Source organism: Nyctereutes procyonoides, unplaced genomic scaffold (genome assembly GCF_905146905.1).
Source record: "Nyctereutes procyonoides isolate TBG_1078 unplaced genomic scaffold, NYPRO_anot_genome, whole genome shotgun sequence".
Lineage (NCBI taxonomy): Eukaryota > Metazoa > Chordata > Mammalia > Carnivora > Canidae > Nyctereutes > Nyctereutes procyonoides.
Window position 1 is genome coordinate 33,199,755 of NW_026575125.1, and position 60,948 is coordinate 33,260,702.

The 60,948-nt window shown below is 37.7% G+C and overlaps 1 protein-coding gene across 2 annotated transcripts; it reads right to left on the minus strand.

Moving 5' to 3' along the window:
- Positions 1 to 9,952: 9,952 nt before the first annotated feature.
- On the minus strand, positions 9,953 to 60,519 carry RPGR (retinitis pigmentosa GTPase regulator). 2 transcript variants are annotated; one of them, XM_055337718.1, is made up of 18 exons: positions 60,334 to 60,519; positions 58,119 to 58,244; positions 57,565 to 57,657; positions 56,094 to 56,156; positions 54,431 to 54,589; positions 52,661 to 52,810; positions 49,479 to 49,637; positions 44,640 to 44,795; positions 41,549 to 41,673; positions 40,330 to 40,515; positions 39,220 to 39,388; positions 35,461 to 35,558; positions 35,080 to 35,145; positions 31,822 to 32,781; positions 21,804 to 21,920; positions 20,327 to 20,384; positions 18,916 to 19,007; positions 9,953 to 10,594 (listed from the first exon to the last, which is right to left on the minus strand). In XM_055337718.1, exons 1-18 carry the CDS (start codon positions 60,494 to 60,496, stop codon positions 10,388 to 10,390), a joined length of 3,147 nt encoding a protein of 1,048 aa, XP_055193693.1. In that variant the 5' UTR covers positions 60,497 to 60,519; the 3' UTR covers positions 9,953 to 10,387. The 2 variants fall into 2 exon arrangements, with proteins under 2 accessions (XP_055193693.1, XP_055193694.1); XM_055337719.1 differs by lacking the exon at positions 31,822 to 32,781.
- Positions 60,520 to 60,948: the final 429 nt, after the last annotated feature.

The following is a 60,948-nucleotide window of genomic DNA, read 5'->3' on the forward strand; positions in this document are numbered from 1 at the left end:
AGTGAAGGAGATATAGGATATTCCAATTTATAATTTGTGCTAAGATATATGGTACACATGGGTTATAGATAATACTTTTGTATGCTGTAGTAATAAATGTATAATGAGTAGAGTTTTTTAAGTGCACACAGTAGGAAGGGAAGAAGACAACAGTTTGGAGAACAGAGCTGACTGACAAAACCTACAGGACAAGTTTGCTCCCTGGAGTATAAGGGAAACACACAGTCACGGGTGAGGTCAGCAGGCCCTTGTGATCAAAAGCAAGAATGAGGCGGGAGGCCTCTGAAGCCTGAAAGGTTTCAAAAAAGATACTTCTACATATGGCACCAGACCCTGAATATCACAGCAAGACCAGCTCCTAGGTTCTCAAAGGTCACATGCAAGAGACTTACTGGGAGTGAGAAGGAAAAGAAAGAGGTCAGAGAGTCCTGCCAAGATGTGTCATTTCATCAGAAGCTAGCATGTACTTAGGTTGGCAAAGGGGAATTTGGGACTCCGTTAAATTCCTTTATGTATTTTCTACTCCTCTTAGGAACACACACTTATGCTTTGGAAACTTGACTGTTTTATGCCGGTTGAACTGTCTTAAAAATGAGTTTTAAACTATGTAAACTATAAAATAGTTCGGAGTCACTCAGTTCATTGTAAAGGCACATGGATATGCCCTCCATTGGTGTGTAGAATACGTACATTCAATTGGGGCAGTTTCCTTGTTTTCCTGGGATCACACTTAGTCACCATTTTCAATTTCCCTTAAAGTTGGGCCCATACCATCGGATGCCAATGGAATGAAGGCAGAAGGGATATGTACAGCTTCCAGGCCCAGAGGATGCCAAAGCAGAAAGATAATACTAAAGCCACCAAAGGATAAGAGCCAAGGTCCCTGAAGTACTAGGTGAAGCAAGGCCATCAGCTTACCCTTGATGTATTTCGACTCGACACAATAAATAAATAAATAAATAAATAAATAAATAAATAAATAAATAAATAAATAAATAAATAAATAAATTCTTCCTGTATTAAACAATTCAGATTTTGGAGTGTTTGTTATAAAGGTTAAACTACCTACACTAATACAACCAGTACCTTTAATAGAAAACAATGTGACATTTCTGATGTCATTATTACAGCAGTTTGCTTGTGAGAAATAACATTCTGAGATTTTGTAGGAATTTGCCAGTTCAGACCAGTTATTCTCCACTTGATGCATCACAAATGCCTATGGAGCTATTTTAAGAGACACATCTGGGCCCTCTTCTTGACCCAGTGAATCAGAAGCAGGGAAAGCATAGGCAGTCATTATTTTAAAAACTTCCCTGTGTTTTACATATCCCCTTGGCTAAGAACCACTACTCTAAAGCCAAGTTTTACCTTTAGATTAAGCTAGATGATCAGGACTCATTGTTTTGGGTACATATAATTTGACTGAATAGAGTTTTTTAAAGCATATTTTGTATCTAAAAAATCAACATGCAACAAAATTAACCTTTTTTGAGTGTACAATTCTATAAATTTTACACAAATATATTTTCAGGTAACACTTGAATCAGGATTCAAAACAGTTTATCACTCCAAAAAAAAATGTCTTATACTATCCTTTTGCAGCCACATGCTCCTCTCACTCCAAACCTTTGCGAGCATCGATCTGTTCCCCATCATTAGTTTTCTCTTTTCAAGAGTATCTTAGAAATGAAATCTTACATAGGAAACCAGTCTCAACTGGTTTCTTTCACTCGGCATAATGCTTTTGTGATTCATTTCTGTCATTGGCATACATCAATAATTTCTTTTTAATGTTGAATAGTATCCCATCATATGGACCTAGTAGTGTGCTTTCCATTCACCATAGAAGAGATCTGTGCATTGTTCCAGGTTTTGGAGATCGTGAAGAGAGCTGCTATAGAACATGTGTACTGATGTCTGTGTCATCCTAACTTTTCCTTTCTTTAGGGCAAGGTTTCTCAACTTCAGTACGATTGACATTTTGGGATGGGGAATTCATTTGTTTGGCGGCTCTCCTGTGCACAGGATTTTTCAGCAGCATCTCTGACTTCTACCCGCTAGATGCCACCAGTAGCATCCCCACCCCACCCTCATTGTGACAAATACAAAATGTCTCCAAACATTGCCCCCCTAGTGGAGAACTATTGCCCTAGGGAATCAACACCTCCATTATTACTTTAGTGTGGGGACTGCTAGTGACGGATATCAGTGTTTGTCTTAAAAATGCCTTTGTTCACCTACATTTCTGAAACAAATTTTCTCTGGACATAGAATTCTAATTTGACAGTTTTCAGTACATTAAAAAAATCATTATATTATACTCTAGAATATGTTGTGTCTGAGAAGCCAGTTATGTCTTAAGTGTTCTTTTTGAGGTAATATAACATTCTTTCTGATCACTTTCATTATTCTTTTCTATAGTGGTATTGTGGGTGAAATGAACCCTTGACATAAAATTGACTTATGATGATGATAGTGATCATACACACATACACCATACACACACCCAGAAAGTATGAAAAGTTTATTACACACATAATGAAGCTCATGGTTGGCTTCCCAAGCTGGTCTGAGAATGGTTTGAGAAAGCCGGGAAAGAAGACTGGCTTGAAATTTTTGTGGTGGTCAGGGAGTGGGCTTGGAGTAAGGGTTCCAGCCTACAGGCCAAGGTTCAAACTTTCATCTGCTGCCAAAGATGAGAGCATCCGGGTTTGTTTTCTTTAAAAATTTTATTTTTTAGTAGTCTTTACACCCATTGTGGGGCTCGAATCCACAACCCTGAGGTCAAGAGTCATGTGCTCTAAGCCAGCCAGGCGCCCCAATACCTGGGCTTTCTTACCAGTTCACCCAGATGGGAAAGAGGGAGAGGCAGGCTTAAAAGCTGCCAGGAAGCATACAAAATAGGAGTCATAGTCATACTCTATTAAAAGTGTTAAAGACATTTTAAAAATGAATTGCACTGGTATGGGTTTACATTTTTCCTGCTTGAAGTACGCAGTGCTTCTTGAATTTTGGGGCTGATACCTTTTTGTCTTGAAAAGTTCTCAGAAGTTATTTCTTTAAATAGTACTTCTGTTCTATTCTCTCTTCTCTGTTTGGGATTCCAAATTCATGTAAATTCAGCCTTTGCATAGTACCATAAATGTCTCACCGGCTCTTTTCTATATTTTGCATCCTTTCATCTTTAGTGCTCCAGTCTGAATATTTCCTTCGGGCTTTCAGTTTACCAATTTTTTTCTGTCAATCTATTAAGCCCATATAATTATGTTTTAATTTCACTGCTTGTGTTGAGTTCTAGAACTCACATTTAGTCCATTTTTTATAAAGATTTATTTTATTATTTATTTCTATTTTTTAAGATTTATTTTAGAGAGAGACAGGGAGAGAGTGTATAAGCAGGGAGGGGCCAGCAGGAGAGGGAGAGAGAGAATCTCAAGCAGGCTCCACACCTAGTGCGGAGCCCGATGTGGGACTCAATCTCATGACCCTGTGATCATGACCTGAGCTGAAAACAAGAGGTGGACGCTTAACCAACTGAGCCACCCAGGTGCCTCTATTTAGTCTTTTTAAAAATAGTTTGCGCTTTCTACCAAAATCCTCAATCTTCCGCATAAATTCCTTGAAAATGTTAAACTTTAGAAGCAACATTAGTTGCTCAAAAGCAGCTCCATGTGCAAGGCATATCTATTTGGGCTTCCTTCCTCCCAGATTTTGGCCCCATGATATCTTGATACTTTCAAATGCTTCACATACATATATCTGTCCAACTTACCTACCTGTTCCCAGTGCTAGGATGGTTCAAGCCATTTATTGGGAATTACCAGAGGACTAGAAACTTGCTTTAAAGCCTGTGATGATTTTACAGGACAAGTATCCCAGTTTGTAAAAACTTAGTGTCATGAAAAAAAAAAAAAAACATGATGAGAAAACTCCTCAAGATTAAGAGAGACTTAAGAGACAACCTAATAACAATGCATGGACCTTGAGAGATTCTTGATTTAAGTAAATCAGCTTATAAAAGAAATGTGGGGAAGAACAAGGGAAATTTGAATAAGAGATTGGGTAGTAAGTAGCTGGTAAAAAATTGTTGATAGCTTTGTTAAACGAAAATGCTGGCATTGCAGTTATGTACCAAAACGTTATTTTTAGAAATGCATATTGATGTATTTAGGGTTGGAATGTCAGGATGTCTGGGTAGAACATGGAGCAAACCCAGCAAGGTGTAATTGACTTAAATCTATGTGACAGGTTCATAGGTGTTTATTATATTGATCTTCCTACTTGCCTACATATTTGAAATAGCTCACAATGAATTTTAAAAAAATAAGAGATTACTCTTAATAATCAGATTTCACATTTAGAAAGTAGAGTCTCTAGCTTTAATTTCTAAAATCATATAGTATCTAGTAAATAATGAGGAAAATCAACTTTTAAATCCATCTGATGCTTTAAGTTTTCCCGAATTGGTTTACACTTTTATATAATTTTTATAGTTCTTAATTGCTATATGCATTAAATTAAATAATTATAATAATTAAGTCAATGTAAATCTGATGCCAGGTTGGGAAATAAACACTATCTAAACATATAAAACCAAACATTTCTATGCACAGCATTTTAACGATTTTTAAGCAACTGACAGACTAAGACTTTTCATAGAAAACTTTTCTGTTACAATAACCTTCATGCCCACAAGGAAAGTTCTATAAAAATTTAAAAAGTAGTGTACTACAATCTTGACAATTCTAAACAAATTACTTGTAAAGATTGATTGTGAGGAGGTTTGATAGGTTTTCTAGAATATAAAAATTTTTTTTCACCTTGGGACTGATGTTTAACAGTGACTGAACCAGGTAAGACTTTTCTTAAGTAAAAATGAAAAGGCATCACTGTCATTTGTACATTTCTTTTTTTAAAAGTAATCTCTTTACCCAATGTGGGACTCAAACTCATGACCCCAAAATCAAGAGCTGCATGTTCTTCTGAGCCAGCCAGGTGCCCCCATTTATACATTTCTTAAAGTTAGATACCACTCTCGAGTCTACTGCTAACCTTACTTAAGCTATCTTACCTATCATAATATACCTGTATTATACATGCCAGATGGAAGTGGAAGCAAGGGGAACTATTTGGGAATATAGCCTGGCCTGGACAGGTAAGCTTTCCTCCTGTATTTTTAGTAAGTAATTTTAGGGTTAGGATAACATTTCCTGATGTTTTCAGTAATGAGGGAGGACTGTGTAGTGACAGTATGCCAAAGTATCCTCTGTCACAATTGTTTCAGGGCCTGTCGATCAAAAGCCTGTCAGTCTGTTGTCTCTTAACTTTAATGTAGTTTCTTCCAGCAAAAACATCACTTCACTGTATTCAACATACTTATACCCCATCATGCTTCCAACTCCCCATACTCCCAAGAAGGTTTAATGTATACAGGGATGCAACAACAACAACAAAAATGACCTTAGAAGAATGATCAGATCACTTTTCTAGTTAATTCTTCAGCTCTTATTTGCTGCTTAAAATCTGATAATCAAATTAGGGAAGATTACAATTCAGATAAATCCAGGGCCTAATTAATTCTTTTAATGTATTTTCCTTGTGAACAAGTTTTCTCTTGCCAAAATACTGTACTTTGTTTAGAACGGAGGTCACGAATTGCTTCTTGTGGGCCATGTTTGGCCTGCAGCTATGGCTTGGCTCTCCCTAACTTATATACATGCATGTACATACAGGCACAAATGAGTCATCCATATAAAAACTCAGATTTCTACCTTCTTTTTAAAAGTGCTAAGGATCTGGCAATTCTGGGCCCAGTCTTGAGAAACAGTAGTTACCAGCTAGAACAGAGTGGCTGCAGCTCCAATATTCATACCCATGTTTAGCCTTTGGAAATAAGTACTTGAGTCGCGACTCCTGGTTTCAATGCATTGTTTGTTTGTTCAATTCAATAAAATATCTCCCTCACTCCTGAGATGAAAACCAACCTTCTGATTTGTCTCTTTTTCCTTACTGATCTTTTATTCTTACAAGGTAAAAAAGTAAACCACATTTTTAAGTTCTGTCTAAAAAAGATACTCTTAAGATTTTTAAAGAACTACTATCAGATGAAAAATCTTTAAACCATGTGCCCTGGCAAAAGGAAATTTTGAGTATGGAAATGTTTTCAGTTTCAGTAGCCTCACAAAATCAATGCAGGCAGAATAATGCTTAATTGAAACTCAGGAGCATGATAAAGAAATCTGTCTGGCTCTCTCCCCAAATAATTATTGAGAGTTTCATCTCTGATTCCACTGTCACTTAGGTCCCTGAGGGTAGAAGTCTGTGACAATAACTTTGGCTTCATTCTTGTTACCAAGCCCAATGATTTTAAAACTAGTTGGCCTAATTTTCCCCTTTTGGATGCTTCTGATGGTGTTCACTCCTTCTGCTGGAAGAGATTCTCTTCTGCTCATGGAAAGACTCTTTTCCCTCTACAGATTTATAATAGCCTATGGGTGGAACTATACTGCAATACGCCATAAGGTAAATACTTTAAAACCTTGAGTTTAAACTTACAGTATGTGTGTACAAATTTCTAAGAAACAAATCCTTATCCAAACTCTATGACTGTACATGTGATCATTTATTTGATAATCATTTGATGTTTAACACGTGCCCACAGTGTCTGGGATCCTGGAAAAGATAACCCCACTGCAATTCCTGCTTTGATGTAACCGGTGGTATTTTAGATAGAAGCTTCAACGTCACAAAGGGTCTCCACTGATGATATTTTATCATGAAAGATCCAGGATTTAGCAAGAGTCTTTTCCATCTTAAGGAAAGTCACAGAAAGAATATAAGAGAGGAGAGTCTATAAACAACTGGGGATTTTTTTGTGGGTGATCAGTAGTTCTCAAACTAACATACCACTATGGGTTGAATGGGCTCCTGTAAAAGACATTGAAGCCCTAAGGATGAGTTCTGATCCAGTAGGACTAGTGGCCTTATAAAAAGGGGGAAATTTGGAAACAGAGATAGACATGCACAGAAGACACGGAAGGAGGTCATGTGAGGACAAAGGACTGGTGTGATATTCCTACAAGACAAAGAACATCTGAGGCTACAAGTTAAGAGACAGGCATGGAACTCCCCTAGTGCCTCCAGAGGGAGCATGGTCCTGTAAATACCTGCATTTCAGACTTTTGGCCTCCGGAACTATGAGACAATAAATTTCTATGGTTTTAAGCCACCCAGATTATGGTACTTTGTTACAGAAGCCCTACGAAAACATAAGCACCCTTCCAGAAACGTACAGTTTCTTCCTACATAGGAGGGCCTTAGTGCCTACTAATTTTTCCTTTTTCTTTAATGTTTTGACATGAATTTGCATGCTCTTTTATGATGCCTTTAAAATCCTACCACTAGTGACATTTTCTAAATTCATATCCATTTAACACTTGGTTCATAATAATCTGAACAATGTCAATAACCCCCTAATGTTCAAGTCAACATATTCTATTTTCAGGTCCTAAAAAAGGCAGTAAAAACTGTTCAAAGCAAATTATATAAAGGAGGGGCAATTAATGGAAAATATAGTGAAGATGAATAGTTTGGGGATTAAGATAAATCATTTCACTTTCCATTAAAGTTAAGATTATCAGTAAATATAATTCCTTTTATTTTTGAAACCAGTGTAAATTGATCATTCTGTTCAACTCTATCAATGATCTTTTCTGGCTTCTTTTTAAGGGTTCTCAAATATGTGAGTTTTGTTTATTTAAGCTTAGCGTCCACTAATCTCCTATCCAGTTAGGAAACTTAGGTTTTTAAATTGCCCTAAGAGCTCCAGCTGAGAATGTGAAGTCATTCCCCATTTGCTTCCTTTTACTCCCATGTAACCGTGACTCTGTTTTCTTGGTTTCTGGAATGATATCTGGCACACAGGAAGTGCTTGGTTCATATTGCTTCAAAGTAAAAGCCAGATACGCAACCGTGTTTAGGAAATAAATACAAGCATTTAGTTTCCAGGCAGGCAATTGGTACGGTGCTTTTATGGTGTTTTTGTTTTTGTTTTTTTAAGTATTTACTCATACCACTAAAATTGACTCTGTGTTGATTCTCTACCAACCAACTACCTTATTAAAGTCTAAACTGCTTTGAGACCTCTGAGAAAGCAGGGTACCCTGTCAGTTTGTCTCATGTCCACCTCTTCCAAGTGCTTCAACTTAATCCTTTCTTCAGTCTGTAACCTGGCTCGTTTGGCTAAACGACTGGTATGGTGGGTAGGCTCTAACATGGCCCCCATGATTTTTGCCTCCTGGTCTTCACACCCTCATCCTGAGTATGAGTAGAACCTGTGACTTGCTTCTAACCAAAAGAATGTGTCAAAGGTGACAAAATACTACTTCTATGATTGTTACCTAAGACTGTGTGACCTCTGTCTTGCTAGCAGTCTCCATGAACTCTCTTGCTGACTCTGCTGGAGGAAGCCATGATATATAAAGGTCTTTCACCAGAATATAAGTGCTGTTAGTTTCTACTGCTGCAAAATCAATTTCTGTAAACATAGTAAATTAAAACTACATATATTTATTATCTCATAATTTTCACAGGTCAGAAGTCTGGGCAGTGCTGAGCTGCATCCTCTGCTTGGGGCCTCACAAGGCTGCAGTCAAGGTGTTAGCCAGGGCTACAGTTTAATCTGAGGATCAGGTTCCTCTTCCAGTCTCCCTGGTTATTTGCAGAATTCAGTGCCTTGCAGTTGTAGGATGGAGGCCTTCATATCCTAGAGGCTTCCCACCATTCCCTGGCATGTGGCCCTCTCTGTAATAAAGCGGTTTGCTTCTTCAAAGCCAACAGCAGAGCATCTCCACTACTTTGCATTGCTCTGAGTTCTTCCATCTCTGACCTCTAGAGCCTCTCTGAAAGGGCTCATGTGATTAGATCAGACTCATCTGGGATTATTTCCCTTTTGCTTCATGTTAACTTATTAGGAATTTTAATTACCTCTGCAGAAACTTTCACCTTTTCCATATAATGTAACCTAAGCAATAGAATGGTATTCCATCGTACTCACTGTTCCCACCCACACTCGAGGGGAAAGGAGTAGTCAGGGCAAGCATACTGGTTGACAGGAACCGTGGAGACCATCTTTGAATTCTGCCTACTACAACTGGCATGTGGTACTTAGAACTACGTGAGCTTTATTTCCACTTGATTCCTATGGCTTACATTTCCGTCAAGTACTGTTGCAATACTGTACTAATACTATAGTGGCAATAGCAAAATTAGAATCTCCCTCAATATAATATTTACACAGAAGACTATTTTGCAAGATTTCAAGATCACATCTACTCTAGACTAATACCCTTTTGTGTGAAACACAAGAATGGAGTTTCTTTTCCTCAAATGGGACACTGGTCACTGTGATTGAAGAGGATATTTTAGTCAGGAGCTAGAATGATGAAAATGAAGGTGGTCTGCTCCACTGAATGAGTAGTACCTGTGAGCACAGGAAAGCAATGTTTCTATTGGAGTAGACTCAACAGCTTTACCCTACTTATTCCCTGTGGCAGAGCATTGTGTGATAGAGCCAACATTGGTCATCACGGTCAATGCTAGAGGCAGCTGGAGTGAGCAAGCCTGGCCATGTTTGGTTGTGCTATGGTGGTGAGCTGTGGCAGGTGAAACACTCCAGATCATACCACAGAATCTGCCATGTTTCTGTGCCACACTGTCTCCCTAAAGAAAAGAGTGGGAGGCAAAGAAATTTCAACAGTTTCTCCATGAAGACATTCTGTTTACACAGTGGCCCTGATATTTTCTTTCCTCAGAGGTAAATGAAGTTTGCATCTCTCAAAATTTTAAAAATAAACCGATGTTTTTTGGCCCCCATTCTGTCAACTGATAAAGAATTCCAAGTATCTCAAATTTCATTCATACTCACACATTTAAACAGTGGAACCGACCAGATATAGTTTATTAAAATATGTTCATTAAAAACAATTTTGACTCAGTTTTTAAAATTGCAATTACATTAAAAACTGTTACAGTGTCATGAGATTACAAATATTGCCTTATGAAATTATAAAGAAGTTGTTTGGTAAAAACTATGAATGTCTTAATTTAAACTTCACATATAAAAATATATATTTTATTCCAACACTGAACAGTTAAGGCCACAACACTTGAGGAGAGTTTGAGATACACTTATTTTGAAATTGCTCGTCAAAAATATTAGCATAAATAAATACCAAGACTGGTCATAATATTCAAATCAAATAAAACATATTATTAACTTATATCTTTAAAAGTTTGTTATCAGAAACTTTCTTTCAGAAGTCAAAATGTTTTTCAAGTATAAAATACAATGTGCTTGGTGACCACGGAAACATAAAATATATATTTATAGTATTGTACAAGATTTTGATCTTCTCTCCATATTTGGGGGTGAAGTATCCTGATGGTTTTGCCCCATGTGGTTCTGGTTGGCATCTTTCTTATTGACTTTAAAAGCTATTTGATCTCCTATTGGTTTTATCTCTGGGAGTGGCTCATTATTACTCTGCATACTTTTCTGACTCATCAATGACATCCTTTTAAAGAGGAAAATCTAGAAAAAAACCCACACACACAAAGAATTCATTTTAGTAAGTGAATAGTCACTTAATAGTACTTAGGGGGTATAATTCTCAACTAGTCTTAACATTATTTCATCACATCTTTACGGGGCACCATGTGTACAAAGGTACGTTTCTCCGTCTCCATCAGCCTCCTCTTTTACCACTGACAACCATGATTCCTCCCTGAAACAAACCCTTTTAGGGTTTAATTTTCAACACTATCAGTGCCTTGGTAATATATTTTTTTCTTTAAAGAGCAAATTCAGCATTGTACTTTGTTGTGTTGTTAAGAGAAAAAAAAGATGAAAACTAGGATATTCTGGAAGTGAACATACCTCCCATTCCTGTAGATAAGAACTGGCAAAATGTTAGTGCTGCCCAATGATGACTTTGGGAGCCCCAAGAGTCTGAATAGGCAGGTGGATATATGGCTCTGCTGCTCAGGAGGCCAGGGCTATGAGTAGACAGGAAACATCCAGAAAGAAGAAGGTATATGCCATAACCCAGGGACTGCAGGCAAGTGGAAAGGAGAGCAGAAGAAAAGAGACTGAGGACGAGCCAAGGGGGAGATGTAGGCAGAGGAAGAGGAGCTGGCACTGGGGAGAGAACTCTGTAGAAACAAGACCAGGAAAGAGAGGCACCTCAGCATTCAAGGGGGACCTGTATCAAGAAGGGAGTGCCCAATAGGGCACATACAGGAGAAATCCAGGAAGATGATGATGGAAAAGTCCCATTGGATTTTAGCCCTTTGAGGATGTAGCCAGAGAGAAAATCAGATTCCTGAAGAGTGACAATCATATGTCAGTTTTGACAAGATGCCAAAAACAAAAAATGGGTGAGGACTTGGCTCCTTTGGAAATCAAGATGATGTGAATAGAGCTGGCCTTTAGTCTTAAAGAATGCAGGGACTGAAGTGAAAAGTTGCAAACCAAGAAGTCAGAGTCTAGAAAAAGGGTCTGGGGACTAAAATGGGGAAACTTCTGTTTTGTTTCTGCTATCATAGAGAAATCCATATCTCAAAAAATTTGGCTACTACAAAATACCAAGAAATGCTGAATAAGTACAGAAAACATAATTTTATAATGTGTAAGTTTCACAGAAAACAAAATGAAGGGAGACCCCTATGGGCCAAAAAATGAAGAGAGAGCAATGAGATGGAATTTACTGATCTCACAACTTAGACTCATTTTGTGATGCATATCTGATCTCACAAAATGTGGAAAACTGGAACTGAGATCTGTCCACAAAATGGGGACCCTCTTAGAACTACGCCTTTAATGTAAGTCCACCTATAACACTGGGAGCTAACAAAATAACATGGCTCTCCTGGTCTAGGCTTGAGTGAAGGAGAACCGTATTTTCCTAATGAGAGGTTGGGGTTCCCATTTACTTATTAGTGTACGTGGGAAACCCCTAACTGGGAAATTAACTGAAAGTGGTCCTGCAATGCTAACACCCAGGGGAGCTAACAGAAACTAAGACAAATTCTCTATGGATAGATTTACCTTAATGGAAGCCAAAAAGGGGTTCCACAAAAAATCCCAGTTGAACATGAACTCAATCTGAATTTCAGAACACATAAGGAAACAAGATAGTACTAGAAAGTCAACCAGAGCAACAAACAGATTTAGGTTCCTAAGTCTGACATTGGAATAACTAAATATACAATATAAAATAAATATGCTTAAATTGTTTAAAGGGTCATGATAAAAAACATGAGCACAAAACAAGATACTAATTTAAGGGAGAAGAAATGTGTGGGAAATATCAGAAAGGGAGACAGAACATAGAGACTCCTAACTCTGGGAAATGAACTAGGGGTGGTGGAAGGGGAGGAGGGCGGGGGGTGGGGGTGAATGGGTGATGGGCACTGAGGGGGGCACTTGACGGGATGAGCACTGGGTGTTATTCTGTATGTTGGCAAATTGAACACCAATAAAAAATAAATTTATTATTAAAAAAATAAATAATGATTGATTTGAAAAAGAATCAAAATAGAATTTCACATTTCAAAATGTGAAAAATATAATCACTGAAATAAAGACACAATAGGTAGGTTGAAGATTAGTCTCAGCTGTAAAGAAACTATGGCATCAAAGAGCTCTGAAATACGAAAGCTCTGAAAGTCCTTGAAATATTACTTAGATGTGGACAATGGGAAGGTAACATTAAAAGAGATGGATAACAGAATGAAATGTTTTGTTTTTTAAAAAAAAGATTTTATTTATTTATTTGAGAGAGAGAAAGGGAGAGCATAAGCTAGGCGAGAGGCAGATGGAGAGGGAGGGGCACACTCCCCATTGAGTAGAGAGCCTGATGCAGGACTAGAATCCCAGGGTCCTGGGCTCATGATCCAAGCCGAATGCAGAAGATGTTTAACCGACTGAGCCACTCAGGTGCCCCAGAATGAAAAGTTCTGTATCAGAATTCCAAAGAGGAGTGAGGAAATATTCAGATATATAATGGATGATAATTTTCTTAAACTGATAAATGACTTGAATTCTGAGATTCAAGAGTCATAATGAATTAGAAGAAAGTTAAAGCAAAAGAAATTCCCACCTAGGCATTTCAGAGTGAACTTAAGTACATCAAAGATAAGCAATGTAAAAACCCAGCCAGGGAGAAAGGACATTAGATACAAAGTTATAAGTAATTATACCAAAGCAAATTTCTTAACAGGAACAATGGGAGAAGATATCAAGAGAAAATAATTGTCAACCAGCCGTACGAATTCATTTGTAAGTGAACAGAAACTGAAAAAGTTATTAACTACAAAATGAAATCTATGACAGGAACTTCCAAAGGATTTCTTCAGGGAGAAGAAAATGGATCCCAGGAAGGACACGGGAGATGTAAAATGGAATGGTGAGTAGGAAAATGGTATAACAAATAATGGTAACATTTGACTGGTGAAGCTAAAAAGTTAAAATACTGGATGCAATAACATGTAAAATGGGAAAAGAGGGGTGAGAGGAGAGAAAAACTCTTCTAAGATCTTTTTTTTTTTTTTACAGGCGCCCAGGGGGTTCCCACCTGCCCCGCCCCACGCCAAACCGGGGACGCGGGGGGGGGGGGCGCCTCTTCTAAGATCTTAGTATTATTTAGGGAAAAGACAGAAACATTAACTAGGTTTAAATTTTAGGTATGTATATTAAAAATTTTAAAGATAAAATCCAGCTCGTAGGCCATTTACAAGAGATTCGTTTAAAACACAAGTAAAAGAATGAAAAAAGATCTATCAGATGAGTGCTAACCAAAGGAAAGCTAGTACAGCTCTATTAGTAACAGATAATCGTTAGCATTTTTTTAGAGATAAGAATACAAATAGTAATATGATAGATTTAAATGTAACTGCATTAATGATCAGATTCAATATAAGCATATCAAAGAAATAGAAGAGTTAAATGCTCTAATTAAATAGCAGGGATTTTCAGATTAGATTAAAAAAGCAAAATCCATCTATATGTTGCCTAAATCAAATGCACTTCAAATATAAAATCACAAATGAGTTAAAAGTAAAAGGATGGAAAAAGATATAACAGGATAGCTCTAATCAAAAGAAAGCAAGGGTGGCTATATAACATCTGACCAAGTGGACCAGAGCAAATATTATCAGGGGTAAAGAAGTCATTTCATGATAAAGGAATCAATTAATTAAGAGAATATAACAATCCTACATGTTACATAACCTAATATCAGCTTTAAAACACATGAAACAAAAACTAATAGAAGTACAAGGAGAAATAAAAACTAATAGAAGTACAAGGAGAAATAGATAAATCCACAACTGTGTTTAGGGATTTTAATACCCCTCTCTCAATAATAGATATTATAAGTAGACAGGAAATCAGGAAGGATAGAAAATACATAAGCAATACTATCAACCAATTCAATGCAATTGACATTGATAGGACACTCCACCTAACAACAGCATGCTTCTCAACCTTCTCAAGTGCACATGAGACACTAACCAAGAAAGACCTGATTTGGGACCATAAACAGGTTTTGATAAATTTAAAAGGACTCAAGTCATACTAAGTATGTTCTCCAATCACAATGTAATTAGATTAGAAATTATATCAGAAACCTCTATGGAAAATGCCCAAATACGTTGAAATTAAAATAGCCCATAAGCCAAAGAAGAAATCAGAAAATATTTTGAACTGAATGAAAATGAAAACACAACCTATCAAGTACTTCAGGGGAAATTTCTGGCACAAAAAGACCATATTAAGAAATAGGAAAAGTTTCAAATCAGTGACCTCAACTTCCATGTTAAGAAACTAGAGAAAGAAGGGTAAATTAACCCAAAAGAAAGTAGAAGACAGGAAATTATAAAGGTTAGAGTGCACATAAAATATAAAACAATACAGAAACACTTGATGAAACCAAAAACTAGCTCTCTGAAAAGATCAATAAAGTTGATAAACTTCTAACCAGTTGATTAGGGAATAAAAAACAGAAGATATAAAATATATCTGACAAAATCTGTGTAAGACCTGTACACTAAAAACTACAAAACATTACTAAGAGAAATTTAAGACATCCATAAATGGAGAAGTATCTTCATGAGTTGGGAGACTTAATATTGTTAAGATGTTAATTATTCACAAATTCATCTGTAGGCTCCAAGGAATCTCAATCAAAATTTCAGCAGGCATTTTTTCAGGAATTGACAAACTGATTCTAAAAGTTCATATAGAAATGCAAAGGGCCTAGAATAGCCAAGACAAGTTTGAAAAATAACAAAGTTGAAGGACTAACACTTCCTGATTTCAAGACTTATTATGAAGCTATAGTAATCAGCACAGTGTGGGACTGCCGCAAGATAAGCAGATCAAAGAAACAGAATACATATTACAGAAATATGCCCACACATGGAAAAGTTAACTGATTTCTGTGAAGACAATTCAGTAGAAAAAGTCTTTCTTCAACATATGGTGGTAGAATGATCAGATGTACATATGAAAAAAAAAAGAATGAACTTCAGTTCATACCCTCACCATATAAAAAATTAACTTGGAATACTACTCAGCAACAGAAAGGAATGAACTATTGACATGCACGTGGATGGATTTCAAAACAATTATGCTGAACAAAGGAAGCGAAACAAAAAGAGTACATAGTGTAGGATTTCATTTATATACAAATCTAGAACTTGCATCACACAAATAATGTATGATGATCAAAGGAAGATCAGGGGTTTGCTGAGGATGGCAGGGGGCGCAGACAGGGGTCACAAAGAAGCACAAAGGACCCTCTGCCAATAATGGCACTGTTCACTCTCTTCTGATTATGGCTTCATAGGTGTATGCATACGTCAGAAGCAATCAAATTATATACTTTAAATATGTGTTGTTTAGTACATGTCAATTACGCCTCAATAAAACTCTTCTCTTTTTCAAAAAGCAGAGGAGTCATTATTGGGTAGCCTGAGAGAGACTGTCTCAGGTTTTAAGCTTGGGAAAAACAGACAATGACGGGAGATCATATGTATAATCTACCTCCAATTTTCCTCCTCACAATAGAGAATAAAGCTAACTGTGTAGCAGAGGTGAGTGTGCTTGTTTGTAGCTTGCAACCGTCAACAGAGCATGCCATCAGAGAAAAGGTAATAACTAAGAAAGGCAAGAATTCACAAGCATACTTTTTTGGTGGAGAAATTCTCATCTCAGCAACTTTTATTTATGGTAGTGAGAGTGCAAAGAAATCTATTGACTGTGAACTGGCATGGGGAACTATCCAGGGAGTCTGTCATGCTGCAGCTAGTTTCTGAGGGGAGGCACTGGATCTTTACCCTCTGTATCTGCAGCCTCTGGCCTTGTGCCTGACACATTAAGAGATAACCAATTAGTATATGCTAAGTAAATACATGAATAAACTAATTCTATAATGTAGAGAAATTATTTTTAATAGCTGAAAGTTTACTGCTTTTTTCCATTAGCTACCTTAGGTGGAAGCTAAGCCAATAACTCATTTGTCTTAGTGGCTAGCTGTGGATGCAAATAATCAGCAGTGGCTACAGTCTGGAAAAGTAGTATTTGATCATTTCTAGATATAACAATCACCTACCAAAAGATTTCTGCTGCCATAGGTTCTAACCTATCTGAAACATTTAAAATCACCAAAACAAAATTCAGTGGTGAATTGTTTTGTAGATGCCAAGAGTACAATTTTTTCTTTTCCTTATCTTTGCGGTGTCTGTCTAAATACCCAGGGGGTAGGGGGATGGGAATGCAAAATCTCAAACATATGTTTCCTTTGATATGAGTTAATGCATTATTTACTTTCCCAGCTTTAACAGCAGTTTGATTTGTTTGGCTTGGATGGTATAAATAGGTTAGACACACTGTAGATTAAAAAAGGTCATGTGGTAATGACTGAAAAAAAGTCTCATCTAAATCATCTATTTCCTTTTTAAAATATGCAGAATAATGGTATATTCTTTAAGTAGGAAATATATTTATTACTGCTTGGCTTTTAAAATATGATTTTCAATACTTTTTGTTTATTTTCTTTAACTGAGGACATGTGCATTTATTTACTGAAGTATATTTTTCCACTAGGTATAAATGAGAATTTAAGCAGAATCTAAGTTCAAGATTGAATTCTTCAGTCTGGCACCCACAGTCTGCTGTAGCCTGGCATCCTGGCCTGACCTCACCTTTGTCTCGCCTACTGGTGCCAGCACTTAGGAGCAGGCCACTCTGCCTCTCGCATGGCGTTTCTCCCCCAGCTCAGCCCTCTCTTCTAGTCCTGTGTATCCAAATCCTCTCGTCTATGGGAAATGCCATGCTGAAGACTAGACAGCCTGAAAAAGTCCTGAAACTCCATCAGGGTGTTCTAGAACGTTTTCATTCGGTCTGAGGTGTGTTTTGCATATTTTCCTCTGCTGCTTCATTTTTCCTCTTAGGTTCTTTTGTCTCCTGATTCCTCTACTTTTCATCTCTGTCCCTCATATTTCATTTTCTTTTTCAAAGTCTTTTCCTGAGCTCTTATAATTGGAAAAAAAGTCTTCACATGATTGCTATGAAGTATAGGAGAGTATCTGTTAAATGTTCTTCTCTACTAGACAGAGAATCTGTTCCTAACACTTGATGACACACATAATTCTAAGAAGAAGAGTAATTCTGAAGGATCCTTTGAACCAGATCACAGCTATCTCTTGGGTATGATAATCTAAACATAAGGCAATTTTTATAAAGATAAGAATACTCACAAAGTAATTTTTAGTAAAAGATAACAATGGGGGGACCTATGCCAAAATTTTCACTTGAAATTTCTTAAGTAATTCTGAAAGGAATTTCAGAGTGGCAAAAGACAGGCTGTTTACTACTCTAAGGTCTGCTCCTGGTTTTACCTTCATCCTGTCCTCTTTCTTACCTCATGTTTTAATAGTTCATTGTCGACCAAAAATATGTACTGAGCATTTACCATGTACTATATGTACCAGGGACTGTGCTACATGCTAAGGATTCCCTGGAAAGTAAAACAGAAAATAGTTTCTGTACCATAGAGCTGAAGGCCAGTGGTTGGAGAGAGTCATAAAGCAAATAAATGTACCTTTCACTATGCAATTGTCAATTATGATAAATACAAAGAAGGATTAGAAAAGGGTGTTATGTGAGAGAACAGTAAGGGGACGTAATTGATCTAAGTGCAGCTGGTCACAAGAGGCCTCTATGTGTAAATGACTACTTTAAGCTGAAACCTGAAGGCTGAACAAGAATTAACAAGGCCTTTCATTGATCTTTTCTTCCACATTTCCTTCTAACACTTCTACCTGGAAATGTGCTCTCATGATTACAGAAAGTTCTCCTGCAAATGGAAAGAGTAACTTCCAAGAAGAAACTTCTCTACCAGACTGTTAACAACTCCGAAACAGGTATCCAGCAGGAGAGGCTGAAGTAGCATGTGGTCATGTTTCCTAAGTACAAACACCTTTACTTTTGCGTTCATTCTATTTCTTGGTTTTGCCTTACTTTCTTCTAGACTCTTGTCATGATGATACTCTTAGAAGTTAAGCAAGAAAGTTCTTTTGTGTATCTTTTCCTGTAAGTTGAATCAGCATGAATGGAATTATTGAAAGGAACATGCTATTAAATTCTGGCAGGGCAACCTGACTCCATCTAAAGTCCAGTAAATAAATAGCTATGTTAAAACATGAAACATCTCTTGAAATTCTTTACATGTTTTGCGGCCATAAAAGCTCATATTAAGGAGATAAATTATGTGGATCACTGTATAAAAAGTAAAAAGGAGCATTCAATATTTGGTCTTAACACTAAAATGAAATATAAATTTCACTTACCTTCTTTGATTTTTTCACATCTTTATTTGGTGTTGATTCACTATCATCCAGGACTTCTGAAGAACTGCTCTTTGCATGATAATGCATGTTTCCTACAATAGGATACGTTCAGAAATATTTTTTCTAATTAATGTGAAAAAGAAAAGTCCCGATGCCCTCAGTGCAACTCTATCAACCTAGAATTATGGGGTAATACTAAAGAGAGCATACCACTAGAGAAGTGGATAAGGTCTACACTGCATATTTCTTGGAAGGTTGAGGCAAAAAAGTCCAGAATGACCTGACCAGTGTTGTAGATGTTTGCATGACCAGTGCCCAAATACAAAGGTAACAGTATTAGGAAATACTTCCATAAAATGTTATCTTTTTAAATTAACCTAGTAATAATTAAATTATTTGTACTCAAATGGACATGTTACTTTTTGGTATTCCAAATTGATCCACATGTTATATAAATGAATAGAAATCTTTGAAGTATACTCATGAAGCATATGCATTCTTTTAATTTTATATTATCAACTACTTAAAATCCTAATTTCTTTTTAACACTTTAGACTACATGCTAAGAATACTTAAAGACAATAAATATTTTAATATTTTGTTTAAAATATTCTAAGACTTACTACTCTCTGCAGAAGTTAGAAGGAAAAAAGTATTAAGGGAACTACTTACTCCTTCTGCCTAAGTTCAGAGATATCCACTACTCTGAATGGTTATTTTTAATGAGGACACAGCAAAAAAGCACACTTTGATGTGATGGTGTGGAAACATAATATAGGAATTGTACAGCAAAAACCAGATGACCTGGCTATAGAAAATATAGGTCTCAAGGGTAATCACAGTCCTCTCTATTCTGTGGCACCTGTTCTCTACAGCAACAGTTAGGCTTGGGAAAGGAGCTATCTTAAATGTCCACAATAAGATCAAAGACTCAGGTCTGAACTCTGGGGGAAATAATGGAATGGCCAGCTGTGGCTCCAGGCCAGCCTGGTCTTTAACAACAGGGTCTGGCAGTGCCCAACAGAGATATAAACTGAGATGTGGGACAAAAGCCCAACTTAATACTACTGGTTGAAAAGAAAAAAATGCAGTGCCATGAGTAATGTGAATATTTTATTTATTTATTATTTTATTTATTTATTTATTTATTTATTTATTTATTTATTTATTTATTTATTTTAGTAATGTGAATATTTTATATGAAGACACTGTGATGGTGATTAGTGAGAACAAGTATGCCTGTGGCATGTATTTCATATCTTGTCATGAGGCTCGTGCGACAGTAAAAAGAAGAAAATACATATGTGTTAGCTCTAATGCCTCAACTCCAGCACATGTGTGCATATGTATGCATGCATATATGTGTGCATGTTAAGGTTATCTGGATTTTTGAAGTTAAATGTGTTCATACCTTTTGGATTTTCATTGTATTCACAAATAGTTCGTTTCTCTTGTTTGGTTGTCTTGTCCTATAAATGATAAAGACACAATATAATAAAAAAACATAATTGTGATGGGCTAGAAAACGTCATTTTGGTTTTAGGCAAGGGTTCTGGAGTCAGCCTCTAGCTAACAACATAAACATGTGACTACTGCTTAATTTTGCTGGGCCTTTTCCTCAGATGCCAAGTGATCACTAATGTCCCTTCTAGCTTAAAATTTTGTGATTCCAAAAAGTTGTATGATTCAAGAATTCTACTCAAAGAAGATTCAGGAATGTTAGTTGGTATATGAATTAGTTCAGCATTTTACACTGTCAAAATGGAGTTTCAGGAATTTTGTGTTAAAGAATTTCAGGGACCACCCAAACTGGAACTCTTAAATATTCCTTATAAATCTTTCCCTCCCTCTGAAAGAAAACAGTAACTGCTAGAACATTTTTTTTTCTCAGAGAGAGGAAGGAGTCTTGAGAAAGGAATTAAGAAAAACAACCTTTTACAGCACAACCTCATTTTGTAAATTAAAAATACATGCACATGAAGCAATACACATTTTACAAGTGCACATTCAAATAAAAGGACAAGCAAGTGTCAGTGGTGTGGTTGTCTATATTATGGAAAAGGAGAACTATAAGGGAATCAATTTAAATAAAGAGGAGACTTGCACAGACCAATGATGCTAGTGATTCATCAATAAGAAGGTATGATTAACTCAGTGCTCTCTGCAAAAGGTACAAAAACTGAAAATGAAAACGATTCAATATAGTGTCATTCAGTTTGGGTTACTAAATTCCACACCTATGAAATTCACTCAGAGCAGTGTTAGCAAATGAATGATTTCAAACCTACCAACTGTCTCCTAATAGTGTCACTCTCCGACAAAACTGCCAAATTGGAAGAGATGTTTTTGGCATTCCTAGCTCCATGTTAAGGATGACTATACCTCTTTCTCAGTGATATCTCCTCCTTTTCCTCCTGTAATTCCTTTCTTCTACACCACATCTACAGAGATCCAATCACAGCCTCTAACACTGCTGTGAATAGCTTTCACTTGTCCATATATGTATAAACACACACGTGTATATGCATGCATACACACCCCATTTCTGCCACAAGTTTAGGGCTCCTGACTTTGTAATTTCATCGTTTCTCGGTTAATTTCTCAACAGTATATTACACTGGCACATATCAGTTGATTTCCACTCAAGCAGGGGACAGAATGCTACCAAGAAGTGTAGAAAGGGTGTTAGAAACAAAGTGACTCTGATTCATAAATTTGCTAAAGCTTTTCCTACAGCACATGAACCGAGCTATTCAGAGAAGTATTTCTGCTCCCAAAGAAAGTTGGATTCTGCCCTCTGCAGAGACCATGGAATCCATATGCTTGCTCTTAGGCAGGATCTCAGGATTTAAGCACATATCATCATACCTTTCCAGTGGTGTCAATACCTTTTTAACGGAGTTGTCACTGGCCACATCTGCTGGAACATTCTTCTTGCTTTCCAGATCTTCATCAAGTTCCTCAGCCATATCCTCTGGTTCTTCATCTTCTGAAAACTCATGATCCTGTGTCAAAATTGATAAGCAGAGAAGAGGTAAGATTTTCTTTAAAAAAAAAAACACAGAGATTTGATATTGCAGTCATGAATTTATAGCATCTCAAAGAACACACAGAATATGAATTCAAATATCAAAGGCAAAGAAATAAAATACTGCATAACCTATCATGCGTATCAAGTTACTATATTACCAAGGCTTTTATGCACATTGATCTATTTTAACATTTTCAACGACTAGGATTCCCAAAATTCTATTAGCATCTACGACAAGGTTAAAATGGAAAAAAAAAATGCTTTCTGAGCTGTCTCAAAAGAATGTTTTTCAACTTTAGAGAAGTTAAAAAGCTTTCTACTATAGCATTATAACATATCTATATATTATGTTCATTTTCCAAAACATGGGATTTAAAATCACTTCAGAAGTATAATTCACTGATATTCACAAGAGTTAAGTATAATTACTTACATTCCAGGAAGAAGATAAAGGGACATAGGCAGTTTAAGTGGTTTGCTCCTGGTTATTTAAAGCAGAGGGAAAACCAGAGGCAGAACTTAGTTCATCTGGCTCCTGTCCAATTAATCTAAATTATAAGACAGCCTGTCTATGGATTTGATAGACACAGTAAATCACGTAATACTAAGTATAGGTGGAAAATATTAGCTATATTCTTTATTCTATACTGAGGTTTTTTTTTTTTTTTGCAGTTTCGTATTTTGGGTGGAATACTGCTTATTTTTTGTCATTAAGAGATCAGGCTTCTTATTGGACTTTTTTCCTATGCTTTTCATGTATACACTTCACTAAATGTATAAGGGTCCCTAAAATAGGTGAGGCAGTAAGTAATCAGTGTCATTTACTCCCTTGAAGAATGTTTTTACAAAGTTCACCTCAGCCATATTTGCCTCATATGATATACATCCTTTATATTTTTTCAACATAGTAACTAGCTTCTCGTCATCACCTTCCTAGTTGCTGTTTAGCTAAGTGTGAGCTGGGCATCCAAAGGAACCTTTCAAAGGAACCTTTAATGGATAAGTTTGAAAATAATACCTCTCCTAATTAACTCATCTTTCTTCTGGCAAAAATACAAAATGTGAGAGTTCAGGCTAGGGAGAGAGTATGTTTATATTTCACACCTTAGTAACAGATTTAAGTGGCATCCTCAGGCCAATAGCACTAAGGATGTGGCCTAATAGCATTTTCCCAAAGGACAAGCAATCCAGAAGTGAAGCCTTGACTTAGGTTAAGCAAAGGGTCATGAGGTAGTACATGCAAGAGGGGAAAGGAAGAGAGGAAAACACAGTACCAGGGTGGACAGCTATATTAAAGGATGTGCTGGACGTTTAGGTTGGGTAGGGTTAACTACAAGGTAGCTACAATTTACCAGTAATTTTAAAGCTTTCTTTTTTTCCTGCATAATTTCCCTTCTAAGTGATTTATATTGTATATTATGCCTAGCCAGAAACACATTATGAGAAGGTAAAGTGATCAGAGACTACTCTGGAGGGGAATGAGAAGCAAGATTACTAGATTTAAGATTTATGGCTGATGGATGTATTCATGAATGTACATAAATGAAGGCCACTTGGAAAGAACAGTGTTCCCAAGACAGAGAATTTCAGACTGTGTCCATCTGTCTGCCAGAGGGAGGGGCAGTGAGCTGTGTTCTAGCAAAGTCCTCTTCTATTGGAGAATTCTGCTAGTTTAGCAGCTGGGTCAACTCCAGTCGTGCTAGTGAACTAAGATATTAATGTAACTACAGGACAATATCATGCTATTATAAAAAGGAACATGACATTTTATCTTATTTTAGAAATAAGCAAAACACACATCTCTTTTATAATGAACTATAAATTTACTCATAACTATGAAAATCTAACAATGAAGAACTGCTAGAACAATGTCATTTTCTAACTTTGAGAAAGCTCTTAGAAACCATTTTGACTAGAAATCACATGAGTTGTAGAACTTTACACTTAAGCACATTTAAAATTAATCTATTCACATCTGGACAACTACTTTAAATCACATATAGTACTTACCTTCAAACCGAAACAATTTAGGAGAGATTGGCAGAGTACTGTCATTTTACGAAGAGAAAGGGCAAAGTTTAAATATATTCTTGTCACCAGAACCACATAAGGTGTAAAGCAGTCTAGAATGTTCAACGGAAACACATCCTGTGTTGGGACCACAGTAAAGAAGTGAATGGGCCTGGCTCGCACAAAAGGGCGGTTGGTCGGACATAGTGCAGGGAGCTGCACTCCTGGGTCAGGCGCAGGGTCACACGTTTTGCATTTCTTATGGGAAATATCAAGAAACTGAATGTCCCTTGTGAGGTTTCAGTTTGCTTAACAATACAGCTACATCGAATCCTTGAAAAACTAGAGGCTGCTATCAGATATTGGCATAGTGGTCATCCTGGGGGAATGGAAGTGCCTGGATGGGGGTTTGGAGGGGAGCCTCTGGGAAGCCGACAGTGTGCCCTACCTTGATCTGGGTGTTGACTATATGGGCATGGTCACTTTGTGGAAAATACACATGCTCTTTTCTATATGTATTATATTTCAATAAGGGGTTTTAAACAAGTTTTTAAAAGAGACTATAAAGTGTAAAATTTATGCTACAATTCTCAATTTATGAGATGCCTCAATGTCATATAGGGTGGACAATGTTTTCCAAATAGATTAATAGAGCATAAAAGTATATCTACATAATACCAGGTGGGGCATAAAACTATATCTACATAATACCAGGTGGGGCATAAAACTATATCTACATAATACCAGGTGGGGAAGTGTATATTTTAAAAATCTCTATTTTAAGGTTTTTTTTTAGGACAAGAGGAGTTAACACCTAAGTTCATATTTATACTACACCAGAACTCACTGAGGGATGAGGAGAGAGTGGGAAGGGCATTCAATACAAAGACCTAAGTACTGTTTTCCAAGTTCTGTACTATCAATCACAGCCTGAGCAAGGTACCTAATAATATACTTACAGTTTCTCTGTAAAATGGGAAAATAACACTAGTAATACCTACCTCAGAGGGTCTGCATCAAAATTAAAAAGATTATTTACAGAGAAAATAATACAAGCAAACAGTGAGTATTTGTATACAAATAAAAGTGATTTTAAGATTCCCTAGTACACATCAAGGACCATCAAAAACCAAGAGGCTTGGACACCTTTTGGCCATAATGTTCCAGGTCTTATCACTAGAAAATAATTCACCTTAAAGGGTTCATTTATTTGTTCTACTCTCTTGTACACCTCCCTTTATGCTCTGCCAGGAGCCCAGCAGCTAGAACAAGCAAGGGAAGAAGACAGGACCTGTCATGAACAGCCTAGGGTGATAGGAAAGTGGAGGGGTGCCTTGGCTGGACTGTGGGCTAGTGTGGCCTCAGAATTTCCAACAAGTCAAGTCCAGAAAACACTGTTACAGTATGAAGTTTCCCGGTATTTCAATGTTGGCAATGGATTAAAAATGTTAAAAAAAATCACTGGTAAACCAAACAAAATGAGTCTGCAAGCCAGACTGCACCTAAGGGCTCTCAGTTTGACCTCCAAATTATTGGCTTCTAATGTCACTACTTTGTAATCTCTAAACTTTTCCTCCTTTCTATGTACTGATCCCTTAGTTCATTTCTAATCTGGTATTTTCACCACCAAATCCATTTCAGTTTGACTCTGATAAGCAGGCCTGCAAAAGTGATTATAACGCTGAGGATACAGACTTTCCTGCTGTTAGGCAGTTTTACTCTTTTTATTTTTAAATCTATTTTGATTAAAATATTAGAGCACAGGCAAATCTGTTGTCCCATGACAGCACTGACACCAAAATTTCTGGTGAACCGTGTGAGTACGAGCCTTTCAACATGCTTATTAAAACATTGAGGGCCAGTATTGGGCACATGTATATATTGTATGCAGAGTTTCACCCTACCCCATATTTACGGGTTATCATTATTATAACTCACTTCATTCCCACAGATCTATTTCTATGAGCCAATTTTTTTCTGACCGGGGGGGGGGGGGCATTAGCTATGTTGTATTTAAACAGAAGTCAAAAAATAAATAAGAATAAACAGAAGTCAGGTTTACTGGACTACACTCACACACATCTGTCAATGATTGGGGATTCAAGAGGGCAGTTCCACACAGGGCTTGATGTGGTCAGAGGGGATAATGAGAGGGACACGGGCCAACCATTGGCCAAACATGTACCCCTAACATGTTTCATGTGTTAAAACTAACTGAACTCTCCAAAGGCCCCTTCCTTTATAAAAAGCAATACATCAGATTTAGAATGGTTAAAAGAGGAAAAGCTTTCCCAGGTGTCCACAGAGCTAATCCATGAAGGGCTAGGGTTTGAATCCAGATCCATTGGGTGCCAGGGCCCGGACTCTTTCCCCGGGCTCTGCTCAAGACCAGAACAGCTGCCTCCAGAGTTGTTGCCCCCACAGGCTGAAATTTAGAGCACTGTAGGCTCTTCCTTTTTGTTGATAAACTCACTTCAACAACATCCTTTGCTCATGTACCCTTATATATAGTAATAGCAAGTCTAAGATGCTTCTTCCCAGGGCACCAAAGTCCCTGATTCAAAGGTGGGCTTCTTGGAGCTCCCTCTTTGCTAGCAATGTGAGCTCTGGCCATCCTGTCTGCTGGGCCTCTCCCAGACCCCTCTGCAGCCCTCCACTACTCTCCCTCCTTGGCTTGGGCGGCACTTCTCTTCCCTGAAAAGTGTTCCTACGCCACCCCCTTCTCAGACTTCCCTTTCTCAATCTTCCTGTTACCTACTGATGCTTCCTCAGACTCTCTTCACTTCTCCTCTTTTCGTGCTGAGTGCTGCCTGGCATTCAACTCCATGGTTTTAACTACCCATAAAAAGCTGGCAATACCCAGCAATATCCCCTGAGCTCCAAGTCCAGACATCCATCTCTCTGCGGAATATCTCCCGGATCAACAAGCACCAAACAGGATCCTAAATCCACCCCTACTCCTCTGTTCTCAGCCTTGGCACTTTTTGCACCTGGTTCTTCATGCAAGAAAAGTTTGGCCTTTTTGCTCCTTCCAAGTTACAGCTCTTTACCAAGCCCTCCAATTCTATCCCTGAAGCTCTCCTGATAACACGTCTTCAACTCTCTGTCCACACTGTCCTAGTCCTCTCTTCTGTCTCTGCCTGGTCTCCTAGAGCTGCCTCCCAACTGGCATCCCTGGCTCTGGTCCTGTCCCTCTCTGACCCTGACCCCTCCATATTGTTGTCAGAGGGTTATAAAAGCCCAATGGTGAGCATCTTACTTTTGCTGTTTAGCATCTTTTACAAACAATGAGGCCCTTTGCCTCTCTACCCAGAACCAAAAGATGCTCTAAGTTGCTCTACGCTGAAATACCCTCTTGGCTCCCATCAACCTGGAAAGCCTTGCCCCTGCTGCTTGCGTGCTAGGCTTTACTTCTCATGACTCATTTTATATTCCACCACCACTGCTCCCCAGAAGCCCTTTCCTAGCCTTTCTCTGTGGCCACTGAAGTGCCATTCTTGAAACTTTCTACTGTACTGGTAAAGTTTCTGGTTAGCCTATAGGAACAGCCAAGAGTTCCTTGAGATCAGGGAACTGTATCTTACTCTTGGCATATTCAAGGCATAAAACCACTGTCTTCTTCTTAATTAAGGGGCTTAATGAAGAAAAGCCATAGATTTGTTTTCATATATTTTTATCTTTGGGTAGTCCTGGCTAAGAACACAGAGGAATCCAGTAACAAAAGGGCATTGTTAAGCCATAGTTAAAGGCAGAGCCACAGGAATTCCTTTTACCTCGTGTGATTTCAAGAAATCTTTACCTACCTAATGTCCCTGACAGGTAAAAGGGCCGCAGGAGGTTGACGGCAAGAAGCCCTCATTTCTTGAGATCTACCTGATTTGGGAAAGCTGCTGTTTCCTAGTGGGCGCTTGGTACATGCTTCTTTGTTGAATGAATAGCACATACCAAATATTAAGTTACAGGTCAGGTAAAATGGAAAGATTGAAGGAAGAAGGAATTACAGCACCTTCCTCTATGGTAGCATTTTATCTTAAATACATACGTGTATAGCAAGTTTACCTCTACAATGAAATAAGAGAAAACGTTTCGTTGCACTCACCTCAGGAGCTGCTGTTCGGCAGCAGCAGCAGTTTCTGTGGTACTCCTTTGTGGCTTACCTTAAAATATTTTTCTGCCAGAGTCCTCACTTGAGACTGTAACTCAACGGATTCTACACACACCTCACACTGGCCTCAGTAATAACCTAATAAGCTACAATAAAAGCTTGATCAACCAGCAGATGAGGACAATAAAGAAGGAACCAGTTATTCCGATCTGTTTAACCAAGTACTAATTCACATCTCAAAATGACTAGGCCTATGCTCTTATGACCAGAATACTATGCCTGCATGAGCGATTGCTTCTAAAAGAGCACAAAGCACTTTTGTTGGCCAGGGAAATGTGAAAAAAATGGCAGGAAATGCTGTTTAAAAGTGGCTCTCTAGACCAGTTCAAATAGTGAGATGGGTGCATGCTCAGAACACCATTTTCATATTGCCGGCCAGGAAGGCCTTCAGGGCAGAAAGAACGCCCACACCTTAACATGAATAACTTGAGTGTAAGAGTTTCTTTTCTCCCTGCAGGCTTTTCCTTGAGGAACTCCACTTCTGTCATTCATCTCAGTTAATCATTTTTTTTTCAGTTAATCATTTTAAATCAACTTTTTAAATAACCATGTGGGGCACTAGCATTAGTGGGACAGAACACACACTTTATGAAAATATCAATTCTACTCCACTGACAATGAATGTGGTAGAATTTGGTAGAACCCTGCAATGCCAAGTTAGCATCTTTGGTTAGTTAGGGGAAGTGATCAAAGATCCCTGCAGCTAAAACAAAATCTACCCTTGCTGCTAGGAGTTTCTTCTCTTTGTATTCTAGTCTCTTTACCCATATTCTTTCTCGTAGAGAGTAGAATATGCAAAGGATCCGACTACCCAAAATTCACAGGAAGTTTACCATCAAGATCCTCCTTGATTAAAGTGGAAGAAATCCCTCATGCCTGAGATATGGAAGGGACTGGGCCAAGAAATCAGTTGAAAAGGGAGCTATGAATAAAGAACAATCAAATGATCTACCTGCATGATACATACTGAAAATTTTAAGGGAAGACTGAATTTATGCTAATAGAAATCTAGCCTATCAAAAATTCAATACTTAATGTTAGTTTTTCTTTCCACAAACAATTACTGACAGTATATATTTACACTTTATTTTACTTGGAACATTCTGACAAGCAACGAACTGAGAATTACAGAATAGTCAATGAAGAACACACTGAGGGTACGTAATAGACATTGGGAATGAAGATTCTGACAGTCCAGGTAAAGCTCAGAAGTTGAAGTTTAGAATACAGAATAACAGAAGACAAGAGACATGAAGGCTCAGCCTAAGTTTTTAGGAGTAAAGAACATATAATTTATAGAAAAGATTGATTTTAAAGTGACATTAAAAGTTTTAAAAAATTTTCATGCAAATGACAAACACAATGGGCGAAAAACCACCTGTTAGAACAAAAGAATCTGAGAGTTAGAACAGACCTTAGTTCAATCATTCAATCCACTCCATCTTACACATGAGGAAAGTGAACCCCAGTGAGGTGCTCTGCCTGGCCAATAACTACTTGCAAGTTTTACATACTTCCAGAATATATGTTTAGGTTCACCTCCATTTCATGAGATATACTGTCATTTGCCCAGACAGTAACTAAAAGATGTCACATTAAGATCTAAGCTTTGAATCCAGCTGTCACTTGGTAGATAGTTGCAAAAAGGACACATATAAGGTAAAAAAAAAAAAACACTATTTTTTAAAAATATGAATTCATTTTAGTTTTAGAATATCATCCATCTTACAAAATTATTCCTTATGGTAGGCAAACTGTCATCAGGGATTGAAATAAAGTCATAAGAAATGAGATATTTTTATCGCCGTCTTTAGGCGTCTGTGCCGTCTTTAAAGGGACCAGTTCACATATACAAACGCAACACTCTTATAATAGTATACTACAATCTCCTAAATCTGTCTTTAATGAGAAATATATAATGTTATTTATCTGCTATGACCCTTTGATATGTTCTAGTGACAGATTCATAATTTTTGGGGGAAAATATACCAAAAATATTAGTTTAAGAGGCGCTAAATTTACCAGTGCCTTATGTTGTCTTTATCAGTTGTTACTATACCAAACATAAAGTAACCACGGCCTAAAAGCAATTTAATAAAATGTATTTAGTGCCTATTATGTGTAAGATACTCTGTTTGGCTGGACCAAATCCAGTCAAATTTAAAGTTTGTTACTTCAATTCTAAATAATGTGGTAATACATTAGTCCAGAATTTTTTAGAACCCGGTGGCCCATTTTCTAAAAGTTGTTTTGACCGCACTGGCATTTTGAACCTCTGTGCCTCACGCTCTTTCCCCTTTCCCTCTGAGTTAGTAATAAACTTTTGGGGGTATGCCTTATCTTTGTTATATTTCACAGATCCTCTGATTTTGCTTGCTCTGTTGGACTCTCTTCCTTCACCCCGTCTTCCCTGTTTTTCACTCTCTTTATCTCCTGTCTCCTCATATTTCCCCTCTTTTTCAGTGTCCTTCTCTTCCCTCTCCCTCACTCCCCACTCTGCTTCCTCTCCCTCTCCTTCCTCCTCTCCTTCCTTGTCCCCTTCCCCTTCTTTTTCCTCCTCCACCTCCCCTACTTCCTCTTCCCTCTCGCCTTCCCTTCCTGTCCCTTCCTCCTCCCCCTCTCCTTCCTCCTCTTCCCCCTCCTCCTCTCCTTCTTCTTCCTCCCCTTCTTCTTCTTCCTCTCCTTCGCCCTCTTCCTCCCCTACCTCCTCTTCCCCTTCCTCTTCCCCCTCCCCTTCTTCCTGCCCTGCTTCCCCCTCTTCTTCCTCCTCCCCTTCCCCTGCTTCTCCTCCTTCTTCTTCCTCCTCTCTTTCATTTTCTCTTTCCTCCTCTTCTCCCTCTTCCTCCTCCCCTTCATATTCTCTTTTGTTTCCTTCCCCCTCTCCTTCTTCTTCCACTTCCCTTTCCTCTTCTTCTGCATCCTCTTCTTCTGCTTCTCCTTCCTCCACTTCCCCCTCTCCTTCCTCCTCCACTTCCCCTTCTCCTTCCTCCACTTGCCCCTTTCCTTCCCATTCTGCCTCTCCTTCCTCCCCTCCTGCCTCCCCTTTCTCCTCCCCTTCCTCTTCCCCTTCCTCTTCCCCTTCCTCTTCTCCCTCCTCCCCTTCCCCCTCCAATTCCCCCTCTCTTTCTTCCCCTTTTCCCTCTCCTTCCTCTAATTCCCCCTCCCCTTCCTCCTCCAATTCCCCCTCTCCTTCCTCCTCTACTTCTTCTGCTTCCTTCTCTTTCTCTGCTTCTCCTTCCTCTTTCCCTTCTCTTTTCTTCCCTTCCCCCTCTCCTTCCTCCCCTCCTTGCTCTGCTTCTTCTTTCTCCTCTGCTTCCTCCTCCTCTCCTTCTTCTTCCCCCTCTCCCTGTCCTTCCTCTTTCCATTCTCCTTCCTCCTTGCCTTCTTCCTCCTCTTCTTCCTCTTCCCAGTCTTCTTCCCCTCCTCTCCCCTCCCCTTCCTTCTCATCTCTTTGCTCTTCCCCTTCCCCTCCTTCTGTCCCTTTGTTTTTTTCTTCCCAATGGCCTTGTTCCCTCTCCCTTTGTTCCTGGGCCTCCTCCTCTTCTAGGTTTTTCTCTCCCTTAGCCAGGCCCTCCATTTCTCCTCCTCTCTTGTCTTCCTCCTCTTGCCCCTCCTCACTTTGCCTCTGTTCCACTCCTGAATCACCCTCCCGCTGGATTCCCTCACCTCCACCTCCTGCCTTTCCCTTGCCTTCACTCACCTCTGCTCTGTCTGTCAGGTCGTCTGACAGGATCTCTATTTCCTTCTCCTCTTTTCCTGCAGGCACCTCCACATTCTCATTTGCCTCTACCTCTTGCTCCTCTATTCCACTTCCTTCTGAATCCTCTGCTCCTTCCTGCTCCTCTGGAATCTCTGACAAGTGGTCACACTTAAAATCATATTTTGCCATGAATTTGTACATTTTGTGTTCGGTCTCTTCCTTGTGTCCTTGTTCGATAAATTTTCTGCTATACCACAAGTTTTGGTCAGTTTCCACTTCATCATCATCCTCTTTCTCTCCACTACTAAATTCTACTGACTCAGGCTGCTCGAAGCCATCAGTGGTACCTTGCTGACTTTCGCTTTCACCTTCCAAGTAACTGTCTGGCTCCTCTATAGATTCTCTTTCACTGTCAAAGATCACATCTTGTTTGTTCCTCCTACTGTCCTTAACAAAATCTTTACTTTCTTCATCCTCAATATTCACGTCTCTATTTGGTAAGTCGTCAAAGAACATATTAATATTTCTTAAATTCTCTTCACTTTGTCTCCTAGCCTGCAGACCTGCCATTTCCGCCAGCTCGGTTTCCTTCTCAGAGACTGTTTCTTCTGCTTCTGGATCCTTCTGACTTTGGCCTCCATCACTTTCCTTTGCTATCGCCTTATAGTCAGGTGGATAGAGACCATGCTTACTTTCACAACTAAATATCTTTCTTTGCACACCCTCTGCGTGGGTGTCAGCCCGAGGCCCAGGCTGGCCTGAGTCATTACCTATGTCCTCATCTGAAAATGCTTCCATAGTCATAGCTGCTTGCGTCATGTATATTCCTCTGGCCAAAAGTTGTTTATATGCTTTCCCCTCTTTCACTGTTTTGGACATCTCTTCACTTGCACATCCTTTACTATCATCATTTCCAAAGTGAGCTGTATGCTGCTTCAGTTTCTCAATTGTTTCTTGTTTCTGTAAATTTTTGAAGTAATCGTCATACTACTATTAGTTAACAAAGGTAACTTATCTACTACAAAATACTGCCAAGATTTTGCATTACACTAAGTTTCATTAGCGGAATAAAAATGTCCAGTTTTACTGGACATTTTGCTCAGATCTGGCTTTCTCTGGAGATCATTTATGCCATTAAGTCTATGGTACATCTGATTTTGATGTGGCACCATGTATCTGCATCTAACTTGCACATTCTTACTATTTGCTTTCATTTTGCCACTACTTACACAGGACCATCAATATTTCTTCTCTATCCCTTTTCTTTATCTGAGTCAATTCTTAAATATATTTCCAGACTGACTTTGCAAAATAGTGTTTAAAAAAATGTACTCTTATCCTGCATGCAGCCCTGTGGGTTCAGTTTCATATTTTCCTACCTTCCCTATTATTTTAATTGTCAAATTTTGATTGGTCTTTTGAAATTCACAAAATTAAATATATCAAAATATGAAATTCTTAAATATTGGAAAAAATGAATAGCTTACTTCTAGAAGACAAATCTGAAAACTCCAATGAAATCTTTATAGTGACACAACTAAACAATATGTTCCTTTTCAAAACATATTTTTGACCCTCTTCCTTTTGTCTGTTGTATTATTTAATTATAATAACTTGGATACATGAAACTAACCACTATGTGGAAAAAATACTTAGGGTAAAATGTTAAGATTCTTATAAAATTTATGAAATTAAACATTGCAATTTGAATGATACATTAAGAATATGAAAATAATTTCCTGCTGGACAAAATAAGGTAAAAATCAAATTGTTGATCCAAATTCTACAAGCTAATGAATTAAAATACTTGATGAATTTGGGCTTCTGGAGAGTAAAACCTCACTAAATCAAATGTTATAAATTGTCGTGAGTGCTAGGCCTAGGAAGAGGTCATTTTTTATGCTAAAAAATTTAAAGCAGCACAAGTTAAAAATTAATATATGGAAATACTATAATAAATCTTTTTTCATTCACTAAAAAAGGTCTGGTCAGGCTTCTATTTAAAAGGACTACACGAAGTATAAAATAGAAGTCAGTTTACAAGGAAGTGCTTTCCTTCTGTTTGTTCTAGGTCCTAATCTTTAAAAAAATCACAATTCTTTCAAGTGCCCTAAAGAGAGACAGAGGCCCAGTTGTCAGAAATGATTTTTAAATGTATGTGTTTTTATTTCCCTAGCACAATCAAGTAGCACAGAACAGGGAGAGCCCTCAGTCTAAGAGAAGAGGAAGGAAAGAAGACACAGGAAAGACATCTGTTTGCAAGTATAGTAATCAATGAAGTCAGTCAACATTCACTGAGCTGCCATACTGTGTGAGGACAACAGCTCTCTCATATTCAAAAGGAATGCTGTTATTCACTATGCCTCTCAGTAAAACAGAGGTAAGACTAACAAAGACTAGCACTAAATTTTTATAATTCAGCAAGATCCTCTTGCATTTCAGTGACTTCGACTTAAAGGATTTTTAACTAAATAATGCAGCAAAAGCACTGGAAATGAAAATTAAATGTTGTCTATAAGCTTTCTTCCTTCAATTTACATTTCTCCAATTTACTTTTATAATTGCCAAACCTCTCCTTCCTTTCACCTCACTGGTCTTTAAAGCCAGGAGAAGCAAAGAATTTAAGGACAGGCGTTTATCTCTCCAGGGTTGTGAAAACCACCAATTACTTCTTCCTCTTGCTATTCATCTGTTATTCATTAAAAAGTCTCTATCACCCATGTATGGTTTCTGATTAATTTCCAAATGTTTAATTTTGTTTTTATGCTATCAATTCTGTGATAGATTAAAACCCATTCCACACACTGGAAAAGAAATTATCAAATATTTTCACTAAAACCACCAAATTTTAGAGCTAGAAAAGATGTTAATATCATCTTTGAGGATAACATGGTAACTCAACCAAAGTCATATGCAACTCAAGTCCAAGAATCATTCTGATAAACAGTAGCCTCTTCCAATTACTTATGAACTGCCATAATGATCTTTTGCTTTGATGCTAAGAGAATGTGGCTACTGTGACTTGTTAGTGACACCAAACAGCAAATTTCAGCAATGAAATTCTGTCACTCTTGTTGCATCACAGGAAATATATAACAACAGAACAAATCCAAATTGAGGCTATCTACAATGGATTCCTCTTTAAAATCTAAAGTAAGTGAATACTTATCTTTCATTGTGCTCCAGAAACCTTTCAAGAAAAAATAGAATTTAAACTGTTCTTACCCACCATAATGAAAATAATTCTCTATATTATACCTTTTGTTTATCAATTGGTGATAATTTTAGGAACTTGTCATTGGAATTCAGGCTCATCATATGTGTCTGCAATAAATAAAAAATAAGTTCTAAAAAGAATAAAGACCATATATAAGATTATATATTTACACATTCTTATATATAAAATTAACACAAAATAGTTCAGACAATCTACTCTCAACTGCATGCTAAAGATATAAGGATCAAAATTAATTGTATTGTATGTAATCTATACCTCAACACAATAACAAACATATATAAAAATAACAAAATGAAACAAAAACCAAAAGCTTTTTTAATTCAAGTAACAGCACACACACGTGAAAACACCATGAACTAAAATCCAAACATATCTATACAGATAAATGGGAAAATCATTACCATGTTTAAGACATCGGTAGTTTCTCCAAGGCTTTCTGAATCTGTTGCCGAAGAATTATCTGTTTCTTTCCCTTTGGCCATGTTATCTCGAAAATAATCTGATTAAAAGGGAAAAGAGAAAACCAGCTTTCAATGGAAAATTGAAAGACAACTGGGTAATAAATTATTCTGTAATATAAAGTACAGGTATAATTTTACTAAAGTCCCTTAACTTCATGTAAAGAGAATTGAATGGAATTCATTCATAGTGATAATAGGTTTTAAAGTCTCTTCCTGGAAGTTTAAAAACTTCGATGCTGATGAGATAGATAGCAGTTGCTTCATTCATATGAACAGGCAAACACTATTCCTTTGGGAAAAAATACTACCCAGATATCCAGTGCTTTGACTGTCAGTCCCCAAAAAGGGCCCGAGCGATGTACATCCTCCTGACATGTATATGTTTGTGTCATTCCCTTCCACATTTTACCAGGTTGATCTATATGGCCAACCAAACAAAGCAGCCATAATTGTGATATTACTGCAGTTTATGTCTTGGTACCCCCACTTTGTCTTCCTTGAATCACTTCCTCTGGGAGAAGTCATGTGAGGACCATTCCTAGGGAGAAGTCCACATGCCGAAGAAGTAAAACCTCCTGCCAACAGCCACGTGAGTGAGCACAGAAGAGCATCCCTCAGCCCCAGTGGAGCCTTCAGGTGACTACAGTCTCATCTGACAGCATGACTGCAAATGCATGAAACACTCTGAGCAGAAACCCTCTCAAGCTAGGCTGCTTCTGGATTCTTGAGCCCTCGCAAATTCTGTGAGATGAGTTTTAAGGCCACTTGTTATGCAGAATCAGATAACTAGTACAAGAACTTATAGCCTAGGAGGGAATATAAAACATAGGATGTACTGGCATGAGAAATCACATCCAAGTGTTGGGAATCTTCTCAAGATCACCGGTATTCTCCATGATGCCAAATCCATGGGATGCTTCTTTGAGCTTTTTCCTTGATCTCTGAGCAGTACTTTGAATTCATGACCCTACTCTCTCGATTCCCCTCTTCTTACCCTACCAGTTGACAGGGCTGAGGAAAGCTTTGCTGGCTCTTTAAAATGTTAGACATTCTTAGGGCCAAATCCTGAGCTCCCTTCTCTTGCTACTCTGCTATCTAACAGGTGATTTCAAGTCCTATGGATTGTAAATACCAACAAATACCAATTCTGTGTTGCCAGGTTCCAAATGTATTTCTCTAGTTGAGACCTCTCTTCTGAACTTTAGGCTTGCACCTTCAACTGCTTGCTCCAGATTTCTGCTTAGATGTCTCCCAGGTATCTCAAGCTCGATTTTTTTCCCCTCAAGCCTGTCAACCATCCTCTTGCCCAGGAATCACCCTTGATTCTTCCATTTCCTTCACCTCTATGTGTAAATTCAGTTACTTCTTTGCCTAAAATGTACTTCCAATCTGCCCCCTTCTTTCCATCTACAGTAAACACTCCAGACCACACACCATCATTTCTTGCAAAAGGCTCCTAAGTATTCTTCTTACTTTTAGTCTTTCCTCCCTACAATCCATACAGAGGCAAAAGTGAGCATCTTAAAATGTAAGTTGGATTGGAGCACATCACTTCACTGATTAAAACCCTTTAATGACTTTCTATTGCACTTAAGAAAAACACTCAAATCAAATAGGCGTATCATAACCTATAAAATCATGAATACATTTTCATCCTCCAACATCTTGTCTAGCCTTTTCCCCACACTCTAGCTCCAATGGTCTTTTTTCCTTTTTTTATAAACTTCCTCCAAACCTTTGCCTCTATTATTTTCTTTGCCTAGAATGCCATAACCTCCCTCTTCATGTGGCTGTCTTTCTTATCCTTTATATTTTAGCTAAATATCACATTCTTAGCAAGGTCTCCCCTGACCTTCCTCCCTCCACACACTGAAGTCTGCAAATAATTTAGAAAAATTCATGTTATATCTTAGATATGACTTTCAAAATCCTTTAAAACAGTTTTAGCAAACAGTCACAAAAAGATAAGGAATTGCTTTTCCTTTGGATCTAGCTACAAAACTCTGTATATGTTCACATTCAAATCCCTTGAAGCAGGAAACAACTTCCCCAAACCATAAACTTCTCATTTCCTTGTACAGTGTCAGACTCTACTTTTGCCATGTGCAGGCCTGAAGGGTGCCAGTGATGCTTATCTCAAAAGGAAGCATGCAAAAGTTGTATGTGAAATTCAAGAAACTGGCTCATTATCAGGGGTGCCTGGGTGGTTCAGTCAAGCATCTGACTCTTGATTTTGGTTTGAGTCAAGATCTTGGGGTGGTGAGATCGAGCCCCCATCAGGCTCTGTGCTCAGTGTGGATTATGCTTGAGGTCCTCTCCCTCTACCCATTCCCCACTCACATTCTGTCTCTCTCTCTCAAATAAATATATAAAATCCTTGAAAAAAATATAGTTTAAGAAATCGGGTCATTATTAAGGTCCTAGTTGTAAATAATATTCTATTCCTATGGCCCACAGTTCTTGCTTTTCCTTTTTTTTTAGTTCTTGCTTTTCCTACCTCAACTTTTGTCTAGGCTCTTGATCCCAAAGATACTAAAAATTATCTGTGCCATGATTCTTAATTCCAGGTGTTCAAATTATCTTAATTCCAAATCTAGTGCTTATTCTGATCTCTTGTTCCTGGCTTCCTGCCCTGCCCCTACTATCCAAGCACATGCCCTGTAGTAACATATACACACTACTAAGATACATGAATGCCTATAAACAAAATTACTTAGAAGAGGTATATAATAGCCAAAGAGCGGGGATTACAATTTCAAAGATAAAATGTATATCTAAAAGGCAGTGAGGTAAAAGTATCAATAATAACCATGACTATAACTATAAAGAGGTTCCTAAAAGTGCTAGGCTCAATGCTAAATATTTTATATACTTTAACTCATTTTAATCTCAATCATTCTCTTAAAGAAGTATTATTAAACTCATTTCAAAGATAGGAAAACTGAGGGTTAGAGAAATTAAGTAACTTTCCCAAAGCAAGTCACATAGTTAATAAATGTCAGAGCTGTCATCTGGCCCCAGATCAATTTAACTCCATACCCCATGCTCTTATTTTTCTTTCTTTTTTCTTGAGAGAGATAGAGCATGTACGTGAGTGGGCAATGGGTGAGGAGAGAAGGGGTAGGAGAGAGAATCTTAAGCAGGCTCTATGCTGGGTGGGGCTCGATTCCATGACCCTGAGATCATGACCTGAGCCAAAATCAAGAGTCAGACACTTAACCGACTGAGCCACTCAGGCATCCCCATGCCCCATGCTCTATACTGCCTAAATGCAAGACTTCACATAGGTCCAGAAGATCTGCATTCAAATTCGGCTTTCTTCATATAAGCTGAATAACTTTGGCCAAGTCACTCAGTCTCTTCAAGCCTTACTTACTTCTCATATCTATCAAAATGAAAAGTTTATAACTCCCACCTATTTCATGGAGTTGCTTCAGGGTTTAAAGGAGATCATGTAAGAGAAGGTATCACATATGTTATACATTGCTCCATAAAAATAGGCTGCTATTGTTACATGGGATTTTTTGGGTTACTGATGATGCTTTGTATTTGTAAGAGTTTTCCTGGACTGGAACTCAAATGAGACGTCAGTCTCTAATGATGAAGAAAACAATTGTTGAAACACATTAAGATAAACATGAAAACAAGAGGAATAAAAGGTACACTTTTCCTGTGAGCACACAGAGTATCAGATGTTACCTGGTTCTGGCTGCGTGAGGTCCTCCTTTTCAGGTGTCATTTTCCCTGACCAATTACTTGCAGCCATATAGAAAGGAATTGGACTGGGGGAAAAGCAAACAGGTGGCATAGGAATCCCATCAATTGGAGGTAGTGTTCGTGTCATTTGAAAAGAATCAGGTGATTTTTCCTTTAAAATAAACAGGTCAAACAAACTTTTAGATGATGTTATATATTTAATATATAACAGTATATTATAACAGTAACTGCTCCCCAGTTGATAAAAATATTTAAGAGAGAGACTTCAAAGTTGCCCTCTGTCCCACATTCATTTTTAAATAATCCCCAAGGGCACAAAAATGTTTTGTTCTGTTATCTCTGAATCTAAGTTGTTCTAAATTTTTAGTTAATTTAGAAGCCTGTTTTTCACATGATGGGGAAAAGCATAGGTATATTTTCTCTGCTTTCTCTAGGAAACAAAAAATTAGTCACAAGACCTAAACAACAACTACAAAATATCGATATTTTTCGGTCTTTCCATATATACTTTTCCAAAACAAAAAGCCAAACTTAACCTTTTTACTTCAAAGGGAATATGCTTTGGAACTTAAAGTAACTTTTTTAAAAAAGGAATCTTTGACATTTTCTTTTTTTAATATAAGTGTCATTGAAATAATAATTTTAAAGAATGAGAAACTCTAAATTTAAATGAGAAAGAACATTCCCTATCTCAAACTAAAGTTCTTATTTCTCTGTTTTCCACATTTCATTGTTTCTGGTGTATAACCTTCCACGGCCCATAAGGTGTAACTAAAAGATAAAAAGCAAAGTAGAGTTAAGAAAACAATTCAGCATTCAATCTGAAGTGCTTAGATAGGCCTCTAAAAGGATGCTTTGTATCCTTGTGTCCATTCTGTTAAGTCAAGGTTATCCATGATCATTTTAATTTTCTCATTTGTGTGTTTAACAGCTTAACTCTGAATTTGCTTTAAGTTTGTAAGCCTGCAACTCTAACCATTTTATTTAGTAAATCTATCTTTAAAGACTCTTCTTTGATTAAAAAAGAAAATGAGTTTTTTTTTTCCATTTTCTTTGCAATGCAATGATATAGAACTGGCCACAACTCTATACCCTCTCTCTCCGCCGCACACGTGCTGATAGAGTTTGATGCAGTACAATTCCTGAGCTCAGATTGCTGAGGGACAGAGAAGTTGCTGCAGAGAAGCAAGAATTGTTTATTTCTTTTAACTCCATTTCTTTTGTCCCACCAAGTCGTGGAGTGGCAAAAACTAGTGTGTGACATCCACCACAAGACACCTGCAGCATAAAACCACAGATTAATTGACACTGGTTTCAAACACAAATGGATTTTTAACTATTTTCAGCTACAAATCATTTTCTTAATGGTAGACTTCCTAGGTAGTCTGCCTGCAACCCCCCCCCAACATACCCACAACACACAAATTATAATATGTATTCTTTAAACACTACAATTAAAAATTAGAACAAGTGTAACATACCATTTTACTTCCAACTTATTTGGCATATTATGTTTTTCCTCACAAGTTAGAAAATGTTATTTTAATTTGGGAGTAATATTAACACCTTGAAAAATTTACCCAGAGAAGTTCTACTTGGAAAAAAGTGATCCAAGAATAAATTAGTCTCTTGGGATAATTATGTCTCCAAACATGAACACTTTTAAAGTTCAATGCTTAAAAGCCCTTAGAGGGAAATGTAAGTGTGCACAATGGTGGAATAATGAAAAATGAAACCAACATTCAAAGGATTTTGAGAAATAATTGATTTTCAACAAAATGCCTAAAAAAACCTTTGTATAGTATTTGCAATACATAGATTTTTAGGCAACTTTATAGTGTTCTACACAATGGTTATAAGAATAGCATACTCTGAAACTTTCCTTCATAATATTGTGAAATTATTATGATGATTATTTCAAATAAGTCTCAGTAATATCTAATTCAACAAATATTTAGAATTGATTGTCAGACACTCTGCTGGCTGCTGGAGGAGACAACCAAGCTTCCAGGCATGGTACAAGTTCTGGCTCTCAAGAGACACAGGAAACAAAGCAGGAGGTCAAAGTTAGGGTGAAAAGGACAATGCTCAAAGAAGGAGAACTAGGAAAGGAACAGATCTTCTGAGTGGCCTGATGTCTGACATTTGGCTTTTAGGAAATAGGTATATTGATTAGATATAGCCATGATATTCTTTCATACAAACATAAAAGTACTTATTTTCTATGAAATACTGAAAGAAAAAAATGAAATACTGAAAGACTCAAATATAGGAATATGAAAATGTAAACAGGGAAATGTGATGCCCTTACCAATTGAACTATAAACCTCAAAAAGTTAGAGCACAGAGTGGGAATGAACTGATTGGTAGAATTCTCCAGTCCAAGTCCTAATTTTCCATGTCGACCATCTCCAAAAGTATACATGAGACCCATATCTAAAGTACAAGAAGAAAGAATTATAAAAAGCCTTACTTGTATGGATCTATTTGTAAATAGACACATATATTTACTTACACTGCAATTATAATTTCTCCCTCCAATGCTGCACTGAATTTACTCTGATCCATTGATATCTCCACACTGTCTTTGGTCTCTGTGGTTCTACACATAACATTACGCAACAGATACCCTGAGAATAAATCACTAAGCTGTTGGTGGTTTGTGAACTGGAAGCCCGGTCGTGTGAGGCACTGTGTAGGACAGCAGCAACCCAGCATGAACTATCTCTTTATATGTGCTGTCTTCTCAAGGAGAAGATTTTTGTATTGACCCCCCATGCTCCAAAACAATCTATTTTTTCCTTCACATCATTGATTACACCAGGGTTTCTCAACCTTGGCACTATTGACATTTGGTGCCAGATAATTCTCGGTTGTGTAGGCAAGGCAAGGGGGCCAGGGAAGGAAAGGGGGCAGAAGAGGGTGATTTCCCTCTAGTCTAGGGATTAGATAAGGCTTTCAAGCTGAAACCTGAAGGATGATCAGGGTTTTAGCTGCAAGAAAGGAACACATATGAAGGCTCTGAATCAAGAGAAAACATAACATAGTCAAGAAACTGAAAGGCAACAAATGTGTCTGGAGCACAGAGGGGACAGTGGTATGAGATGAATCTGAAGAGGTAGGAAGGAACCATATCACAGAGGACCCTGTCAATTCATATTAAGAATTTCTGAACTCTCAAGGGCAATAAATTGAATAAATGTTTTTTTAAGATTTTATTTATTTGAGAGAGAGAGGGAGAGAACACAAGCAGGGGGAGAGGAAGAGGGAGAAAGAAAGGAAGAAGCAGACTCTCTGCTGAAGACTCTCTGGTGAGCAGGGAGCCTGATGCAGGGTTCGATCCCATGACCTGAGCCAAAGGCAGATGCTTAACTGACTGAACCACCCAGGTGCCCCTGAATGAATGGTTTTAAGCCAGGAAATGATAAGATCACATCTGGGAACTTCTAGTTTAAAAAGGCAAAGTAATCTTGTACTAAGAAAAGCCAAGAGAACTAAAGGAAAAATGATGAGGAATGATAACATAATTCAGTAATGTGTCAAGTTCAAAAATTAATACAGAGGGACCCCTAGGTGGTGCAGTCAGTTAAGCGTCTGACTCTTGGTTTCAGCTCAGGTGGTGATCTCAGGGTCGTGAGACTGAGCCCCACATTGGGCTCCATGCTCAGCACTGAGTCTGCTTCAGATTTTCTCTCCCTCTCCTTCAGCCCCCTTCCTTGTGTGCTCTATCTCTCTTGCTTTCCCTCTCTCTCGAATAAATAAATCTTTAAAAAATACAGAAAACAGATTTCCTGCTAATAAGCAATAGCCAGTATTTAGACCCCAAATCTAGACTCTTATAATTCTTACTATTAGCTATTTATTTCCTTTCTTTATATATATTCCTTATCCTTTTCCCTTCTTCTGACCCTTGATTTCTTTATTCAAATTGCATTTTATTAGGCTTTGTGTTTTAACTTGATTATCTTTAGCAAGAAAAGATAATCTCTGATCCAAGCTACCTGATTGAATTTCCAACTCGAGAGCTTTTTTAAACCATGAGCCACTGGTTACATAATGGAGAACTGGTAAGAACTTACAGATAACTCATTATAAATCTCTCATTAGTCCTGGAAGAAAAAAAAATTCATAACACCTGTCCCCTGAGGAAGCTTTATGAGCAAAATGCAAACAAAGTTAATGTTCAATTATTTGTGCTAGAACTTCTTTCATCAGGGGAAAGGCAGTATTAAAGTTTAACCAAATAATCTAATTGTGTGTTAGATGATCCATAAAAAGTATGTATTTCCCATCAATGGCAATTTAGGGTTGATGAAAAACAGCAGTAAGGACAGTGAAATTGACATTAAGACCCTGCAGTAAGGATACATATCAACAACTCTTCTGGGACTATGACTGAATAATAATTCTTTATATTCTATATAGTTCTATTTCATGCTACATTAACAAGGACATTGACACTTGAAAATGGGCAAGTAGTTCTCTCTGAAAGGCTCTTTGGGGAAGAAGGAACAGTGTATGGTAGTATATTGTATTTGCAGATTACTAGTTCCCCCAACTAGATACCATTAGATGTGCTCCATTTAGCAGAAGCTTTTTTAGAGAGAAGGAAACAAATGTAGAAATACTAGTATCTGGTTTATTTCAAAATACTGTATGATTTCTGCCTTTTTAATGCTTTACTTCATTTTTAGATAGAAACGTGAGCTAGAAATAGTGAAATTACTGTGGGCTTTTGTCCCACAGCAATTACAATTGTGGACTGTATCAGTTACCTACAGGTAAGTGAGTTATTTCTACGGGAGAATCTTTATTGAGTACAAAATGGCAGCACCTAGTTTTTGTATTTGAGAAATAAGCAGTATCTCCCTGGATTAAAGGAGAAGGCACAGAGCAAAAGTTCTAGAGGACCCAGCTATCCACTTAGTGGCCTTTGAGGTACCTTTCTATCACTGTGGAGAAAGTAGCCAAGAGTCACTCCTGAAAATACCTCCTAGCGGCAAAAGCTTCATAGGAAATTACTCAGCCTGTATGTAACTGAACATGGAGAATGTTTTAAAGTTCTTTCTTGTAAGACTTTTCCCCCTGGCCTGAGCAGAGTTAAGAGCCTTCAAACAGGTGCAATTTCAAAAAGAGTCCAGCTTTCTGCCAAAGTATAATACTATGATATTACCTCTGACTTCACTGACTTGTTCTGAGGGTCTAAATCTTTGGATCATTTACACTGATTTGAAATCGAACTTAACTATTAAAAGAGTTTACAACTTTACACTCTGGCATATAAAACAAGAATTTCTATCTTCTCCTTTGCTTATGTTAGATACATTCATTCCACATAGTTTTTACTTTGTAGTAAAACATACCCCATTCTATAAATACGTAACAGAAATTCTCATCTGTACCTGTTATCAGAGCTGTGTGATTTTCTCCACAGGCAATAAAATTTATTTTCTGATCCTTAATATGCTCAATGGCTTTGGGCACTGAGGTTTCAAAAAGAAAAGTGCCAAGACCCAGCTGACCAAACTGTCCCAGCCCAAAGGTATACACGGCTTTCTCTGAAAGGGAATAAGCAAATTCAAGAAAAAGATTGCAGGGAAGCAGAAACTATCATCGTTATCTAGAAAATCTGTGACATTCAAACTTTTGTGAAAGTTAAGTGCCTTTGAAATATCCATGTAAGAATACCTAATACTTAGGTGTACATTCTCAATGATGAAGGAGGAGAAAAATGACAAGACACACAATTGTAGAAGTTATGGCATAGGCCTGATTTTACCTTTCATATATAATCATAAAAAGAATTGCTAAAGACACATCAGCCAGTGAACTACTACCTAACATGTCCTTATAATTACCCCTCAGCTCTTCCAAAAAAATAGCAACAACTGTCATTAAGGTAATTCCTTACATTGCCTTAAAGAAAACAAATGAGTAGTGTTTCCTACAGAAGAACTCCTTACTTTTCAAAAACAGTTTAACACAGTAATCTATTTTGTAAAACAATCTCAGAGGTGAATTTGCATGAGAATTAAAACTTATTAAAATTAAAATTGTAGATATGCCTGATGTATTCACAGGTAAAGTTCCTTTACTAGGAAGTACAATAATAATGAAAGGAAGGACAAAAGCTTTTCCTTTATATTAATATTTTTAAGTGACTCCAAAGGACCTCCAATAATTTAGTAAACATTAACTCATACGTTCTCGATAAAAGGAAAAGCACAAAAACAGGATAAATGAGTGGTGATGAAAGGGTCCCTATAGACACATAACTCTGGCTGGCCCTGAGTCAGGAACCATGGTCTCCTTCTCCAAAGTCCTGCACATCGCCCCTCCGTGCTACAGGAGGAAGAGGAAGAGCCAGAGCTTTGGATTCAGGCAGGTGTCCAAACATCCATTATTACTAGCTGTGGCAAGCAGGCCAGTTACCTAAATTCTGTGAAGTCAGAATTCCCAACAGAGTTGCTGTGAGAAACATTCAGGTAGATTTTAACACGTAGGACATTCAGTTGTAAAAGCAGTTTTCTAAAAAATAATCAACTCATCTTATTCTGACAGTGGAGGATGCTGATGAACACCTATCTACTGTCATACGGTTTTACATTTTTCCTGTCTGATAACATTTACTTCATAAACAAGATGTAGAGTTGATACTTCTTAAAGAATATATGCTGCATAGAATATGTTTGGATATGAAGCCAAACTGAGGCTATGGCAAAAACAGATCCTTATTTTAGTGTAAAAAGTACCACCTCTTAATTTAATTAATAATCACATGGCATGTCACCAGTTTTGAATGTTAGGTTAACAATAGAATGCTGCGTAAATGAAAACAACTATCTATCTCTCTGTCCAGTGATCAGTCTAGGTTGGGTGGGCTGTCTGAGATGGGACTGTGAAATGAGGCCACTAGGGCAGCCTGAGTCACATGACAAAAGTTTTGCTCCTTATCCTATTGGGTTCACTTTCAGGTACTTGTCCGGTTAGCAGTGATAACTGTTTCTACTTTTTTTTTTTTTTAAAAAAAGACCTAAGACTTTTTTTTTTAAACCTAAGGACATTACATATAACAACTAATACAGGGACGCCTGGGTGGCTCAGTGGTTGAGCATCTGCCTTCGGCTCAGGTCATGATCCCGGGGTCCCAGGATCGAGTCCTGCATCAGGCTCCCTGCATAGAGCCTGCTTCTCCCCTGCCTGTGTCTCTGCCTCTTTCTGTCTCTCATGAATAAATAAAATATTAAAAAAAACAACTAATACAATTTTTGGCCTTATCACTTTTGTGATATTTAACAATGTAATTCAAGGTTGACAAATAATATCTTATTAGGAAAACAAGTTTTATTAGGTGGCTTCATATCAATATCATTCTGATTTTTCAGGATACATTTGATTTCATGACTAGTAACTTGTTGCCCTGTAGAGATCCTGAGTTTGTCCAAATATAATCTAGAGAAGTTAGGATAAATTCTTATTTTTTCCTGGGGATCCAGATTTCAGTGTGGAATTTCATCTTATAACCAGGACTTTCTTGGCTTTTGGTTAACACTGTGGATGACATACCAGATTACAGCTACCACTCTGCCTCACTTAGTGTATCCCATGTTCCAAGCTGACACTTTCTCAACAGCAGCCCACTGCTTCCTCAAGTCTAAGGAGAAACTAATCATACTATCGCTACAACTAGTAGTTGTATTTTCTAACCTCTTATAAAGTCATGTGGAAATACTATGTTTTAAATAAATTCATTGGCAATGAACTAATTTAAATGATCTCTAAAGTATTTTAATGAATGGTACCCAAATGGAATTTAAGATCAGAGTTAATAGACGAAAGGAAAAACAATGCTAGGGAGGATCCCCATAGAATCATCTAATCTAAGCCCTTTCCTTTAGTGAAGGGAATGATCTAGAACAGATGGTTAGCTATTCTTTCCTTTAGGGTCTTGCAAAGTATTCTATAACTCTTAGGTATTCAATTTAGTACTTAATCAAACTGATAACCAATATGTGCTTCATTCCCATTTCTTTATCATTTACAACAATTTCTGTCTACATTGTATTTTGAAACACAGGTTTCTCACTAGGGCTGGCTCATAATGAAGCTCTCACAGTTCCATGGAGAAATGCAAAAAAATAGGCAAAGTAGTAAATTTTCCATACAGACAACTGTATATAATTTAAGAGAGTGTCTTTTACAATAAAACTGAGAGCTTTTTAATTTTTGTTTTGAAATGACCCCTTATTTATGATATAATGGTGAAAAGGCTGCATTTTTAATGCAGTGCCCATATTTAGCCAAATGCAAATACAGAAGATTGCAACCATCTGTTGGTCTTCATACTCTTGTCACAAAATTAAAAAATTAAAATAGAAAAACTTTATTGGTCTGTGAGATCCCAAAGTCTGCAAAAATCCAGAGAGAATAATTTCTGGCAATATAGTTTTTAATCTCAAAATTAAGTCCACAGAAAGCTAAAAAAGTCTATAATATTGCAAGAAAATATCACACTTCAGTACATTTAAAATTTGTAAGTATAATTAAAAGTATCATGGATTATCTGGGTGTCATTTTATGCAATGGTATTTTACATAGTTGAATGACATTATTATACAATTAACAGTTGTGTCCTTTAAAATAACATTCAATCACCTAATAAATTCTATAATGTTTGTATAAACTAGAGAAAATACAGAACACATAAATGTTAAGTTGAGTTTCTGCCTACATAATACATTTTCAGATAATTTATAAAGATTAATTTCTGGGGTGCCTGGGTGGCTCTGTCAGTTAAGCATCTGCCTCTGGCTCTGGATGATCCCTACTCAGCAGGGGGCCTGCTTCTCCCTCCCCTCTGCCTCTCCCCCTGCTCCATCTCTCTAATAAATAAAATGTTTTTTAAAAAACACATTAATTTCTAAGTTTAATACATAGAATATTATTAAAAATATATGAAAATTCATTTTGTTAGCAGAAATTCAAAGAAATCTTAAACCTCAGAATTATTTCCAAATTTAGAGTGGAGGCCTTGAAAAAATTATTTCTAACTTAGAAAAAGATTCCATCTGGGAACTGTAATTCTGGGAAACCACCGCTTAATAAGCATGACTGAGACTAGAACAAAAAGTCAAGGAAAAGCAATCAAAGAAAGGAAAATCTAAGGATAAAATATCACTCAATCACCTTGCAACATTAAGTAATCATCTGAGAATTGAATATCATTCAAAATTTGCCTACAACACTGCTAACTTTGGGTTACTGAAGATTAAGTGTGACTTCAGGAACTCTTAATTTCCTTTTGACTAAAAAAATATAATAATTCACTAACTGTATTATCTGTATGCTACTCGCCTTAAATAAATCTAATGCTGAACAAATTTGGGGGCAGTAATTTAGCAAGCATATTAATCAAGTAGTATGTATATTTTACCATATTGACTAGAATCTTGAAAAATGACATGTCATATCAAATATAAAATTTGGAAGGCAAAAGTGACATTGCTATTAAGGTTCTAACTTTATTACCAGTAATTTAAAATCTTAACACTTTTTGATGAATTACTATAATAGGATATAAAAATTACCAAGAAATTACCAACCTTTACATTGTGAATATCACAAAGGAAAGAATTATTAATGTCATGTAGAAAATAGCATGAACAGGAAAAAGAAGGTATTTCAGAAAAAATGATATCAATTTTAGATACACACATATGAGGAAAACTGTCCTTGAAAACAAGCTACAAACGTTATCTGCTGCTATTAAGGTGTTAAGATTATTAAAATGTCCATTAGGTTAGCAAAAACAATTCCACATGATTGTTTTCTACTTAAAATTTTCTTTCATAGGCCAAAAATGTGTATTAACTATGGAAATAAAAGATGGGAAATAAAAGATGGGGATCTTAATGAAAAAAGATGTAAGGTCAACTCGTACGAGGTATCTAATAAAATCAAGCTCATAGAAGCACAGAGTACGGTGATGGCTGCCAAGGGGAAAGGGTTGCAGCTAATCAATGGGTGTACAGTTTCAGCCACGCAAGGCAAGTTCTAGAGATCTGCTGTACCATATTGTGCCTATAGATAACAATCCTACATTATAGACTTAAAAATCTGTAAAAAAGAGTAGAACAGATGTCAAGTGTTCTTATCACAATGGAAGAAAGTTAAGTGTAATTTTTATTTAATTATTAGCCATCACAGAAAGCAGGGGATGGAGCAGCGGGCTCCACACATACCTGTAAGAACCACTGTGTGCCCTCCACCACAAGCTACTTGGACCACCTTCCCGGGAATTCCAGGTACCGGCTGGGGCATTCTGTGGTTGACCAGCAGCTGATTGGGAAGACCTAACTTTCCACACTCCGGTTCTCCAAATGTGTACAGTTGTCCCTCTGCTGTTGAAGGAAAAGAACAATGATCAAGGACAACATAATTATGGACAAAATACTAGTTTTGGGGGTCCACATTCTTATAGTCAATAAAAAACTTAGAAAACAACAACTTGATTAATTACCCTTTCTTATTTTTATTGTATGGTAAGGAAATACAGCTAAGATTTTCTTTTCCCTTTGATTATGCTAATCCAAAATCTTTATGAATTCATGACCATTGCTACTAATGAACTAGAAAATGACTTCAGCTGTTTTGCATAGCAACCATCTTACTTCTTCTACTTCCTTTTATAGTAAAGCAAAATGACTAGACATTAAGCCCCCATTAGGACATGGATTTTTGCCTTCTTTACTTTGGTACTCCATGAACATAGCAGTATCTAGTATATGAAATATTTAATGAATACTTGTTAAAGAAATGAATAATTGATTTTATGAAACTTGTTTTAGAGAATGCATTTATGTGTGAATATGTTGAGTGAGCCTTAAGACAGCAGATTTTATTCAATTAGTGGCACTTCCTCCAGAAAGATTCTCTTATCAAGGAATGACATTTCATCACTGTCTTGTCCATTCCAACACTACTAACTTGCTTCTGTTACTATACATATCACACTATGACCTTCTTAAAAGCAGGAACTCTTTAAAATGCATTTCTATGAACCAAATGGAGTTTTCTAAGGCAGGGATTTAAAAACCTTTGCATATATATAATCTAATCTGACATATCATATCATTCATGTGAGGAAAGAGGTAACACAGTATATCTGGTTATTATTTGCGTGTCTCCAAGAGAACCTTGATTGACCACTTACCACCCCTGGGAATGTGGCCCTTGGAGTGTTCTTTATGTTAGTGATTGATTTTATTTTGAAACCCGAACAATGAATTAGGCCAGCTTGGATTCTTAGGGTTGCTTTGCACAACCATCAATATTGATGATGTACATTTGGTTGCATTGTTGAGGGACGGGAGTTTCAGTTGCTGATGACTAGTTGCTAGTAGGCTATGTCTACACAACCAGCGCCCCCACATAAAAGCCAAAGACCCTGAGAATAGAGTGGGCTTCTCTGGAAAGGAATGTAGTTCACTGCCAAAGACAAAAAAATGTCCTGTGAAGCCTTGGAAGAGGAAGGACTAGGAAGTGTATGCTACATTTCCTTTGGAGGACACAGCTCTCCCTTCAGCTGTTTTTGCTCTTAGCTGTGAGTATAACCTGCTGTTGAAGCTTGAGAATCCTTCTAGCAAAACAGAAGTTAGGGAAGTTGTGGGACATCCAACACACATGGTATGCACCACTTCTTAAAACTTGGGTCAAATACTACAAACCCAGCTCTACTGATTTTCTGGATTGATGGCATAGAAAATGAAGTTTTCTGAACCACAGCTTCCTATATTTAGCAAACACTGGCACAGAAGTGATCTGTCAGCACCCTTCCTCTTTTTCCCATGCTTCTTGCCTTTTGTATGAAAGGAGTTACTAAGTCCAGATGAGTTTCTTTCCATTTTTGTCTATAAATTCCTGCTGCTCCTGATATCTTAACATGGGTGAATTGTATGGTATATGAGCTATATGTTAATAAAGCTGGTTTTGCGTATGTCCTTTGACTTTCTTTTAAATTTTAATTCCAGTTAGCTGTTATATTAGTTTCAGGGGTACAATATAGTGATTCAGCATTTCCATATAACACCTGGTGCTCATCACGACAAGTGTATCTCTTAATCCCCATCACCTATCTTACACATTCCCCACTTAACCTCCCCCCAACCATCAGATCGTTCTCTATAGTTGAGTCTCTTTTTTTCCCTTTGCTCACTTGTTTCTTAAATTCCACCCAATAAAGCTGTTAAAAGGCATAAATACAAACAAAACAAAAAAGCTCAATGTAATGCCTGTTGTCTACAATGAGTAATTCCCTGTTTTCCTACTGAATTTGGCAGTTTTATTAAAATCTAAATATAAGACAACGCTTTTGCTTGGGATTTTTGTTTTTTTCATTTGTGTTTTTTTGTTTGTCTGTCTCATTAACAAAGTGAGCACAGACTACACCAACCCCAGGAGCCTGAAAATTGCCAATAAATTGGTGGGTAGCATTGTTCCAAGGAACATAATTAATTGTCCATTCACTCACTCCCTCATTTGATGATATTTATTATTAGTTTGTTCAAGATACAAGCTGATACAGCAGTGAACAATGCCAGCTGAGTTGGAGTTTGCCCTCTCTTAGCACCATGGTGCTACCAATTCATTGGTAAATCTGAGGGCAACCGGGATGGGTCAATCAGCATTTTCTAAATCTGAATCTGAGGTGCATGGAAAAAGGAGTAAATGTAAAATCAAGATTTAAAGAGATCTAAGAGGGGCCACAAAACTATTTCCTCTAGGTGTTTCAGCTGTTAAATCACCAGTAAGACTGATCATACTTCTATCACGCCTTGTGGAGATACAGACTATAACATTTACCCTATTTAAGGCAGAAAAGGTTGCCAGGGAGCCCAATAAAGGGAGAGATTGGGGATGCTAAGCAAAGTTTGAGCAAAGGAAATCATATCTCATACTGTGCCATCTTCCTTTTCCATCTATCCTGCATCCCTACTCTCACAATGAAAAGTCTATGACTCTCTTACTGAAACAATAAAAGCAAATTATCAGGACAAGAGTAGAGTAAGCCTAAGTACAGAGGCAAGTGCACCCAAAGGAAAGTGGCCCATAGGTCTCATTTCTAACACCAAGGAATCCAAGAAGTTTGAGAACTGAAGTCTAGAAGGTTCTAACATACATTTCATTTTTCTAATATTTTCTAATATTCACTAAAAATGTTAACATGTCAGAGTGAGTTTGAAATTATAAACTCTCATTATTAAAATGGAGACACACTGTGACCCAAAATGAACCAAAATTATTTCATTCCATAGACTGCCACAGCAATATTTCCACAGAACTGCAGAATGTTAGATCATTTCATTATTGAGTAAACACTTAGAAGTTGGAGGTAACATGATGAATCCAAAACATTCTGTCTTACTTGTTACAAAAGCTGAATGGTAATATCCACAAGAGATCCAGGAGATAGGTTTCCCAACAGTCACTTGTTGAGGGACACACACATTGGTTATATTTTCTAAACCAATTTGCCCTTCAGAATTGTCACCCCACATGAAAAGCTCTCCATCCTCTATAAAGAAAACACAAGGAGGGGAAAAAAAGGTTTTAAGAGGTAGCAAGGCTATCAAATTATTATATTTCCAACACAGCCTCACTTAGTGTATCCCATGTTTTACACTAGAAAATTTAGGAAAACTGGGGATCCCTGGGTGGCTCAGCGGTTTAGCGTCTGCCTTTGGCCCAGGGCGCGATCCTGGGGTCCCAGGATAGAGTCCCACGTCGGGTTCCTGGCATGGAGCCTGCTTCTCCCTCCTCCTGTGTCTCTGCCTCTTTCTCTATCATAAATCAATCAAGCAATCAATCTTTAAAAAAAAAGAAAATTTAGAAAAACTGTGTGTCGTGATAGAAAAATTATAGTAAGACAGTCACACCAGCTAGCTGTTTAAGGGTTCAATTTCTATTATGAAAGGCTTCTATGATGATAAAGGACAAAGAACAACATGATGCAAATCATGTCCATATTTTTATCTCAACAGCAAAGACAGAATGTTCTTCCCTATAATAACCTTTTTTTGGTCTACTGTCTCTAAACAGCAAATGCTTCTTCAAGCAGTCAGCCTGCCATTGAACTGAATGACAGCATGAGTCGCACTGGACATCTCCTGGGTCAAAAGGGCCTGGAGGACCTTGCTCTTGAGAACACTATAAAAATGAAACTTTAAATAAAGACAAAAAATAAAAAGAAATTCATTTCACTTTTTTTTTCAATTTATACTTGAAAACACAAAACATAGCTTTAGAGAATAAGGACGTGTGTTAGCACATATAGTAACTCCAAAACACATTAGCTTGTGTTCTTTCTGATTAGGTTTCAATGGAAAAAAAAAGTTAAGCTAGGTAAAATACTTTAGAAAGGAAATTATCCAGACTTACGCCTTTTAAATTTTTTAAATCTTCGAAGTGATTTAATAATAAGGCAAATAAAATGAAAACTGAAAATGAGAACCAAAAAGATGCTGAAATGCTAAGTGGACAGAGGACAGTACTGTAGACGCGTCACCACAGATTTCACTCCAGCCCTCCTGACAGGGAAGTACCATAAGTCACAGCTCTCTCAACTGGAACAGAGAATCCAGGCAGCTTCTTCACAGAGGGCAGGTGTATCTTGGCTCCAATTTTAAAGACATTTCTCATATGGGCTTTGAGAGGGAGGGTGGAGATGCAATGACCAATATAGACCATATCTTACTTTAGTTTTGAAAGTTTATTTAAGTAACTTTTACACCCAAGGTGCGGCTCAAACTCACAACCCCAAGATCAAGAACTGCATGCTCTTCCAACTGAGGCAGGCAGGTGCCCCGCAGACATATATCCAAAAGATTTCTGTTTCTGATAGCAACTTTATTACAGCTACAAATAGAATGTTCAGAACACATGATGAAGAGAATATTTACTATCTCCAGGGGTAGATGGACAGCATAGCAGCTAAGTGTGTGTTTACATCTAATTCTTAAAAAAGCACAAAACTGTAATATATGTCATGATTTAAAGTTCGATTTTTATAGCTTCTGAAAACACATAGTTAATGAAAGAAAACTAAACAGCAATGCTGTCCTCAGTTGGCGTGGCTGGTATATCCTGGTCTAAATGAAAGGGACAGATCCCAGGCTGAAGTGGAACAAAATCTCACCAGTTAGTGCAGCTGAAGTATTAGATCCAGCAGAGAGCTGCTTAATCTTACGCTGGGAAGTAAAAAAACTAATTAGATGAAAAGTGCTTCTCTCTTCAGTGTCACCAAGTCCCAGCTGTCCTTCATTATTCCCTCCAGCTGCATATACTTTGCCTCCTTCTGCACATGGAAAAGGAAACATCAATATACTATAGTCACTATCTTTATGAGACAGGCCAGTTACCAGATATCTCCTCTATTAACACTGAAGAAAGCTGAAAGCTGACATTATCCCACCATTTGGTGAACAACTTCGATTCATTGTCAAAAATAAAGCAAAACAACCGAGGTCATACATTTTTGTGAGATTTTCTAAATCGGTCTAGAGCTTAAGTAGCAATTGAAATGCACAGAACGTGTGGAATGTATTTTCTCGCTAATGCAGCACTTTATTAAATCAGAGCAAAAAGAGGAAAGCAATTTCCAAATTAGTTTATAATCCAAATCAAACTATTTTAAAAGAGATGTGGTTCATTAATTTTAACTTCCATACCCATTAAAGTTGAGATAGAATGTAACGAGGAAAATGAGGCAAATCCAAAAAGAATATAATTAGAAACATGAAAATTCTATGTTGTGTAATTATTTTAATTTTCTAGCTAAAAAGGAAGGCAGCATAATATTGTGTTTAGGAGAAAGGACTGTAGAGCCAGATTTCCTGGGTGCAAATGCTGGCTTGCCACTTATCAGCTATGTGACCTAGGGTAGGCTGTACTTAACTTCTCAGTGGCTCATTTTTCTCATCTGCAAAACAGGGGTAATAATACTGCCAACTTCATAGAGACGTTATAATGATTAAATTAGTTGACATTTATAAAATTTTTAGAACAGCACTTGGCTCATTGTACACACTATATAAATGTATGTTAATAACTTTATTAACGAAATATGAGGTGTATCATGCCTAGACAATACAAATTGCCAGTAAGCTCAAAAGTAATGAAGATTTTAAAACACACACACATATTAAAAAATCAGTTGTATCTATCATAAAAATGCACATGAAGTTAAAGCCTTGCTAAATTAGAGGGGAAACTGAGGGCAAAATCAGCCTGCACCAGTAAAAACTGAAAGTTACATATTATTTTAGAAAAGGTGAGAGACCTAATTGAGGAAGCAAGACTACCTTTCCAATGGAACATACTACAAGGCCACACAATTTAACTCATGTGGCATGAACCACAGTCAGTGGAATGCTAAAGCAGTTCAGAGCACTATGGGAGTCAAAGTTGAATAGGCACAGGAAGCTCCAAGGAAGACGACTTATCCTAGATTTTAAAAGCTAAGAATGTGAATAAAAGAAAGACATTTTAGCAAGGAAAAAATATGAATGAGGGCAAAGGGCTGAGGGCCCTTTCCTGAGGAGGGGTCGGAGGCAGTGAGAGTAACCTGAAGACAGAAGAGGCTGGGTAGTCAGTCGGGGGGAGAAGGTACGAAAGGCTGCTCAAAGGCTGCTCGGTGATTAGGCTGTCAATTTGTTCAGCAGCATTTTACATTTCTAAAAATCCTAATCTTACTATTGCCACAGTACCACTTCTATTAATTTTACAAAGTCACAAACATTACTGGAGTGAGAACTCAGTCCTCAAATCAGGCAAGAAGTCATACAGATTGAATACTACACCTGTTGAAACTAGGGTGTGGTTCCTTCCACAGGCCGCAAATTTCACTTTTTCAGGTTTTAAAGCTAAAAATATAAAAAAATGACAATTAAAATATTTTATGGTTACAAAAGCAATAAATAACCCAGGTCAAATGGTAACTAAGCAGAAGTGAGATTTAAGCCTGATCCCAAAGTTGATGTTCTTAACTAATAGGCCTCAAGTTTCCAGAACTAGCCATGCATCATAATAACCAGCAGAGCTTTGGGAAAAATAGATAGCTCAGTCCGACGCCCGGAGAATCTGAGTCAGTAGGTCTGAGGTAAGGCCTAGGCATCTATTTTTAAAACCTTCACAGGTAATTAATATGTACTGAGATCCATTGTATTGTTACGCTGCCTCCTCACCAACCTGATCTATTCCTTTATCTGCTATCACCATTGTCAAGCTCACCTTTTACCTCACACAATTAAACACTACAAGTCCAATATTTATAGGCATAACCCATGTTAAAGCTCTTCATTCATTTACGTATTCAAAAAAGTTTTATAGAACATCTCCTAAATTCTTCGCACAGAAGCTGCAAAGATCACTAAGATAGAGTCCCTGGTGTCAAAGATCTCATAGTTTAGACAATCCTATTAATTCATCTATTAGATATTTGAGAGTAAAGTTTATTTGAATAAACCCAATATTAAAAAAAAACAATCCAGGGTTTAGTAGATGGTGTTTAATAAATACTTTTTGACCAAGTGGAATCCTTTGAAAATTCCATAACAATATAAATAGTGTGGATATGCTAAATTACAATGAAATTTTGAGCTGAAATAAAAATTTTGGCTAAGAAGGTATACTGCTCTTGTCACATCCCAAAGAATCTCCAACACCACTTGAGCTTAGCTGATGTTCACAAGTTACAAGCAAATAGAAGGTGTACACATAATGCCAAGAAAGCTTTGTAAAGGTTTTATACACCCTGTATTTTCTGGGACAGTCCTGATTTAAAATATTTTGTCCTGTTCTTGTAAGGACACTAGTACTAATCAACCCCCCAGTCCTCATGTCTTGTTTAGTACATCTACTCACTATACACCGCAGGGTAAAGTATAAGTTATAAAACCTGCAACTACATAGAACCATGATGCCCACAACTCAAACTTCTAATATATTGTATCCATTGTTCTTTGTATGTACAATAACAATAATATTTAAGAAGGTTACCAAAGGGCAAAATAAAAGGATATTTGAGTGCAATACTGAAGAATCATCAATCACTTCCTTTGTGGTCTTTGGGTTAAAATGTGATTTTTAGACCCTAACATATAAAAGTAGTTCTGAATATCACAAAAAAATAGTCAAAAATAGTCAATAAATATTGGAAAATAAATAACTAAAGGCTTTACTATTTCCAATATGATATTAAATAACATCACAATCAATATAAAAGTACTTTATGTAATTAAAGTATTTACAACAATAAAGAAGACCCCAAACCTTTGACACACGTTGGCTTGCTAACAGTTGATTTTGATCCTAATCCCAACTGGCCCCAGTTGTTACTGCCAAACATGTAAAGTTTATTATTTCCTGGTGGGAAGGAAAGAAACACAAGAAATTGAAGCATTTTCAACATAAAGTGATGTGAGATGAAGTCATCAGAAAGCTATAAAAAAGCTACACTTAAAAGTTTTATTGCTTTTCTGTTTTAAACAGCTTACCTTACCTGGGGTAAAATGAATTATTTTAACTATCCATCTATACAGGTTACCGGATTCTGTTAGGTATAAAAAGTTTGTAAGATTATGCAGTAATCACTTCTGATTATATAGATATATTAAAATAAATTTATTCCAAGAAAGTAGTGTGTATAGAAAATCATACTTAAATATACCAAGGGGGTTTAAAATTTAAAACACTCTCTTGGTGAATTAAATTGTCAAGAATTCTCTGGTAAAAGAAAGTAAAAACATTATTCTGGTCAAAGAAAGTATATATTCAACACGTTTAAAACACAGCACATCTTTAATATTTAGGATTTCAATACTAACCTGTAACAACAGCAGTATGCTCATCTCCACATGAAAGAAATGTAGGTATATCATTTCTAAACCAAAATTTGCTGGGAATATTTTCAGCAAATTGAGTTTTCCCAAATGTAAACACAGCACCTGAACCTGCAAATATATGATAGTTTCTGTTTTATAACTTTTACTATGTTGTCTATTACTAAACTATTTTTTCAGTAATTTATCTCTACAGATTCCTTGTCTAATGAGAGCTTTGTTTCCACTTTGGCACTGCTTACATCCTCCTCCTCCTACCTTAATTCAGTCTTACTCCTCAGACTTTATTCTGTTTTTATTAATGAAATCTACTAATGCACGAATGCGTTATTCATTTACTGGTGTAAAGTAAAAAAAAAAAAAAAAAGTAAGGCAGTCCTCCATTACTAAAAGTCCTGTCGTTCCCAGGTGGATCATCTGCGCCCTGGAACCGGCTGATTGATACAATCCGCACCCTGTTAACCCCGGTTAACACCTCATGGCCTAGCCCGTGATGGAAGGCTTTTCTCCACACAGGGGAACAGGACAGTATTGAGTTTCATTAGCATCATGTCAATACAGGATGTTGAGATTTAGCACACTTAAATTAGGTCATTAAATACTACCTGATCTGAGTAGTATTCACAAGACTATTTTGTATTTTGGCTCAGTACCATTTTAGAGAGACCAAAAATCCCTACCAATTTCCAATAACCATTTACACACACACACACACACACACACACACACAAGGCCAGATCTAACTTCTGAGGGAATCTCAAGGAGAATAATCACACAGAAAGAAACTAATGGATGCCATAAAGTAAACATAGGGGAACAGAAGTACTAATAATAAACGACAACGTACAAGGAGCTAGCCACTATAAAAACTGTTTGAAAACAATTGTGAGACAGGTCAGTTCAAAGTAATAATTGAGATCTGTGAGGTCAGGTTCTAGAACACACTCTGGGGTTTTCTAGAATGAATAATCCTAACTGTTTTGTCCTATTCTGGTTTCCCAGATAGCCTGCCCTGATACCCTTACCCCAAGCCGGGTTTTGGTGGCTCTGCTCTGTCCACTGGTATCTATTGTGACATAGTACTGTCATTTTGTTTACTTTGTAGTATCTCTCACCAGCTGTGAACTCCAGGTCAGGAATGTAATCACCTTACAGCCAAGAGCTTGGCAGAAAACGCTACACACACACTTGATTCTGTAATGCAGTGTTTTTTCAAATTGTTGGTCTTGATCCATTAGTGGGTCAGAAAATCAATTTAGTGGATCACGATTACCATTTTTAAAGGAATGTACTAGAGAGAAGATCTGAGAGCATACCAAGCGGTTAAGAGTAAGCAGTATTTCATGAAACGTCTATTTCTGTTACACTATATACGTGGTACAAGGTCACAAAGGCAAATCTATTTCGGAGCTAAAGGAAAAAGTCTTAACAAGCACTCATTAATGGCTGCCTCCGTGCCCCCTTTCCCAAAGGCGTTTTCCCCTTTTTTACTCCACGCCCCGTAGTAACGCACTCTTTACCGCATTCAGTACATAACTGGATTCTGGGGACCTCGAAGGAGGTACTTTGGGGAAGTTTATAGGGAGATCAAAACTGCCTCTGCCTCCGAGAAGCTCATCTAAAGCCTATTTCATTTTTTTTCACTTAGAAATACATACATTCATTGTACATACACATGGATTTATACATACTACACAACAAATGTAAGTTTAACATACAATGAACGTACACATATTTTTTATTTTTTAATAATAAATTAATTTTTATTGGTGTTCAATTTACCAACATACAGAATAACACCCAGTGCTCATCCCGCCAAGTGTCCCCCTCAGGGCCCGTCACCCATTCACCCCCACCCCCCGCCCTCCTCCCCCTCCACCACCCCTAGTTCATTTCCCAGAGTCAGGAGTCTTTATGTTCTGTCCCCCTTTCAGGTATTTCCCACACACCTAAAGCCTATTTTAAAAAAAAGAGAAGAAACACAAGCACCCCCTTCCCTGTGCTCCCCGCCCCTCCTTCCTCCCCTTCCGCTCCTCTCAGGCTTTCCCGGAGGCGCGGCCCGGAGCTCCGGACGCAGGCCGGCGGCCGACGCCTGGGCCTGTCCCCCGACGGGGCGGCCCGGAGGCGGGACCTGGCCGCCGGCCCGCACCCCGCGGACCCTCCCTCCCGGCCCGCCGCCACCACCGCGGACGCGACTCACCGGGCATCACCTCCTCGGGTTCCCCCATGCCGAGGGCGGTGCGGGGAGCCTGCGCCTGAGCCGGGAAGGTGGCGGGGGCTATTCGGTGGGGTCTATGGCAGCGCCTCAGACCCGACGCGGGTCGCGGGAGCCCCCCAGGGCCCCATCGCGACAACCCGGACATAGGTTACCACAGTGTTCCCGGAAGTCAACAAAAAGCCGCTAGGGGCAACGGAGGCGGAGCATTAGGGCGCGAGGCGGGGCCGCGCCGGGGGAGGGGAACGGAGGCTGGGCGGCCGGCACGGCGCAGGCGCAGGCGTACACGCGGCGGGCGGGGCGGTAGAGGCCGCGCGCCCTCTGGTGGCCGGGAGGGGAGGAAAGGGGAGGGACGGCCACGCCGCGCAGTGGCGCTTCTGAGAGCGCGCGGCGTTGAGGTCTGTGGATACCTAGGCCCCGCGGGGACCCTGCCCTGTATGGATAATGACAAACTTCACAAATATCAGTTGCTCTCTCACTCAGGCTGTGTGACCGAGGCAAACGTCGACACATAACTAACAATACCAGTGACCTCTACAACTAACTGAAAGAGGGACTCTGCTAAACATTCAAAACGCATTTGGATTCCCAGCCTGTAAA

What these genes read in the sequence shown, in the direction of transcription:
- RPGR (XM_055337718.1), bottom strand. Translation starts at nt 60,496, where the DNA reads ATGTCCGGGTTGTCGCGATGGGGCCCTGGGGGGCTCCCGCGACCCGCG. An exon ending in CCTCACGCAGCCAGAACCAG is followed by an intron (nt 35,559 to 39,219) that starts GTAACATCTGAT and finishes CCTTTTAATCAG; the next exon opens with ATTATTTTCGAGATAACATG. An exon ending in ATGTGAAAAAATCAAAGAAG is followed by an intron (nt 10,595 to 18,915) that starts GTAAGTGAAATT and finishes GTTTTTTTCTAG; the next exon opens with ATTTTCCTCTTTAAAAGGAT.